The sequence below is a fragment of the Parasteatoda tepidariorum genome, chromosome 6 (assembly GCF_043381705.1).
Source record: "Parasteatoda tepidariorum isolate YZ-2023 chromosome 6, CAS_Ptep_4.0, whole genome shotgun sequence".
NCBI lineage: Eukaryota > Metazoa > Arthropoda > Arachnida > Araneae > Theridiidae > Parasteatoda > Parasteatoda tepidariorum.
The window spans coordinates 87,423,567-87,495,655 of record NC_092209.1 but is presented as its reverse complement, the minus strand read 5'-3'; the positions used below and the strand labels follow the sequence as shown (position 1 = coordinate 87,495,655).

General features: G+C 29.6%; 3 protein-coding genes and 1 long non-coding RNA gene across 4 annotated transcripts; 1 reads left to right on the top strand and 3 right to left on the bottom strand.

Annotated features, from left to right (window-relative positions):
• Window positions 1-18,503: 18,503 nt before the first annotated feature.
• On the bottom strand, window positions 18,504-20,197 carry LOC107442718 (sideroflexin-1-like). Its single transcript, XM_016056355.3, has one exon. It carries the CDS (start codon window positions 19,461-19,463, stop codon window positions 18,513-18,515), a length of 951 nt encoding a protein of 316 aa, XP_015911841.1. The 5' UTR covers window positions 19,464-20,197; the 3' UTR covers window positions 18,504-18,512.
• Window positions 20,198-21,141: 944 nt separating this feature from the next.
• LOC107442727 (alpha-soluble NSF attachment protein) lies at window positions 21,142-33,078 on the bottom strand. Its single transcript, XM_043050023.2, has 4 exons — window positions 32,923-33,078; window positions 25,591-25,889; window positions 24,153-24,332; window positions 21,142-21,768 (listed from the first exon to the last, which is right to left on the bottom strand). The coding sequence occupies exons 2-4, from the start codon at window positions 25,873-25,875 to the stop codon at window positions 21,346-21,348; spliced, it is 888 nt and encodes a 295-aa protein (XP_042905957.1). The 5' UTR covers window positions 25,876-25,889; window positions 32,923-33,078; the 3' UTR covers window positions 21,142-21,345.
• Window positions 28,519-30,556, top strand: LOC107442708 (acid phosphatase type 7-like). Its single transcript, XM_016056345.3, has one exon. The coding sequence runs from the start codon at window positions 28,541-28,543 to the stop codon at window positions 29,882-29,884; it is 1,344 nt and encodes a 447-aa protein (XP_015911831.2). The 5' UTR covers window positions 28,519-28,540; the 3' UTR covers window positions 29,885-30,556.
• Window positions 33,079-49,530: 16,452 nt separating the features above from the next.
• On the bottom strand, window positions 49,531-69,337 carry LOC122270877 (uncharacterized). The gene is made up of 2 exons (XR_006226034.2): window positions 69,015-69,337; window positions 49,531-49,961 (listed from the first exon to the last, which is right to left on the bottom strand). It is a non-coding gene; the product is annotated as an uncharacterized lncRNA (long non-coding RNA).
• Window positions 69,338-72,089: the final 2,752 nt, after the last annotated feature.

Genomic DNA, 72,089 nt, shown 5'->3' with positions numbered 1-72,089 from the left:
TTCTTTAACGTTATAATTTTCTTATTAAAACTTCGATCACAGATATAATTTCTAGAAAATGCTCAACTGAAAACTAAAATGACGCGGTTACGACAGAAAAAAAATGGACTGGGTACGTACAACAAGTACAAAGACTTTTTTCACTTCACTCTTTCTGCTGTACTGAAATACTTTATCTCTCAATGAACTATGTGTGAAATAAAGGTAGTTTCAGAGCTAAGAGCTGATTTAAGCTTCTGAGACATTCTAATAATTTTTAAGAATAGAAAAGATTGTATTTAGGTTAAAAAAAACTAACTGGTATTCCAAATATGGTTACAAATGTTTTCAGAAAAGTAATGGTTTATAAAACTGAGAGAACTCAGTGTACAAGACTATTAATTTTTCTCTAAAACCTTTTAAAATGAATGCAGATATGTATAACTTGATGCATGAAAATTAATACCACTCTATATTATTAGAAATAAGGTGTACTATAATATGTTTCTCTGACAATAGCAAAATTTGACTATCGATGAATTTTTCACGCATTTTTCTCGCAGTATTTGAAGAATATTTCTCTTTTTTAGAGATTTTTTAATATTTAAATATAATTTAAAAATACTAACATAAATGAGAAGCCAATCAAATGATAAGATTTTCAGTCACTGACTTAATAGAGAAAAAAAAAGTTTCATTAAGACAGTGGGATCTGCAAACGCATTCAAAAACGAAAGACTGGATTCAGTGATCTGATCTATTACATCGGGTGACGAAAATGTTCACTTGAAATATTTATTTAAAAGCTGATAAAAAAATCATATTAACTAAACATATTGATACAATAAGAGTAGATTTGAGTTGTTACTTGATATGTTTCTTGTTTACTATTATGCTAATTACTATTGCGAATCTTGTAACGAAAGTGGTAGCTGCCATATAAATCAAAATTAACAATCTCAAACCTGGTAATATAGTTAACATGGAACTATTTCTGTGTACTAGATATATTACAGTTTCACACAAATAATAAATTTTTTGGAAATATGTTTACAAATCATTGTGCAATTTGTCACAAAGTTACCGCTGTTTTTATTAACTTTTATCTTTATTCATAACTCTCATCGTAGAAAATATTATTATAGCTATATTAGTATGGGAATTTCAAGTTTGCCTACAAGCTTAAAGAAAATATTACTTTTGTTCCAAAGATAGTTTAAAATCAGCACTTCATGACTATATATCTAATTCAAAACTGTATTTAAACTGTAGAAAGTTCATTTATACTTTAGCATTTGCAAATTAACTTCAAAATAAATTTTACAGTAAGAAAATATATCTTATTCATTAATATCACTTGAATCATCAATAATTAGTATAAAATATGTATAAAAAAACTTACAGCTTCCTTAGAAAGTTCATCATCTTGATTTGCTTTTAAAAGATCGAAATTATTAAAAGTGCTTATAACGATATAATGGACTTTATTAATATTTTTAGAACACGGTGACGTCATAGCTCTATCAGTAATAACGTAACGCATCGGGAACAAAACTTAGCTTATAGCTCAGATAGAATTAAAACTTACTTACGAGCTCAAAGTACATTTTAATAAAGCCCCTGAATTAGACAGGCCGACTTATCATCTATTTTTGGAGCTAACATAATAACAAAAAGCTAACATAACAAAAGCTAAATAACAAAAAGCTAACATAAGCACAATACTAACATAACGTTAACTTGCGAATTTGTTTGCTCCAATATTGCTTTATAGGTCAGCTCCGATAGTATAGGACCCTTAATTTTAATTCTTTAATTTTTTTTTCTCGTCAGAAAAATATATAAAATCAATTTAAATCGAGCTAAAATATGCTAAATTTTTCCCTTTCATTAAATTTTTCTCTTAAATTTATAAATCATACAAAGGGCAACTTAAATGCGCGATTAATTTCATTGAAATTTTTAGAAATAGATTTTTGCGTAAAAAAGTTTCTTTAGATTAGACTAGGTGAAAAGTATTTTATAATCCAATATGTTGTTTTAAAACACATGGAAATGAAAAGTTGCAATTGAAATAGTACCTTAATAATTATTAAAATTTTCTTTCACACTGAGTTTCTGAGTAAAAGGATTTTAAAATTTCAAAAATGAAAAAGAGTGGATTTCAAACAAAAAAAAGGAAGTTCAAAAGACGTGATGAAATGCGAAAAAAAGTGAAGTTAACTATAAGAAACTCAGACTTTCGACGGTGTCTTTTCGCTTGATTATTGATATAATATTGCTTAATTTACTGTTACTGTTCATCTACTAATTATCAGAAAATTGTATCAGCTGTAATGCATTCTGAGAGAGTAACTTTCTTGCCCTAATTCCGCATAGTTAGCACAAATTATATGAAATCAATCCTTTGAAATATTAAGTCTGTCACTAAGTACATGGAAATCCTATCATTGCGAAAAAAATTATACAGAGCAATATTTTGTTTTCTGCACTAAACTTTAAAACAAGAAGAGCAGAAACTTTTTACGGAAGCCCTTTTTTAAGGTATTAATAGGTACCTAAACCACAACACCTATTAAGAAATTTCCAGTTGTACTTAGCACCACAAAAAATCGAACATAACTCGTCTCAAGAAAAGTTTGACAATAAATAATGTTTTTTCTTAAATGAATGAAAATTAATTTATGTATTTGTATAAAAAGTTTTATTTTTCTTCTCATAAATTATCTTTAATTTTCTAAAACTATCGACTCCATTATATTATATTCGCTTTTTTAGAAATTTATTTTACAAGAAATATGCCATTCGAAAGAAATTAAATATAAATGTGAAAGAAATTAAATATAATTCGAAAGAAATTAAATTATATATTAATGGAAATAATACTTTTAAGAATATATTTTAAATTTAAGATTTAACAATTATAATTAGTTAAATACATGATACACACACATACCATGAAAACTTTTTGCTGGTTGATATTATAATATTTTGATTGCTGATATCAGTACATTTAATATTTTATAATTTTGTTTATCATAAAAACTACGGCTACTTCCATCGTTATTCTTTGCTAAGAAAATTAATAAGCTATATCAGCGTAAAATTATTCCATATCCATAGATAGCAAATTAAAATATTGAAAAATACTTATTTATTAATTATTTTTAAAAAAGAAATTTACAGTGCATTAAAGGCCTCAATTTATCCACCATTCACCTCATTTCTTACACTTTCTAAAATAAATAAAGTTGCAAAATGAATTAATAAACCATGCTTCTGCTACATTTGCTATCAAGGCATAAAAAAAAGTCCAAAACTATCAATGTAAGACATATGCATTGATAAGCTTCCTGTAGGACATACGCAGATGGAACATTGCAGAAAGCATGCAAAAATAGTCATCATATGGTTTATCAAGTCATGGAATCCTAAAGATGATACCTTTCGGCTCCCAGGCAGAAAACAATGGATTGTGTTGGATACTGAAAGAGGAGAGATTAAAAAATAATGCGTTTGCATTCCCATGAGGTGATCCGGGTTCGAATCCCAGCGATGACTGATCGATATGGATTCCGCACCATTCACCGTTCACAGTGAGTTAGAGTCCAATTGCAGTCAGACTAATTGTTGGATATTTTCGTGGTTTTCCTCTCCGTGTAAGGCAAATGTAGATTTGTTCCTTCAAAAAGTCCTCCACGATGGAAAATTTCTCAATATTCTGGATCCTGAAGTTCTTTTGTTTTCTGAACTGGATTTAAAATCAAGTAAAAAATTGATGTTGACGGAATTAAAAATGGGTGGAACAACAACGGAGTCGGACATTGGTTGTCGTAAACCCAAAAAATTGGGTCCGCTGTTCAGCGTCATTTATGAAATAAAATAAAATATGCAAATGCAAAGACAAAATGGCGGACGATCAGAGCATTGTCATTTACGGAATTTTTAAATACTATAAGCAGAGAAATAAAAATGGCTTTCACACCAGGTTCGTTCTCGTCTTTCATAAATATGAATATTTGTGAATATTTACAATATCCAATTTTTAAAAACGAATTATTAAGTTATTACGTTTCTGCATGAAACTTTTCTCTACTCATCAAGTATTATAAAAGAACATAAGAAATAAATGACAAAAAAATGCGTAAGATGCATAAACCTTAAATTACAGTAAAATCCGATAAGAAGTTATGTTCAAATAAAAACCTAAAAACTTTTTTTGAACAATTAAAGGGAAATCATAAGATTTCTTTACACTTAATATACGCATATTGTCGGACTTTTTCAAATTTTCTTTATTTTTTGATTCGTAACTTCCACGTCAGATTAAATATGTTTTTCACAATGACGGACTTTTTGTGTTAAAAAAATCTAAACAAATACAATACAATAAACAGCTTATAAACTAAATAAAACAAAATTTTTNATAGCCCATTGTGCAGCTCTAGTGCGACGTAAATGAACTACAACTACAACTAAAACTACACTCAGATGCGCGACAGCCCATAGAGGGCCAAGGCCTACTGTGCCCATTTTAGTTTTCTTGACCTTGGGCTCTGGAGTGCAGGAGCAGATGTTCCGGTCAGGTGATCAGCCGAACGCGGAACCCCCAGTGTTCAGTCCCCAAGCATGCTTGGTACTCATTTATCGACCCACTGAAGGGATGAAAGGCTGAGTCAAACTTGCTCGGCCCGAGGATCGAACCAGGGACCTGTGGCACGACAGCGTGAAGCGTTACCGCTCTGCCACCGGGCGTCCCTTAAATTATCTGGTTCCATGAAAATTTTCAAAAATTGATAGTTTTGTATAAATTTTGATGATTGGATACATTCACCTCCAAAAGAAGTCACATGATTATGCCTAACCGTGGGATTTAAATCAGATTTAATTGCATACCTACAAGCGACGTCACGCGTGTGCGTCGAACCTGCGTGGTTTCTGATTCGACGAATGTCACGATTTTCCCAATGACGTTACTTGCAGGCATCCACTTTTCATTCAATTGCAAAAATCTCCCCAATTTGGTTTCTAAAGCCTTTAAATTATTTGTGCGTTCAAAATCCCAAATTCAAAATCTTTCGTATTCTAAATCTTTACTGTAAAATGGCAAGTTTAATTTAAAACTATTGCTTTGATTCAAGCGTTTGTTGCTTAAGCTATGGCTCTTTTATTTTTCCGGGTAAAAGAACTTCAAAAAGATAAGGAATATTCTTCTTTTTATTGATAGATCATTCGTAATTTTTAATTCCGAAAACAAAGCATGGATTTACGTTTCATATAGAAGAGAATTTGGATAATGTATTTTCTCACAAAGAAATTTTATTTGCCAAATAATTTTAAAATATCTTGTGCAACAAGTGCACTAAAAGTAAAAATGAACTGTTAAACTGCAATACTTTTCTTCACTAACTTGTACTTTACTAACTTATTTAGTCACGGAATCCTAAAGATGGAAACTTTAGGCTCTCATGAAGAAAACAATGGGTTGTGTGGGATGCTGAAAGACGAAAGATTAAAAAACAATTCTTAATCAATGATTTTCTACCAATGTAATTCTTTTTCTTTCAGTACTTGTAAGGTGTATATGCCGTTATTCTTTACAGCGAAATATTGGAACAATATAAGGACTATACACTTGATTCATTTTTTAAACAAATATCTGAGTTTTGAAAGCAGCTGCAATATTAACTGTGTGGAAATATGATCCCTTTTGACTCAGAGGATCGAGCGTTCGCTTTCCAATGATTTGAACCGGGTTCAAATCCCAGCAATAGTTGGTCGATATGAATTCCACACCCGGCTCGCACAGACCACAGAGCCGACGTCTCATCCTCAGTAGTAGATGGATCATGGATTGGAGTCTCCCTCACATCATACTATCTGGTTGAGGTTTTCGTGATTTTCCTTTCCGAGTAACGCAAAAGCGGGTTATTTCCAACAAAATAGTCGTCCACGAAGGCACGTTTCTCCCACTTCCAGGAGTTTTCTTGTCTTCTGGATTGCGAGGCTACGGATTCGAACATTAGAAGTCGTAAACCCAAAAAAATTGGTACGGTTGTTCAACGACAGTTATAAAATAAAACAACTATGGAAATGTAAAGACAAAATGCCGAACTATCTGATTATAATCTGTTACAAAATTTTTAAATACTATAAACGTGAAATAAAAAAAAGCTTTTAAACTATGTTATTTGTCATCGTTTATAAATATGAATACTTTAATTTTTCTTATTTGTGAAAGACATATACGTCATTTGCTTATTTGGTGTCAACATATTTTAGGCTTAGACACGTAGTCGACAATACTTCCAAATTATTATAAATTATTATTGCAACTTATTTTTTTAATAAAATACTGTAAAGTTATAGAATTTCTGCGAAGCATTTTCTTTACTCATCAAGTATTATGAAAGATTATAAAACTTAAATATCAAAAAAATGCATGAGATGCAGAAAACCTGAAATCGCAGTAAAATTCGATAGGAAGGTTTATTCAAATAAAATCTACGAACTTCTTTTTTGAAGAATTAAATGGAAATTATAGGATTTCTTCACACATAATATACACATATAGTCGAACTTTTTCTATTTTTTTTTCATGTTTTGATTCCTAACTTCTAAAAACTGAACAATCTTGTGAAACTTTAAAATAAATTATTACATTTCAATAAAATTTTAACTTTTACTCACGCAGGTTTCTTGATCCACTTAAACATGATTGAATTCCTTCAAATTAGAGATTGAAATTTCTCTCCAAATGAAAATCTTTCAAGAGTACTCAAAATTTCAACATCAAAGAAATTTAAGGAACACGGAATTTAGTTGTTTATTGCTTCTTTAATAGGACGTCATTAAATAAAAATTAAGCTGCTATAAAATGATGATGTTAACCCATTAAAAATGTTCAATTATTTTTTAAAAATTATTTGAATATTGAATTGAACACTTTTCCGATTCTTCGTTTTCAAATATGCGAATAATTTTGTGCATAAAAGGATTTAAGCAAAAACACTTAAAAAAATTAATGAAAAAGCATTATAATTTTTTAACGTTATAATTTTTTTATTAAAACTTTGATCACAAATACAATTTCTGGAAAATGCTAAATTGAAAACTAAAATGATGCGGTTACGACAGGAAAAAAATTGACTGTGTACGTGCAAGTGTAAAGATTTTTTTCTTTCACACTTTCTGCGGTGTGTGAAATAAAGGTAGTTTCATCACTAAGAGCTGATATAAGTTTCTGAAACATTCTGATAATTTTTAAGAATAGAAAAATATGGTATTTAGGTAAAAAGAAACTAACTGGTATTCCAAATATGGTAGCCAATGAGTTCAGAAAAGTAATGATTTATAAAGCTTTGAGACTACAAAATACTAAACTATTAATTTTTCCTCTAAAACATTTTAAAATGAATACAAATCTATAACGTGATGCATGAAAATATTTATATCACTCTATATTATAAGAAATAAGGTGTACTATAATATGTTTCTCTTGCAATAGCAGATTTTAAAGTATCTAATTTTTCACGTATTTTTCTTGCAGTATTTGTAGGATATTTTACTTTTTTCGAGATTTTTGGCTATTTTGATGTAATTTAAAAATACTAAAATAAATGAGAAGCTAGTAACGACTTCAAATTATAAAATTTTCAGTCATTAACTTAATAGAGAAAATAAAGTTTCATTAAGACTAAGATTTGCTAATGCATGCAAAGACGGGATTCGGTGATCTGAACTATTGCATCGGAGGACGAAAGTGTTCACGTGAAATATTTAGTTAAAAGCTGATAAAGAAAATTATATTAACTTAAACAGGTTGATACAATAAGAGTAGATTTGAGTTGTTGCTTGATATGTTTCTTGTTTACTATTACACTAATTACTATTGCGAATCTTGTAACGAAAGTGGTAACTGTCATATAAATCAAAATTAACAATCTTTGCTTTAAAACTTGGTAATATAGTTAACATAGAACTATATCTGTGTCATATATATATTACAGTTTCACACAGATAATGCATTTTTTTGGAGAAGCATCATTTACAAAGCATCGTGCAATTTGTCACAAAGTAACCGTAAAGTTTTTATTAACTTTTATCTTTATTCACAACTCTCATCGTAGAAAATATTATTATAGCTATATTAGTATAGGAATTTCAAGTTTGCCTACAAGCTTAAAGAAAATATTACTTTTGTTCTAAAGATAGTTTAAAATCAACACTTCATGACTATATATCTAATTCAAAATTGTATAAAAAATGAAACTATACAAAGTTCATTTCTACGTTAGTGTTTAGCACTTTGCAAATTAACTTCAAAATAAATTTTACAGTAAGGAAATATATCTTATTGATTAATATAACCTGAATCATCAGTAATTAGTCTAAAATTACGAATAAAAAAAACTTACAGTTTTTTTAGAAAGTTCATCATCTTGATTTGTTTTCACAAGATCGAAATTATTAAAAATGCTTATAACAAGAGCAATTGATTTGATTAATAATTTTAGAACACGGTGACGTCATAGCTCTATCAGTTATAACGTAAAGCATCGGGAACAAAACATAGCTTATAGCTCAGATCGAATCAAAATTTACGTATGAGCTCAAAGTACATTTTATTTATTTAAAATTCTTTTTCTTTTTCTTATCAGAAAAAGAAACATAAATTCAATTTAAATCGAGCTGAAATGAATATTGAAGTCAACAAATTTATCTTTCTCATTAAATTTTAGTTGTTAACTTTATAAATCATACAAAAAGGCACGTAAAATGTGTGATTACTGACAAGCGTCTAGGGGCAGGAAGATTCCATTATACAAACGGACAAAAGAGAAAAAATGATCTGATATCGGGAGAAAGGCTCTGGTAAGAACATTTGCTTCTAAAAAAAAATTATCTCTGTTGTAAATTTTCATATGCGTTCTTTGTCTTACCATTATTTTTTGCTATTTATTTATTTGAGTTTTTATTTATTAAATTTTTTTGAGTGAAGAAACAAAGAATAGTAAAAGAGATGTAATTTTTTTGTTGGCTTTGTAATGTAGACAAAGGGAGTGGACGTTTTTAATTTTTAAAGATTAGATAGATCCAGAGAGAGGGGTTGTTCTCTAATGTCAGAGAAGGTTCCAGAAATTCTATTCAAGCTCGAAAGGAAAACAAGAAATGTGACATCTTGCATTTTGGTTAACTGCCTTGAATGTCAGCTCTTTTAATACAGTAATAATATTAATTATTTTGATATTTTATTTCTTTATTCGTACAAATTAGAACTCGCTGAATAGATTTTGTCACATTTTCGATCCACACCTTCCATTCTACATAACACCAAAGAACATAAAATATTTAACAAGTAGCTTAAATATGTACGTATTACCGGCAAAGTATGAAATCCGGCATTGTAAACAATGCCTAAAATTAGCCGGCAAAGTATGAAATGATTTACATTTCGCACATCGCCTAGGGCATTCTATAGAATGTCAAATGAGAAACCGGCAAAGTATTAAACACATCTCCGATTCATCAAAATGTCATTCAAAAATGACAAATTCAAAACGTCATCCGATTTGATATAAATTTATTCTTGGAAATAATTACATTTATTCGATATTTTAATACTTACTGACGATAGATTACATTTATTTGATACTTTAATACTTACTGACGATAGATTAGAAGAAACATCAGTGTTTGGAGTATCGGGCGAATATATACCGGGCAATGGCACTTGATCTTAAAAAAACTTCAGTGTAGTGTATACCGGGAAGTGGTACTGAACCTTAAAAGAAACATCAATGTAGGATATGGGTAAATGTATACCGAGCAGTGGCACTTGACCTTAAAAAAACATCAGTGTAGGGTATACCGGGCAATGGCACTTGACCTTAAAAAAACATCAGTGTAGGATATACCGGGCAAATGTATACCGGGCAGTGGCACTTGACCTAGTATTTATTTCGGACATTTACCAAAGATTTAGTCATACTAGGTCTACTTAAGTGCCACTGCGTGGTATTCATTTGCCCGGTATATGGTACACTGATTTTTTTAAAGTCAAGTGCCACTGCCCGGTATACATTTGCCCGGTATACCTTACACTGATGTTTTTTTAAGGTCAAGTGCCAATGCCTGGTATACATTTGCCCGATATTCCAAACACTGATGTTTCTTCTAATCTATGGTCAGTAAGTATTAAAATATCGAATAAATGTATTATATCCACGAATAAATTAATATCAAATCGGATGTAATAAATATTTCGGACATTCACCAAAGCGACTATGTGATTGTCAACATCCACCGGTGAAAGTCAACAACCACCGATTTCTGTCATTCACAGTAACGTTCACATCATTTACGTAATAACCTCGACAGGACGTTTATTTCATACTTTGCCTAAATAGCATTTGGCATTCTATAGAATGCCTAGGCATTTTATACAATGCCTAGGGAAAGTATGAAATACTTCTCATATTTCATACTTTGCCTAAAAAGATCCAGCATTCTATACAATGCCTAGGCATTCTAAACAATCTCCCGGCGTTTCATACTTTGCCGGTATCATATGCATTAGAAAGGAATGTTTATAATTTCGGAAGAAAAGTAACCAATGGTCCCAAGAATCAAATGAAAAAAAAATCCCCCTATATCCTCAGCTTATTTTCCCCTTTCCAAATTTTTCCACTCTAACATTATGGAATCGTCCTCCCCCTAGTCACTTGTTACTTTCTTTCCTTCCAGACGCGGATACGTACCTTGGCTAGTAAAACCCTTAACCGTATAATCCGCGTCTGGCCACTACTTCCAGCCAACCTCAATCAATTATTTAGAGTTTCAAAAGAAAGGAGGTTAAAATTTTGTTTACAAATATGCAGAAATATTAATTTGTTTACAAGTATATAAAATATTAATTATAGTTTAAACAAGAATTTTTCTTCATATATATGACATATAGAAAGTGACAGTCACTTGTTACTGTCGGTAAGTTAACCATCAAAGAAAATAAACAGCGAAGAAGATTTTGCAATTGAAGGGTGATTTTCATTGTACGTATATCCGATCGCCGCCGAAAGAGATTAGTGAATGGTGAGTTTTTCAAGTGAAAATATAATTTACCATCCAAGTTTGCATTCAATGGCGAAGATCGGAATTGCGTGAAATGGTCATCAAAGTCAAAAGGGTCATTTACAGGCAGTTTCCTTTTCGTATTAATGGATTATTCTCACCGCATGTGATTTTCGCAATTCCGATCACCGTTCATAGAAAAAAAGAACATGATTGGTATGTTTTTCCCCGGAAAAATGCAATAACCAATGAAGTTATTCCCATAATTCTTCCATGCGTATGAATCGTATATGGTAAGAATGAACCTTTAATTAAGAACAAAGCAGCTCACACACTAGTAAATTGCATTCCCGAACCATCGCGAACGTGATTGGTATGCAGCGACAATGGCCCCCATTAAATTAAACAAAAGAAAGCTAATCAATCATTGGACCATAATCACTGTATCTATTTACCCATTGCCCGGTAGTGGCCTGATCGTAAAGACACGGTTTCCAGAAGAACACTGATGTCAGGCATCAATGGCAGATGTCAGTAAGCGGGTGGGTGACCCCTTTCACCAGCCTATGTAGAGACCGAGAATGCGAGGTATCGGTCTTCGTTAAACTGTTCTACAAGTGTTCTACAAGTGGCAGTTCTGCAAGTGCTCGATTTCGCTAGCTGGTCGTCGGGCTAGCAAAGCAGGGAAGCCATCCGCTCTGAAGAGGATCAACATTGCGTTGTCATATCTTGGGATCATTCTCTGGTATGTTTCTTATACCGTCGTCAATAGTCCATTGTGTAGATCTAATACAACGCAAATAAAGTACCTATCTACCTGCCTATTTACCTAGTACACGTGCGAATGATTTAGTAATCGCTTGTGTATGTGATTTGATTACACATCTGAGTCAGATGCAGAGAGTAAGATCCTTAATGTCTCTGGCAGTTTCAAAACCCGAAGACTCTTCGAGTGGTTGGAGAGAGCTGCGGGGGACTGAGTCATTACTAATATCTGCTCTCATTAAACGATTGAGTAAATTCACATATCGAGTAGGTCAGTGTTTCCCGAACTTATGACTTTTGTGTACCCTTTCTAAATTTTTTGCAACGCTGTGTACCACTAATAAAAAAATGAACCGATTTTTTACTATAAAAAAATTGCGCGAAAGTTAAAAATCACAACTGGCTGTTGACACCACTTATTAGTAACTGTTAACTCTGCAAAAAATAGCCAATAGAAAAGTACGCAAGTAAATTTTCAAAGTAAATTTTCATGGCCAGATTTGTTTTTAAATAAAATTATTTGAAATTTACGTTTGTTGCAAGATATTTCGCATAAGAACGCGTATCCCAGCTAAACTGTTCTCTCACCCCTGGGGGTACGCGTACCACACTTTGGGAAACACTGGAGTAGATTACTGAAACATAAAGAAGGAAAATGAATCAGTAAATCAGAAAATAATGTATTGGTTTACTTATCAAGATGATTGAGCAAATCAGTGTATTAGTAAATTATCTAGTAAGTTATGGATTAAGTTAGGAAAGGAGATTAGTAAATAGATGAATCAGCGAATGACGGATTTCTACAAGAAATTAGTCAACGAATGAATCACAACATGAAATTAAATTTTTGAAAAAAAAAATATATATGAAAAATATTCTTTATTAGCGATCGCAAAGCTTGAATACGCCATTTGGGGAAGAAGACCGATTCCATGGCTTGATCCTAACCTCTCCTTCTTTTCTCAGTTTGAACTTCTTAAGTTTTGCATTGCTTGGTTTTTTGTCCCGCAGGGGACTGATCGTTAAGACNTTACCTTAATACACACATCTGTAACAGTATCCGAAATCGGAAGTCATCAGTTGCAAGTTTGTTGATAATAGAAATTAAAAATTATTGAGGAATTTTTCTTCAAATGTTTGGCGTGTTCTGTTCCTGAAAGATTTACTAATATTCTGGAGATTTTTTTCAAGTTCTTCGGCCTTTTCCTTAGGGAAATTTTGTTTCTTATTTGCTGCTAAAAAATGGCGTCTGATTCAGTCAATGACTTTGATGGAACTAAATGAAAACGTGATAAATTAATGTCCGATATTTACAGGCTCCCGCTAGACGGCGTACTCGAGCGTTGCGATCGCGAATTGAATTGAACACTTTTCCAAATCTTCGTTTTCAAATATGCGAATAATTTTGTGCATAGAAGGATTTAAACAAAACACTTAAAAAAATTAATGAAAAAGCATTATAATTTTTGAACGTTATAATTTTTTTTATTAAAACTTTGATCAGAAATTCAATTTCTGGAAAAAGATAAATTGAAAACTAAAATGATGCTGTTACGACCGAAAAAAAATTGACTGTGTACATGCAAGTGTAAAGATTTTTTTCTTTCACACTTTCTGCGGATTTGAAATACTTTATCCCTCAATGAACAATGAGTGAAAAAAGGGCAGTTTGAGCACTAAGAGCTCATTTAAATTTCTGAAACATTCTGATAATTTTTAAGAATAGAAAAATATGGTATTTAGGTTAAAAGAAACTGGTATTCCAAATATTACAATCCAAATATAAAATCCAAATATTACAATTATCCAAATATATACCAATGTTTTCAGAAAAGTAATGATTTATAAAACTCAGAGAATGCAATGTACAAGCCTATTAATTTTTCTCTAAAACCTTTTAAAATGAATACAGATATATAACTTGATGCATGAAAATTAATACCATATTGTAGTACACCTTATTAGAAATTAGGTGTCTTATAATATGTTTCTCTGACAATAGCAAATTTTGATGTATCGATGAATTTTTCATTTATTTTTCTTGCAGTATTTCTAGGATATTTCACTTTTTTAGAAATTTTTTAATGTTTTGATATAATTTAAAAATACTAACATAAATGAGAAGCTAGTAACGACATCAAATTACAAGATTTTCAGTCATTGACTTAAGAGAAGAAATAAGATTTCATTAAGACAGTGAGATCTGCAAACGCATGCAAAAACGAAAAACTGGATTCGGTGATCTGATCTATTACATCGGGTGACGAAAATGTTCACTTGAAATATTTACTTAAAAGCTGATAAAAAAATTATACAGTAGATATGAGTTATTACTTGATGTGTTTCTTGTTTACTATTGTTATTACTTGATATGTTTCTTGTTGTCTTGTAACGAAAGTGGTAACTGCCATATAAATCAAAATTAACAATCTTTAGTTTAAAACCTATTATAACCTATTATAACCTATTTAGTTTATAAACCTATTAAACCTATTATAACCTATTTCTGTGTCATAGATGTATTACAGTTTCACGCAAATAATACATCTTTTGGAAAAGAGTTTACAAATCATTGTGCAATTTGTCACAAAGTTACCGCTGTTTTCATTAACTTTTATCTTTATTCATAACTCTCATCATAGAAAATATTATTATAGCTATATTAGTATGGGAATTTCAAGTTTGCCTACAAGCTTAAAGAAAATATTACTTTTGTTCCAAAGATAGTTTAAAATCAGCACTTCATGACTATATATCTAATTCAAAATTGTATAAAAAACGAAACTATACAAAGTTCATTTATACGTTAGCATTTAGCACTTTGCAAATTAACTTCAAAATAAGTTTTGCAGTAAAGGAAATATATCTTACTCGCTAATATAGCCTGAATCATCAATAATTAGTCTAAAATTATGTATAAGAAAAACTTACAGTTTCTTTAGAAAGTTCATCATCTTGATTTTTTTTTAAAAGATCGAAATTATTAAAAGTTCTTATAACAAGAGCAATTGACTTGATTAATACTTTTAGAACACGGTGACGTCATAGATCTATCAGTAATAACGTAAAGCATCGGGAACAAAACGTATCTTATAGCTCAGATAGAATCAAAACTTACCTATGAGCTCAAAGTACATTTTAGTTCTTTAAAATTCTTTTTCTCATCAGAAAAAGTTATAAAATCAATTTAAATTGAGCTGAAATAAATATTGAAAGCAACAAATTTATCTTACTCATTAAATTTTAGTTGTTAACTTTATAAACTATACAAAAAGGCACGTAAAATGTGTGATTAATGACAAGCGTCTAGGAGCACGAAGATTCCATTATACAAACGGACAAAAGGAAAAATGAACTCAATATCGGGAAAAAGGCTCTGGTAGGAACATTTGCTTCTCAAAAAAAAATTTATAATAAATAAATAAAAAACTATCGCCGTTGTAAATTTTCATATGCGTTTTTAGTCTTACTATTATTTTTTGTTATTTATTTATTTGAGTTTTTATTTATTATATTTTTTTGAGTGAAGAAACAAGGAATAGTAAAAATTATGTAATTTTTTATCGGCTTTGTAATGTAGACAAAGGGAAGGAACGTTTTTAATTTTTAAAAATCAGATAGATCCAGAGAGAGGGATTGTTCTCTAATGTCAGAGGGGGTTCCAGAAATTCTATTCAAGCTTGAAAGGAAAACAAAAAATTTGACATCTTGCATTTTGGTTAAAATACAAGTGTCTTGAATGTCAGCTCTTTTAATATAGTAATAATATTAATTATTTTGATATTTTATTTCTTTATTTGTACAAATTAGAACTCGTTGAATAAATTTTGTCACATTTTCGATTCACACCTTCCATTCTACATAACACCAAAGAACATAAAATATTTAACAAGTAGCTTAAATATGTATGTGTTACCGGCAAAGTATGAAATCCGGCATTGTATAGAATACCTAAAACTAGCCGGCAAAGTATGAAATGATTTATATTTCACATATTGACCAGGCATTCTATAGAATGCCAAATGAGAAACCGGTAAAGTATTAAATACATCTCCGATTCGTCAAAATGTCATTCAAAAATGACAAATTCAAAACGTCATCCGATTTGGTATTAATTTATTCGTGGATATAAATTACATTTATTCGATATTTTAATACTTACTCACGAACTATCGCAAACGTGATTGGTATGCAGCGGCAATGGCCCCCATTAAATTAAACAAAAGAAAGCTAATCAATCATTGGACCATAATCACTGCATCTATTTACCCATTGCCCGGTAGTGGACTGATCGTAAAGACACGGTTTCCAGAAGAACACCGATGTCAGGCATCAATGGCAGCTGTCAGTAAGCGGTTGGGTGACCCCTTTCACCAGCCTACGTAGAGACCGAGGATACGAGGTATCGGTCTTCGTTAAACTGTTCTACCGTAAAGTGCTCGATTTCGCTAGCTGGTCGTCGGGCTAGCAAAGCAGGGAAGGCATCCCCTCTGAAGAGGATCAAAATTGCGTTGTCATATCTTCGGATCATTCTCAGGTATGTTTCTTAGACCGTCGCCAATAGTCCATTGTGCAGATCTAATGCAACGTAAATAAAGTACCTACCTATTTGACTAGTACACGTGCGAATGATTTAGTAATCGCTTGTGTATGAGATTTGATTACATATCCGAGTCAGATGCAAAGAGTATGTCTCTGGCAGTTTCAGAACCCGAAAACTCTTCGAGTGGTTGGAGTCGAGCTGCGGGGGACTGAGTCATTACTAATACCATCTGCTCTCCAATTCTATGTGCACTCGAGCCATTAAACGATTGAGTAAATTAATATATCGAGTAGATTAATGAAACATAAAGAAGGATAATGAATCAGTAAATGAGAAAATAATGTATTGGTTTACTTATCAAGATGATTGAGCAAATCAGTGTATTAGTAAATTATCTAGTAAGTTATGGATTAAGTTAGGAAAGGAGATTAGTAAATAGATGAATCAGCGAATGACGGATTTCTACAAGAAATTAGTCAACGAATGAATCACAACATGAAATTAAATTTTTGAAAAAAAAAATATATATGAAAAATATTCTTTATTAGCGATCGCAAAGCTTGAATACGCCATTTGGGGAAGAAGACCGATTCCATGGCTTGATCCTAACCTCTCCTTCTTTTCTCAGTTTGAACTTCTTAAGTTTTGCATTGCTTGGTTTTTTGTCCCGCAGGGGACTGATCTTTAAGACACGGTTCCCAGCATATCACCGAAATCAAGCATCACTGGCTGCGGTCAGTGTGCTGGTGGGTGACCACTTGGATCAGTCTGCGTAGGGACCGAGGGTGTGCGGTATGGGTCCTCGTTAAACTGTTCTACCGTAAAGTGCTCGACTTCACGTGTAGGTTGTCGGGCTACCCAAGCGGGGGTTGCGGATTAAAATTGTGATGGCATGTCTTCGGATCATCCTCAGGGATGTTTCCCAGACCGTCGCCAATAGCCCATTGTGTAGCTCGAGTGCGACGTAAATTAACTACAACAGTAACTACAACCTTCTTTTCTCAGTTATAAAGGAATGTGCTACGATATGTTCCCCTTTCTTAATACTTTCCTTATCTAATTGTCACAAATATTTTTTAAAATTTCCAAGATTTCCAAGTTCAATGTAGTTTTCAGTTCCATATAGTTTCCTAACTTAAAAGTTTTTAATCTATTTGAAGATCAAGACAGAAACTAACGTACTTCTATCTTCTGAGACTCTCCAAGCGCTAATGGTGAAAGCACGTGAAGTGTTGCCATAGGTAAGGAGTTCTGCTTTACGCCACCTGAAGCCCATTTCGATAGCCTATAGAAACGCAATCAAGTAAGCATTGATATGTATGATTTTATTTCAAAATGTTATTCTCATCTTGATAGTTGTAAATTTTAGAAATTTAGATTTGTAATTAGGAAATTTGCATATCAATGTTATTTCAAAGTGCTTCTTGCTTGGCATGAAATCTTTATCAAATTCCCATTAAATTAAATATTGTCACATTAATCAAGTAAGCATTTCTTGGAGAAAAAAAAAAGAGTTACAATCCTTTTTTCAACTTACTTTTTATATTTACTCAGTACTTTCGTCCGTCTTTGGGAGAATGTTATCATCTCGAACATTTTCTCAGCTTTTACCGGCATCCAAACACTTTTTGAGTTTTTCGATCTTGTTTACCTTGTCAGGTTCTGGCAATTCTTTTTATTTTTTCCTCACTTTGATATTAATTTACCACACCTATTTGGCCTCTTTTTTCTCACTCCATTTTTGGCGAAATTTCTAATTATATGCATTAAGAGAGGTCATTATGGAATAAATGATGTAAAATAAAAAAATAACTGACATTTTGTCGCGTTTTCTCTCAAACTGACGTATAAAATTTGTAAGAAAAAAATATATTAATTATGATAATATCAGCCTGCCATTTTATTGTGAAATTCTGTGATAATTTATTTAAGTAACATCGAATTCAAAGTTTTTTTTCTCCATAATTTCCATTTTCTTCATATGAAAACTACTTTAAGAGAATTTAAGATAAATTTGTGGTGACGACCTTTATGGACCGAGGACTGACCTTTATGGAGAGAACTGTGCTCAAAATTGAAACTGAAGTCTTATAAGTTCGGATAAAAAAGACAAACAAATTATAAATAACAGCCAATAATTCTAACAAATGTCTCATTAAAGGCCTTTATTATAGTATAAATATTTCTCTTTAAGTGTTAGCTCATCAGTGGTTTCTCTGATATTTGATTCTAATGACTGAACTTTAATAGAACCTTTCTGTGGAAAAATCGCGCAACAAAATGGAGTGGCAAAAGTTAGCAATAAGCCACATATAGTAATCTGCAAGGGAGTATTTATTCTAGGATATTTCCGAAGGATGCCTTTTTGATCAAGAAAATTCATGATTATAGGTGGAATTAGCATTGTAGGCACAGCCATTCCAACTCTTGATATCACAACCTGAGAAATTGCAAACTTTGCTGCAGTTTGTGAATTTCCAATTCGAATTCCATTTTCATCAACAACGGGAATTCCTTCTTGTAATTCTTTAATACGCATCATAGGAACATTAATACAGTTGGCAGCAGCTACTGCACAAAATGGAACGAACCGTCTAATTAGTGGAGGAGAACTTTTTACAAGATTGTTTAGACTCAGTGCAGTGGCAAGTGCGCCAAAAGTTGCCAAAATGTATGATGTTCCTAATTGATTCACAGTTAACGGAGAATCATCACTGCGATTTGTGTAGTTAACAACTGCGTTGAAAGATTGGTTAAACCACTGCCAGAACACAACTTGAGGTGTTGTTTTGTAGAAAGTGAGCATGCAACCAGTGATGAACATGTTCATTGGAACTTGTGCCGACATTCGACCAATTAAAATCATCTTTTCGCAGGTTTCGGGATGGAATGCTGAATCATACAAATGCTTGGCTCGCCATATTTCCTCCTCTGAAAGGTCAAGATATTCGCCATTTCTTTGTCTCAGCACTATTTCCTTTGCTTTTTCTAGTGATGAGCTAGTACGCAGCAAATTCATAGGATTGGTGGTGGTAAAGTAATATTTTAATCTACCTAAATATGTGCTTTGATCCCATCGAGGCTTATCAATGTTAATAAGAGTCATATTTACAAATGAATAAATAACAGAACAGGGCAATTTTTTTTATTGATTTCGTAAGACCATTCTTGTTGCCATTTACTCATACAAACTTTGTATTTACATTTCTAAGGCAGATTAATAATCGAATCCACAATTCTTTTCATAAATATTTTCATAAATATTTCGTTCATTCTTTTCATAGCTCAGAAATTAAACTTTTGAATTTAATTTGAAACTGAAAAAATAAAACTTAAAACAGTCGGCTCTGACTTGGTTTGTTGGCATATTCCTACATAAATACAACATTTAAAAATTTAATTTTTTTTTTTTTTTTAGAAATAAGTGATTTGATTTGCCCTTCCATTAGAGTTAGGAATAAAACAAGCATTCCTATTGGATGATTGGTTAAGTTTGATAAGTAATAGTTCGTAAATTTAAGATCTTTTAAAATGATGCAAAACTATAGATAATTTCGTACATGCATAGAGAGATATGTATTGCATTCTAGTGTACATAACATTGATACCATATTTCCCCTATTTTGAGAGTCTGTATTCTAAATAAATTGAAAAAAATCAGAATTGAATCTTTGTTTTATCCGAACGAACTTGAACAATAAACATCTTACTAAGTAAACAGGATGTACTTTATTGACCACTTTTATTACTTACTAGGAGGCTTCGCCCCCTGCTCGCTGGCGCTCGCCAACCCCCGGAACTGCTTTCGCAGTTCATTTCGGATTGCTTCGCAATCCGATGCTCGCTNGTGTCAGAACAGATTTAGGTGACTTCATAACGAATGAAATTGAAGATAAGATTCCAAAATTTAGAAAATGCTGAAGAAACAATTTTAAAAGATACTAAATTTTTGCTTTCTTTTTTCACAATTACACTGCTTCATTTATTTATTATTAATATCTTAAACTATTTTTGCATACATGTTTGGTTAAAAAAGTTATATCTGTTTTTTCTCTCTTTAAAACCTAACCCTTTTTTTATGCATCTATTATAATATAGATTAGCCATATGATGCTCACTACGTGCTCTTGCGCGCCGAAGCCTATCAAGTAAAAATGAAAACTGTTGCCAACGCGAGAAAAGAAATATCATCGGTTTTATTGATACATACGTATTAGCGTTTTATATAATATAGATTTTTAGAATTCTTGGAAAAAATGAAGTAAAATAACTATGCTTATTAAGAGTCCCAAAAACGCTATATAATCTATAGAATCACTATCGAAGAAGAAGAGAAAAACAGTAAAATCAGTTTGAATGCCTGGCTAAAATTGGAGGTGTTTCTGATAACCACCCTTCAACCCTTATCTATATTATACTTATTTTACTATATTTTCGGCAAGAATTCTAAATATATACGTTATATATACAATGCTATCTAATGATTAAAATATACAAATTTTATGATTAAAATATAAAATTTTTTAATCGTCTTCCTCAATACTATTCGTCATGTATCAACAACGATTTTTTATTTGCGTAGAAATAAATTTATAACATTTACCTTGTACATTTGTTTTACATCTTTCGACAAAGTTTTTAAAAAGTAACCCTTTTCTTACGGTTGATGCAATATGGTGTACAATGTTGCACCAGCTGTAAGCAAAAAGTCAAGGAATTACAATACACCCTGTTTATCATAGTGGTGTTTCTTTTCAAAGCACTGTTAGTTCATAGACTATCTATCCTTATAACAATGGGCATAGAACCCTTTATTATTCACAGGAAACAATGATAAATGTAGAATAATGCATGATAACAATGTAACACATAGAAAAATCAATTTTGTTTACCGTACGTACATAAAACGAGTAAACTGTTAACCGAATATTTAACTAGCTATATAGATTTAAATCACAATAACGCTTTAGCATAGCGAATGGGCCATACTATCTCAAATCGGGTCCCAAGTTTCTCCGAATATTTTTTAAGAGATCATTATGCCAACTCGTAAGTCGCGTCACTGATTCGTAACTACGTATGGCATCATTGAAGGCATCTACGTCGTCTTTTTTAACAGCTTCGGCCATTTTAATTAACCAAACACATTCACGACTTTCATCAAATGCGGGACTTGTCTCCCTCATTTCGGCTATCTTCCCCAAAAGGCCATCGCCATCTTGCGGATTGGCAACCAAATAGCAGAGTCCAGCTTTGGCAAAATGTTCGCAAGCTGTGTACTTCAGAAGTTTGTTGTTGAGTGCTTCGGTACCAAGCTGAACGAATATTTCTTCCGCTCTCTGGTACTGGCCAAGGCTGGCGCCGTGGTTGGCTACATTTGTGAGACATTTTGTGACAGATGATGTCAGCTCCTACAAAGAAATTACCAAAGAATTATGAGCAGAAAATATCATGTGAATATTATAATAAGTTTCAAAGTTCCAGCATTCGTTCAGGCATAGAATATGGATAGATTGATATAACGAAGTACTTACAAAAGATATAAAAATTTAAAGACAAAATATTTTTTAAAAAAAGTATTAGGTTAGAAAAATGTAAGTTTTCTATTAACTGAGTATCCTAAAATTGACCAACGCTTTGAAAAATCCTTTAAAGAAAAAGCATAAAGGGATTAAAATGTAGAGTTGAAAAACATAAAGAAAAATTATTAAGTGATAAAAATGTAATGTAGAGAATGTAGCTTTCGATGTCGACTGTAGCAGGCGCTGTCGACTGGAAAAACTACAAAAAAAATGTGCGGAATTTAAACTTATGTTAAAATTAAACTCTATAAAGCAAGAACTATCAGCCAATAAATATGTGGAATTTAAACCTATGTTAAAAGTAAACTTTTTATAGCAAGAACTTTCAGCCAATAAATATGCGGAATTTAAACCTATGTTAAAAGTAAACTCTCTACAGCAAGAACTATCAGCTATCCATGACATTTGGTCATTTATAGTAGACTTTACAAATACGATGTATGACCACTGTTGATAAACGAGGTTGAATTTGTTTTCCTTAATTTTCCTAGAGATGTACATATAAATAGGGTTAATTTTCAAGTAGCATGCGTAATTTTGTAAAAGTGGAAATGTACGCGATTCTTTCTGGTGAACTTGGGCCAACATCACCTAGAGGAAAGAAAGCTTTCGCATGGGTTACCATTAATGAGATATCCGATATTTTAGCAGTCCGAAAGTTGAGACATCTTTCTTTTTTTCCCCACTGCGTAGTTTATCTTCATTTCCTTCTGATTACTAAAGCGATCTAAGTGAAGGCTTTCTGTTCAATGAGGTGAGGCTATGGTCTTGTTAATACAAGCAATAAGTTTAAGAACCAAATCTCGATAGCAAAAAGAAATGTTTGAGGTTAGGAGAAAAATATACAGAAATTTTTAAATTATAGGCACGGTATGGGAGGAAACACTCACTCAAGAGCTAGAGTTCTTACTTGCAATAAGAAATGTTTTTGAACATCGTAAACAATTCAGAGATTTAAGAGTTGCAATATTGTACTTCATGGGCAAGGGGATTGTTCCCATGATTTTTCAGATAATCTTGCACGTGGTTAAAATTGTGATTGTTCTAAAACTTCTTAGTGCATGTCGAACACAGGAATAGTTGAGAGAGTGTTTCAACTATGACGTGATTGTAAAATCTTACAACTTTACCTCCATCTATAATAATAACCTGTAAATTTTGTGTCGCTTTTGCCCTCGTTTTTTTTTTTTTTTTTTTTTTTAAATAATGGTCTGTACAAACTTAGTCCTGTTTGTGGTGTCCCTCGTATTGCAGAAAACAAAGAGAGTTTCTACTTCTTCCAAAATCACCACGACTACCAAAAATATAATTTTTGAGGCCCATGCTTCTTTTGAAAAATATCAGTACTGGTAGGTACTCAGCTTAATATTACAAGTTATTTTTGTACGATTAAATAGGATCAGAACTTTCTGTAATAGAAAATACTGATCTAATAGTTTGATTAGGGTTTTAAAAACAGTTTTTGAGAAAGCTACTTTAAGATCAAAAATAGTAGATAAACCTAGGTTTAAGCAGATACAACGGGAATGAATAATCCTCGTTCGTTAAGACCAAAAGACACGTTATTTTAAGGTACCTTGATAAAGAAATATATTTTTAGGTAGCACATAAATATTCATTGATGGTATATATAAGATGCGTTTTGTACTATATTAGATTCGAATACACAGATATACTTCTTTCTATGAGTAAGGGCTATAACTTGATATTTCCTACAATGATGTTTTTTACGGTTAAGAGTTATTGTTCGTATTTCTTACACTGATATCTTTTTTTATTTAATAGCCATTGCTGGTATTTACCACACTCTTTTTTTTGTTAAAAGTTTACTTTTTAATATTACACACACTGTTTTTTATGGTTAAAGGCCCTTACCTGGATAATTTTGTATATTGTAATCCTTAGGTTCCTGTTTTAATCGACTAGGTTTGGTTAGATCCAGTTTTAACCGGTTAAAGATAGAATTATTGGATATTCTTTGGACTATTGTCAAATAACATTGGTAATTAATTGGTCAAAACAAGGTTTTTCTTTCATTTTTACTTTATACTTAGACTAAAGATATTGCTCATACTTATCACGCACTCGATGAAATTTGGATGATTATATAAAATACCGCTTCACTACTAATAGAATCGACATTGTATTTTTTTAACATAGAAGAAGTACTCATTATAAAATGAGAAGCATGAAGATAATAAGAATTTACTTACTTCAGCTTGGAACATATCGGCTGCTTTCTGATATTCATCGACTGCTTTCTTCAGGTTCCCCTGCTCTTCATGAAGTTCTGCCAATGTCAAGTGCTGTTTGGCAGCTGTCTTTCCTCTTCCCACACTATCGTACAGTTCACTAGCTTTTGTCAGACATTCCTCACACTCGTTTGGGCTTGTCTGAAATCAGAAGAGTAAACTACTGTTTAAAATGGACACATTGCACTAAGTAATCACCCATTATGGAGTGTATACTAAGTAATCACTCCAAATTTCAAAATTAGTTACAAAGCTCGTCAGCAGTTGATTCTAATGATTAAAAAAATCTAGTAAAAATGTATTATTAGATTTAGTAATCACCATTATAGAGTGCACAACGTAATCACTTTAAATTTAAAAATTAGTTACAAAGTTCGTCAGCAGATGATTCTAATGATTGAGAATATCTAGTAAAAATATCTTCTGCCACATGTCAGATCAATCTGTACTTTGTTGCAAGTTAAGAAAAATCCATTTTCCCTATGGAGAGAGCCATAATTACTAATCCGTATTTACTATTCCGTAATCCGTATAATTACTAATCCGTATTAAAAATTACTAATCCGTATTTGATTTGTTAAGGACATGTTAACATAAGACGCGCTATTTTTAGCGGTACAATCAAATCGAATGCTCTTACAAAGTCATTATGGTTGTTTCTTTTTTTCCAAGAACGAATGTTCTCCTTCTACATCGAAATATATCGCCAAGTCTAAGATTCCAGTAAGACACTACGAAACTATAACCTTTTTCTTTTGTTTTTTTCTTTTCTTTTTTAAATAATAATAACTCTATGATATATATCGTAAAAGATAGTTCGAATAAAATTTCTGACTGACGAGTTTTTGAAAGCTTTAATATTGTTTTGGAAGCATATTTGTATAATTTGAAAACGAAATAAAACTTAACTAGATGCATTCGCGGATGCTTACTTAAATTCTATATCGCAATGGTCTTTTCTTAATTTGCAACGGAGTATAGAAGTAATATTTTCCCATGAGTCCTTTAATTTTATTTCCGTTTGGATTCGGACTATTCCGCTAGTGGTTGTTACTTTGAATGAATAATTTTTTTTTTAGTTTTTCTTGGTTAGACATATAGCAGAGCATATTTTTTCCTTGCTAGAAACGCCACCTGTTGACAAACTTTGTAAGCACTTTCAAAACTTTGTGTGAATAAATTGAGAAGCAGCTTAAGCAAAATGCAGCTAACCGTTCATTTCTCAATTATGGATAATTTCTGCATAATTTATTTTTTTAAATTATCGGCTACTTTTGAGTCTGACGAACACGCGAAATTTGAGCTACACATATTTACGATTTTTACAATTGTCAGCAAAAAATCTTGGTAAGTTCCATCATCCACAAGCTTCGCACTAATAATTAATAAAAAATGGTACCTTTTTGTAACATTTGGCAGCTTCGATGTAATGCCTCCCCGCTTCCGTTTGGCGTTCATTTTTCTGTTGAATGGATGCAGCTTCAGCAAAAGCGTTGCCAGCTTTGTGCCATTCCTTGGCCATCTTGAAAGCATTAGCGGCTTTCACGTATAAATCACATGCTTCCTCTTCCTTAGCTGTAGTTCGTCCTCCACCACAGCATGCACCTCCACTACTGTTGAGTTTGGCTTCGGCTTCCGCCATCAAATTTTCAGCTTTGGTCATCTGCTGCTCATGCATTGCCATTTTCTTTCTATAATCTACAGTAAACAGGTGAGGGAAATAAATTGACGTGATTAGTATAATGTAGTTACAAGCAACACTTTGCACCAAAGACCATATTTTCTTTATATCAAATTTTTCCTCAATGTTATTTCTAAATAGGTATTTCACTTTCTTCTAAAAAATGTTTTACATCATAAAAGGAAAGTTTACAGAAACCTTATATTGTCTACACGAAAATCGTAGTGATTATTTTTAAAAATGCGTTCCTGAACAAATAAAAAAGGCCACTTATAATTATAACCGTTCATCAGTATTTTTTCCAAATAGGTAAAAAGTTTCCAGAAATGTGGTAACAAGCAACACTTTTCACCAAAGACGATACTTTTTTTTATATCAAATTGTTCCTCAAAGTTATTTCTAGATAGGTATTTCACATTTTTAAAAAAAATGTTTTACATCATAAAAGGAAAGTGTACAGAAACCTTATATTGTCTACACGAAAATCGTAGTGATTATTTTTAAAAATGCTTTTCTGAACAATTAAAAAATGCTGCTTATAGTTATAACCGTTCATCAGTATTTTTTCCAAATAGGTTTGAAGTTTCCAGAAATGCACAAAGCGTAAGGGTAAATGTTTAGGTTTGAATATTTATGCTTACCTCAGTTCTAATCGAAGAAAGAGGTTCAACAGGTTCTTTTACGTAACAAACTGCTCTTTGTCTGTGTTTGAAAAAGGGAAAACCTCTTCGCACGCTGCTAAAACAGTTTCTGTATATATTTATAGTTTTGCTTTAAGTTTGAAAAACATTTATCTACATCACAAAAGGAAAATTTGACTAATTTTCCATTCCACGTAAAAAAAACACAATACACTGAAAATTTGTATTGCTTTTATGGAAACTATGGTGTTTTTGAATAAAAATCCTTTTCTTGGATTTAAAAATGTGGCTTATCATTATATACCTTTATTATTTTAAGTAAAGAGTTTAGGGCAATATACCTAAACAAGTTTTTGGAATTCCTACTAAACACTGTTATGCACCGATATGTATTATTGTCTACATGAAAATCATGATATTTTTTAAAATTTTTTTTATCCATATACTGTCCTGAATAATTTGGAAATGAGGTTTATACTGTCTCAATTCCTTCAATTATATAATTGACGAAACGCTTTCACATAACAAAAACCAATCCGACCCAAACATTATGGTAGGTAGGTGCTTTTTTTATGTCACACTAGAGCTGCACAATGGGCTATTGGCGACGGTCTGGGAAACATCCTTGAGGATGATCCAAAAACATGCCATCACAAGTTTGATCCTCTGCAGGAGGGATGACTCCCCTGCTTTGATAGCCCGTCGACCAGCGCACAAAGTCGAGAACTTTACTGAACAGTTTAACGAGGACTGATACCGCGCACCCTCAATCCCTACGCAGGCTGATCAAAGTGATCACCCATCAGCTTACTGACCACAGCCAGTGATGCTTAACTTCGGTGTTCTGCTGGAAACGGAGTCTTTACGATCAGTCTACTGCGTGACCAAAGCATTAGGGTTTACGTTTTAACATTGTCTTTTAAATAGTCAAAATGGAGTATTCTTTGCTTGATGGTGCTAGTGCTCAAGTATATTTCATTAAAGTGACAGTTTCACATATGTTTCCCTATAGGTTTTACCTTGATTATGGTTCAATGCTATATTCGATACATTCAATTCATACATTACATTCAATCAATATACAGTCCGTAGCTAAATTATTACGACGCACTATGAGATTCTATGTAAAATCTTAGTTATCTGGTGATACTGTAAAGTGTTATTGTTTTTATGCGACTGAAACTGGTTTACACTTGTTTACGTACGCGTATTAATTGATTACGTTACATTGTAATGCAATACGTTAAAAATTAACACAAATAGGAAGTATATAAAAAAACTCATGAATAAAAACCCATTACATGTATGTTTAAGTATAAAAGTATTGCATATAAACTCCCTCAAAGCACGTAATTATTTAAACACTACAGTCCATTCAATAATTTGGTCTAATTATTACAATATACTAATGTTATACCTGATATAATGAATGTTCACTATTTATATAATATATCATCCAATCGTCGAATTTATATTATATACCGTCTAATTTAACCAATCAATACACGAACGTAAACAAGTGCAAACCAGTTTCAGTCACGTAAAAACAATTAAGCTGTATAGTATCACCGAATGCTGTATAGTATCACATGTATGAGCTGTATAGTATCACATTAAGTTGGCCGAAGACTGTACATTTAATCGAATAGAAACGAATGAGTAAATTTGGTAACCCTTGAATATTTATAAAAGAAAATATTCTCTTACTCTAGTTGGTTTCTTACTCAAACAAATTAATCTGAATTTATATTTTATTTGTTTATTCTATGAAGTTCATCTTAAAGACGAGTTATCACTTTAATACAATGGATCACAATTTTACAACTCGAATTCTTCTATTTCTCGATTATTGATAACTGATAAACCACGCTATTATTAGCTTTCTCAGCAAATGTTCGACAGTTATCTCTTTAACTAACCTTTATCCTCTTTACCCTATAATTTTCTTATCAAGATTTGATTTTTATAAAAAGACAAGATAAGTTATTGTTTACTATTCCTTTCATCTTTCGAATAAAACTGTCAACATGAATTTTAAAACTAAACTACTTTTCCCAATTTTTGTTTTGTGTTCATATTTATCAACAGCATTCGTGTCAGCTGTTTCGAATACTCAACCGGAACAAATCCATTTATCGTATGGAAAATCTCCGAATGAAATGATTGTTACGTGGGTTACTTTTAATCCTACCAACACATCTACTGTAGAGTATGGAACAGTTCAAAAATCTCTAAATAAGGTCAACTTCGGTACTGCTACTAAATTTGTTGATGGTGGATCAAGCGCTAGGGTACTGTACATCCATAGAGTACTACTTGAGGATTTAGTGCCTGGAACTGACTATGTGTACCACTGTGGCAGTATAGATGGGTGGAGTGCTGTTTATTGGTTCACAGCAATGAAAGAAGGTTCTGATTGGAGTCCGAGGCTCGTAGTATATGGAGATTTGGGCAACTACAACGCTCAATCGCTGCCTCGCATACAAGAAGATGTACAGAAAGGGATGTACGAAGCAGTGTTGCACGTGGGAGACATGGCGTACGATTTGCACACAGATGATGCTCTTATAGGTGATGAATTTATGAGACAAATAGAAACGATCGCTGCTTATCTACCCTATCAAGTGTGTGCTGGCAATCACGAACAGGCTTATAACTTTTCTAATTACGTGAATCGCTTCAGCATGATGAATCAAATGGGTGAGATAAACAATCATTATTATAGTTTCAATCTTGGACCAGCCCACATAATCGCTTTTTCAACTGAGTTTTATTTCTGGTTGAATTATGGTTGGGTTCAGATCGTCCATCAGTACAACTGGCTCGAAAACGATCTTAAAAAAGCCAATTCACCAGAAAATCGATCTCAAAGACCATGGATCATCACTGTGGGTCACAGACCTATGTATTGCAGCACGAAGGAGCCCCCATCAACAACAGATGATTGCAAGAAACGGGAAGGTGTTATTCGCAAGGGATTGCCTATCTCCCATTCATATGGTTTGGAAGATCTATTTTATAAATATGGTGTGGATTTGGAATTCTGGGCCCATGAGCACCATTACGAAAGGACGTGGCCATTGTATGACTTCAAAGTGTATAATGGAAGTTACGATTCCCCATATACCAATCCCAAAGCGCCAATCCATATTACGACTGGTTCTGCTGGTTGTCAAGAAGATTTGGATCCGTTTATGGATGAACCAGCGGAATGGAGTGCCGCAAGGTTTCCCGATTATGGCTATACCAGATTGCAAATAATCAACAATACCCATTTATATTTGGAACAAATTTCTGACGACCAAAATGGAGCTGTTCTCGATACAATGTTACTTATAAAGGATAAACACGGAGCAGAAGCATGGCTATAGTTAATTTTTTTTCATGCTGCGTAAATAGTAAATAATCTACTCTTAAAAGTGTTCATTAAACATTCGTTAATTTGAAATCATGGTGGTTTTTAAGATTCATATATGATTGACATTTTTAAATCGAAATTTTTTACAGGAAAAACATTTGAAATAATTGTCTATTATAATTTCACTTCTAACTTAATGATTTTTAACTATTTTGACTTATTCATTTGCTTTAAATTTCCTGAGAATAGGAATTATCGGAAGTCGTAATCTTCAGCAGAAGGCATTGGCCCACATTGGGCTGTCTGGTCAACTATGATGAGGTGTGTAAAGTTTAACATGTTGAATGAAATCAAGGTAGTATATATTTTCAAGAAGCTGATTCACAAAATTAATTATTTGAGACATTTGTTGGCCTAAAATTAAAATCGAGATCCGATATTACTGCTAACGATATTTAGTCTTTCATCTTTCCTTTTGTTTATTATAAAAGAAATGCACAAGATTTGTAGAGTATTCGTTAATAATGTATAGTATTTGTTTTAATGTTTTGTCCGAAAACCGATCATCTCCAAGGTGAAATTATTTTTTTAAATTATAATACTAAGTGATGTTATGACACAATTGCAATAGAATATTTTGTAACGGACCATATTTTAGTATTAAAAAGTTCCATCTAACAAGTTGTACTTAACTATTCAGTGATTTTTTTTTACTCTCCTGTAAAATTAGTTTTTTTATAAGACCGGTTTTCAAATTTCAAACTCATTGATTCAATTGAAGATAAAGTTGATTTTTTAAAAAAAATTTCTTTTTAGTTTCTCAGTATTTTCGCCTAACAACTGAGTCGGAACAATATGTCGAATACTCTATAACTCTAGAATCGTTTTGAGAGGGCCTTGACATTTGGACATAGACTACAAAGAGCGACTTTAGATCCCCTAAGAATAGCTTAAATATTCAATAAGTCTGTTCGAGCCGTGATGGCTTAGGGGTTAGCACAATTCACGTGATTGCTTAGCACAACCCACTCCAATCTTTATAACTTTTCTATAATTTCATGACTAATATAAATTAAATAAAATTTGACTGAGCCGTGATGTGTCAGAGGATAGAGCGTTAACCTTCCAACGAGGTGAACCGGGTTCGAATTCAGGGGACGGCTGGTTGATATGAATCCCGCACCCGGTTTGCACCGACCTCAATGCTGACGTATAATATCCTCAGTGGTAGACAGATCATGGATGAGAGTCCCCCTGCCGTCAGGCTAACCGTGGGAAGTTTTCGTTGTCTTCCCTATGTAACGCAAATGGGGGGTAGTTCCATCAAAAAGTTCTCCACGAAGGCAAATTTCTCCCAATACTAGATCCAGGAGTTCCCTTGTCTTCTGGATTGGGTTCAAAATTACAAGGCTTCGGAGTCTAATATCAGTAGTTGTAAACCCAAAATTAGGTCGGTTGTTCAACGACGGTTGTAATAAAGTAGTCTGTCCGGGTGAGTTGTCTGAAAAATGATTTTTTTTTTCGTATTAGCCATTGCTATAAATAAACCTGCAGACGATTCTGTTTAAGATTTTATTGAGCGTTCTGTAATGTTTGTTTATTTAAAAGATCAGTGATCAACGTGGATGGCATATCCATGTGGATTGGTGCTACGTCTCTGAATTAGTAGTCCAAAATTTATGTGGAGCCCTGTGTTTATGTTGTTTAAAGTTGGGATTTAAAAACTTGTTTATCTGATGAACTAAATAATTAAAAATAAATGATAATTGCATTTAAATAAAAGTTATTAAAAAGAGAAATTAATAGAGAAAATGTATTAATTCATTTAGAGGAAACCAAAAAAATAAAAAGCTATAAACTGATGCTTAATTTTGATAATTTATGCAACCGGTATAATGGAAATTGGAACTTTTTAGTGCTGGAGAAATCTGCGCAATTGTGGTAAATTTTGATTATTAACATTATAATTAATGCATATTCTTCTTATCATTATTAATACATAATCTTTTTATTATTATTACATAACATTATTAACAGATTTTGAAATTAACAAGTTGGCCTCGTGTAACTGTATCATGCCAAATGATATCGATAAAAGTTAGTATTAATTTTGATGGGACTTTAAAAAAGTATCACTTTAATAACGTAAAGTCACCGGAAGGGCAATAAATAAAATGGAAATATTAACTAGTCAGTATATGTCTTTCAGCTTTGAGAACGATTTCGTAGGGTTGATCAGAGCTGTGAATTGTCTGTAGTTTAAATGTCCGACCACGAATTTTTCTGAGAGATCAACTCCGAATTGCATTTAATTAAACTTTTCCATCGAATCCCAGAAAAGAATTATTTTTCTTATGATTTTTATTAAAACTATATTAATATGTTAACTGATAAATTAATTCTAATACAATTCTCTCTCTAATCTTTATCTAATTTGTTTATAGTTGACAAGCATATTTATGTAAGCTATTCTCAAGTTATACGCGATACAAATACAGCTGATCTCGTATGGTGTGTTATTATCAATACCAAGATGCGAAAATACTCGAAAAAAAGTAAACAAATACTTAGCGAATCCTAAGAGGAAAAAGTATAAAATAGAATAATTTCAACAAAAATAAATAAATAAATGAAAAAAATATATCGAAAAAAAACTAAGAATTTTTCAAAGGTTTTACCCCCCCCCCCCCCAAAAAAAAAAAAAAATTTAAGAAAATACTGGAGTGTAACACTTATAAGAATCAAGTTGATTTAATTTCAGTAAATTTTCCAGAAATTTTAAATAAAGTTTAACTTAAAATGTATTAAAAGAAATTCTCATAAACATTTTGAAGAAATCATATGAAAAATCAGTGGTTTTCAAACGATAAATTTTTTTTTAAAATTTCAATTTTGTCAAAACCTGGCGTATAGTGTTCTTTCAAATTCTTTGAATCAAACGAAAAAGCGAAATTTTTAAATATTTTTTTTAAGCATTTGCTCTGATATTTACGTAAAAAATAACTATTAAGTATTGTATAAATCATGCAAATTAATAAAAATTTTACGAACCTTTATCAATAAACTATAGCTTGAAATACAGATCAAAACACAACATTAGTGTTTATTCATTTTCAAAACAATGAGGAAAGACATGGGTGAAACGCATTGCAGACTATGTTTAATATCGATCGCCCATCACGCTGTTGCCATTCCGAAAAACTAACTTAAAACGAAGAAAATCTCAAGCTAACTTCTGGATTGAAACAGAAAGGAGACTATTCTACTGTAGTTTGTTCTAAAATTAAATAAAGTGGGTATTAGTACAGATTACTATTACGTTCAGTAACTAAGTTACTAATTACTACAGGAATTACGTTTATATGCAATTTGACATGTGATCTTGTAACAATTTCACAAGATATTTCTGGAGAAAAAAAACTTTGCTATTTGTGAATTAATTTCAAGTAGCATGTTTATGAAGTTAAATTTATAGTGTTCATATGAAATTAATGTTTTTTTAATAGAATTTAATGCAAGTTTTAATGCAAAAGGTTAATTTGATGATGCAATTTTAGTGCATGAAAAGCAACATTTAAAACTTTCATTGATGTATACATTAACCATTTTCCAGTTAGAAAAATTTGATTCAGATTTCTATACGATAGTTTTTATCACTGGTGCTGAACATTTAGAAGTACAGATTTACGTAATGGAATACCTGCCAAGTGACGTAGTGTGTGTATCTCGATTCTAATTGGTTGTTGAAACGTGACATTTGTTAACTTTAGCAACTGTTCTTTCCAGTTTATTACGATTCGCGCGTTCGAATCGCGTATCTAAATACGCGCTTTTTAGCTTGCTTTATTTCTACCTAATTATCTTAAATCCAAGTTATTTTTCGATTTTTTCCTTCGCAGTTCTGTATTGCTAACCATTGTATTTTCACTTTGTTTTGAAAATGTAGATAATTTCCTGACAATTTTATTACAACACTCGAAATTCGAATCGCGCATTTAAATTTCGATTGTATCAGAAAAATAAACATCGAAAGCATTAAAGTTATTGTTTTCTGTTAAATAACCGTTGTAATGCTCGTGAATTCTTAAATGATTTAATTTATATTTTTTCATGAAAAATCTTGATCTTAATTTTGACCACTTGAAAATAATGAAAGTTGTTAATTTTTTTAAACATTTTCAGGCATTCCCATTGGACAGAAATATCACTGATATGGAATTAAACGCTTTAACTAGACACATAAATTTTCTTATATGTTAAATTTACTTTTCTTATGTGTTACTTTCATACTTTATTGTAACGCCTTACTATTTTTGGAGCATTTACTTTTCTTATGCACTACTTTCGCGTGTAACTTTTTTTATGCGTTACTTTTACACATTGTTCTACTTTGTCCACTCCATACTTTAATGCACTTTCTTTTACCTTTAATTTCACTCGTTTATTGTTCATGCGTTACTTATTGCCCGTTTATTTTTATTACGCATTAGTTCCTCGGTAATTTTTCTTATACCTTACTTTCCCTTTTAAGAGTTGCTCGATTCTTCACTCCATACTTAACTCTTTCCTTCATATTTACTCGTTACTCTTCTCTATGCATTCCTTTTCATTTAGTGTCTACTGCACCCTATTTTAACGCGTGTTAGTCCCGCAGTAGACTTGATCGTAAAGACACGATTCTCTGCAAAATACGGAAGTTAAGCATCACTGGCTGCCGTCAGCAAGCGGGTGGGTGACCACTTTGATCACCCTGCTTAGGGAGTGCGGTATCAGAATTTGTCTACCTTAAAGTGCTCGACTTCGCATGCAGGTCACCTGGATACCAAAGCTAAGGATCAGATGTAAAATGAAAGTTATACAATAGGTTGTTGTTAATTTACGTCGCACTAGAGCTGCACAATGGGCTATTGGCGACGGTCTGGGAAACATCCCGGAGGATGATCCGAAGACAAGCCATCACAATTTTGATCCTCTGCGGAGGGGATNCGTTTATTGTTCATGCTTTACTTATTGCCCGTTTATTTTTATTACGCATTAGTTGCTCGGTAACTTTTCTTATACCTTACTTTCACTTTTAAGAGTTGCTCGATTCTTCACTCCATACTTAACTCTTTCCCTTTTATTTTACTCGTTACTCTTCTCTATGCACCCTATTTTAACGAGTGTTAGTCCCGCAGTAGACTTGATCGTAAAGACACGATTCTCTGCAAAATACCGATAAGCATCACTGGCTGCTGTCAGCAAGCGGGTGGGTGACCACTTGCTTAGGGAGTGCGGTATCAGAATTTTTCTACCTTAAAGTGTTCGCATGCAGGTCACCTGGATACCAAAGCTAAGGATCATATGTAAAATGAAAGTAATACAATGGGAAGTAAACGTGTAAGGCGTAGAAATAAAGCGCAAAACTGACATATGTTTAAAAAGTGGAAGTAACGTGTAAGAAAAGTAATGCGACATATAAAACATGGAAGAATTTGAGTTATGCATAAGATGAGTAACGCGTAAAATTTAATAACGTGTAAAAAGAAAGTTGTGCATAGCATCTTTATGCGTAAGAAAAATAAACGCGTAAATGCAACGTATAAAAAGTTAGCTCGTAAAAATAATACATAAAAAAACTGCAATGATGTAGACACTTAAAATTAACACATAAGTAAAGTTACAACAGAAAACCCTTAAATGTGACGCATGAAGAAAATTAAAGTGAATAATACCATAAGAAGTAAAAATTGAAAAAACGCATAAAATCAAAAAGAATATGAAAAACATTAAGTAAGGCATTGAATATAATACTGTGCAAAATTTGAAATAACGCATAAGACAAAAACACGTTCAAGTCATGCATAGGAAAAGTAATAATAATCCATAAAATGTAAACGCGTAAACACCAAACATAAAAAATGTAACACACAAAACCTAATGTTAAAAACTCATATGAGAATTAAATTCGTAAAAGAATGCACAAAGAAAGTAATGCGCAAAATATAATAACGCATGAAATTAAAAGCAACTTGCAAGACAAGGAAGCGCGTAAGAGTAGGTCAATCAAACATAAAAAGTGAAGCACACGAGGAAAAAAAGAATAGTTCTTAAGAAAAGTAAACACGTAATGGTAATGCATAATAAAAACAGGCGTAAATATATCGCATAGGTTAAGAAACGTATGATAAAAGTAATAACGTATAAAGAAAATAAACGTGCATAAGTTTGTATGAAGAAAGCAACTCATAAATAATAGCGAATATTGCTAGAAAAATTGCATACAATATATATAACTTGCAAAAGTAGCGTATATATTAAGTGTGTCATTGAGAAAGGAAAAGTATAAACAGAATAAATTAAGTTTTCAAAAAGCAAACTAATGTTAATCAAAAAGCAAATTAACGAGCAAAAGAAATAATACCTAGTCGCAATTTCTCGCACTTTATTTATTTTTGCGCGTCGATATGTTATCTGTTACTTTTTCTTAAGCGATACTTATCTCATGCGTTACGTTTAAGTGTTATATTTTCCGAATTTATACTTCTTATAAATTACTTCTTTTTCTTATGCACAATTTAACGCATTACTTTTTCTTCACGAGTTTGTTTTTTCAAATTTACTAATGTCTTGGATTTTATTAAAATTTTATTGTAAGTTCTATTATTCGTTTATTAATTTATGCCTTACTTTTCTCGTACGAGTCTACTCATCTTAGGCGTTACTTTTCAGTTCTTACTTTTGTTATGCTTCACTTTGACTTTTTTTTAAGTGACAGTTATATTTTTCGCCGTACTTTTTTGTGCGTTAGTCGGGTGTAAATTAAAGCATGAAAATATGAGTCATATTTTACTTTTCTCTATGCTTTACATTTACACGATTACTTTTATTGGTGTTAATTATCAATATGCAACAATTTAATTAAATGACATTTTTTACATTAAAAGCTTGACTTCACGCGTTAATTATTGAGATGCTTTTTTATTNTTCTTAAGCGATACTTATCTCATGCGTTACGTTTAAGTGTTATATTTTCCGAATTTATACTTCTTATAAATTACTTCTTTTTCTTATGCACAATTTAACGCGTTTGATTTTCTTAAGCGTTACTTTTTCTTCACGAGTTTGTTTCTTCAAATTTACTATTGTCTTGGATTTTATTGTAAGTTCTATTATTCGTTTATGCCTTACTCATCTTAGGCGTTACTTTTCAGTTCTTACTTTTGTTATGCTTCACTTTGACTTGTTTTCTTTAAGTGACAGTTATATTTCTCGCCGTACTTTTTTGTGCGTTAGTCGGGTGTAAATTAAAGCATGAAAATATGAGTAACTTATTTTACGAGATATATTTTACTTTTCTCTATCCTTTACATTTACACGATTACTTTTATTGGTGTTAATTATCAATATGCAACAATTTAATTAAATGACATTTTTTACATTAAAAGCTTGACTTCACGCGTTAATTATTGAGATGCTTTTTTATTTTACTCGATTTCTTCTCTTTACAAAAATAACTTCTATAAAACTATAGACAAAATATGGCTTTAATATACGTTTGTTCTTTTATGCATTGCTTTTAAGCTTTATTCTTTATAACGTTTCTTTTACTTGTTACACGCATTGCATGTTCTTATTTTACCAGTACTTTTACACGATGCTCTACTAAATTTTTAACTCCATATTTTAATGCTTGCCATTACTTTTACTAGTTTGTTTTTCTCACGCGTTACTTTACTTCTTTGTGTGTTAAGGCTAATTATGCCACAAGGCATAAATATACAGTAACGTATAAAATTAAAGAGAAAATGAAACTCATTAGGTAAGGCATGAAATATAATATTGTGCGAAATTAAAGGTAACGAGTAAGAAAAAAAACATGCTTAAGCAACGCATAGGTAAAGTAAAAATAACCCGTAAAATGCAACCGAGTGAAAACGAAACAGAAAGAAATGTAACTCACAAAACGTAATGTTAAAAACGCATTAGAAGATTAAGCTCGTAAAAGTATGCATAAAGAAGAGTAATGCGTAAAATATAATAACGCATGAAAATAAAAGCAACGAGTAAGACAAGAAAGCGCTTAAAAATAACGAATAAATCAATCAAACATTAAAAGTAAGGCACACGAAAAAAAAAAGAATAGTTTTTGAGAAACGTAAACACGTAAAGGTAATGCATAATAAAACACGCGTAAATATATTGCATAGGATAAGTAAAAGTAACGCATGAGAAAAGTAAAAGGAGAAAAATTAAAAGTAACGTATAAAGAAATTAAACGTGCGGAAATATTGCATGAGGAAAGCAACTCGTAGATTATAATGAATATTGCGAGAAAAAAATGCATTCAATATATGTACTACCTTGTAAAAAAGTAACGTATACATTAAGTGACTCATTGAGAAAGATAGAGTAAAAATAGAGTAAATTAAGTCAGCAAATTAATGTTAAGCATTAAGCAAATTGCGGCACAAAAGAAATAATCGCATTTTCTCGCGCTTTGATATGTTATCTGTTAATTATTCTTAAGCGATACTTATCTTATTGAGTTAAGTTTTATATTTTCCGAATTTATTCTTATGAATTACATCTAATTTTTTATGCGCTAATTTTTTATGATTTACTTATGCATAATTTTAGGAGTTCCTTTCTTTTTTGCTTGTTTTTACAAATTTACTACAGTCTTGCATTTAAAAAAAAACTATAAGTTCTATTATTCGCCTTACTTTTCTTTCACGAGTGTACGCATCTCATGCGTTACTTCTAAGCTTTTCTTATATTGCGAGTTAAATTTTTTGCCTTACTTTTTTATGCATTAGTTGGGTGTAAATTGAAGCATGATAATATTCGTAGCTTATTTCGATATNGCCGAGTGCAGCGCCACTAATTTGCATATTGCAATTTTACTCAGCTACTCTTAGTGGACAACATATGCAAATTTTGCACGGTTTGGCTTACTTTTGAAAGAGTTATCGCTATTTTTGTGATTTTTCCTTAATTTATGATAACCAGTGTATATCAATAGACAAAAAATGGCTATATATACGTTTACTCTTTAATGCTTTGCTTTTACTTGTTACACGCATTATAATTTCTTATCTTACCAGTACTTTATACATGATGTTTGTACTTGCCCTTCCTTTTAATTTTACTTACCTCATGCGTCTCCATTACAGATTATATTTTGAGCATTAATATTTGTAATTTACGTGTTTACTCTTATTATGTGTGTTTTCACTTATCCCATTCATTAATTACTTTTTATAAGCTTCTTTTAATTTTGCCCGATATTATAATATTACGCTTTACTTATCTTAATAACTTTATTCTCTCGCTAATTCACGAGTTTTATGTTTAAGCGTTTTATGTTTATGTTTACTTCACTTAAGTCTGTTTCGCTTGTGTCTTACTGTTTCACTTTTGTTTACAGGAACCATAATTTTCTTATAATTATTATACAGTTTGTACAAGCACTTACTAGAATATTAGTATTTACCAAACTAATTGCCTGTTTAGAGTGCTACTTTTTACTTTGCAATAAGTGAATTTGTAACCAATGCTCAGATGTAATTACACAATGACTGAAATAGTATCTCTCTTTTTTAACTAAGCCAATTTTTTTTTTAATTTTATGCCATTTGATTGCCTCAATATAAGGGTCTATTGACCTAGAATGGCAATTTATATTTTAATTTGCTTCTAATATTGCTGGTGCTTTAAATTTAATTGTGCTTTTAATCCATACTTTAGGATCTGTTGAACTGGAATTTTCATGACATACATGCCAGATATATTTGTCATGTTTTCTTAAAGATATAATATTCTGACTAATTGTAGATGGCTAATTTTGTTCGCCCGCAAAGTTTACGAGCTGTTGTCATATGACTTTTGTATTTTATGCACTTTATGTTCTTTACTTGGTTTTAATTAACCGTATGCCCTGAATTGGGGCAGGACGGGGTAAATATTTTCATCTCTTATCTAACTAAGCATGTTTACTTGTAATAAAGCAACAAAATGAGAAAGTATATTTCAATTGAATTCTATCTTACAAAAATTATGTAAATTTTACTTTATAAAGCAATTAACTGAGATTTCGAAAAAATTAAGATTCAGTTAAAAGTTTACGGTATGAATTTTCCATTGTATTTTAGTTTCAAGAATATAACATTTGTGTTTTACTCTTATTTTTAGAACCTTATTTCATGCTTTTGGGGGTAAAGAAAGATACACAGACGCCATACATTTTAATTACATTTGCAAGAATCAGCTGTAAAATATTTGAAAAATAAATTTACATTTAAATAAGATAACTTAGCAGACTTAACATATTTCAGTCCTTTTTATGTATACACGAAAGATATGCGATTACTTCATCAAAAATAGTCTTCTTTCAACGAAACTTACTCGCTCAAATCTGTCTAGTTACTTGAATTGTTCGCCATCGTAACACTTGGAAATCCTTTCAGTTTCTCGAAGATCTTAAATTGTTCTTGCATAAATAGGAATATTTGCATAGGAGCCAATTTAATGTACGATGGAGACTGTAACGAACACGACGAGGATGGTATAAGCTGAATCATAATGTACTATAATCTTCCAAATAGTTCTGCGACTTATCGATTTTAACAATCACTTCTACAAATCATATCTTTTAAGATCCTGTAATAAAAAGTGCACTATTTAACCTCTTTATAACATGCTCTTACAAATTTTACTGTTAAACTATCAGTTCGAAATGTTTTTTTTTTAAAACTAAAACAATTCTTATTAAAGAGATGTAAATTCGTAATTTATTATTATTATTTTTTGTCCGACTGAATGTAGTGAAGAGCATTATTACGCTTGTTCAAAGATCTAACGATTTTTGTTTGTTTAACTAATTATTCACCAAATTTAATTAGATATATATTTTCCTTATGCGTTGCATTTTCATGTTTTTAAACCTAACATTTAATCCTTTGCTCTATATTTTACTTGTTACTTTTCATTTAGCGGTACCTAGTTAATCTTTACTTTTAAGTTTTATATTTTTCGCGTTTACTTTTTTAATTTTTCTTCTGTGTTACAATTAGAGTATGATTTTCTTATGCATTACTACCGACTGAATGTAGTGAAGAGCATTATTAGGCTTGTTCAAAGATCTAACGATTTTTGTTTGTTTAACTAATTACTCACCAAATTTAATTAGATATAGTTTTTCTTTATGCGTGGCAATTTTATGTTTTTAAACCTAACATTTAATCCTTTGCCCTAAATTTTACTTGTTACTTTTCATTTAGCGGTATCTAGTTAACCTTTACTTTTAAGTTTTATATTTTTCGCGTTTACTTTTTTAATAACTACTTTAATTTTTCTTCTATGTTACTATTAGAGTATGATTTTCTTACACATTGCTATAGCGCACTATACTTACTTTCATGCGCTATTGACTTTTATGTATTACTTTTCCGTACGCCTTACTTACCTTAAGAGTTACTTTTAATTTTATAATGCGTTATTTTTTTTTTCTTTTGATATTTGTAACTTTAACGAGTTTCCTTATTTTGCACATTACTTTTAATTTCGAGATTTGCTACGTTTCACGCTTTACTTTTATTTATGCTTGACTTCAATGCGTTTTCATTTTTCAGACGTCACTTTTACTGGTTACATTCCTTAGGCGGACCGGAAAGTAGTGTTTCGGGGCATTAAATATTCGTTAGTCTTAAAAAGCAATCCGTTTCATTTCGATCCGACATTGAAAGCTTGTTGCTAACGAGGGTGAATACTTTATTGATTAAAAAGAAAATCTTGATAATAAATATCAAATGCACCAAAATTACGTTACTTTCCAGTCCCCCTTATATTTTAGGCTCTAATTCTCTTAATACTTTACTTTCTCTAATAATTTTTACTCCTTACTTTTCTTATTTTAAACACCATTTACTGTACATTTTTTCCTCTCTTTTATTTTATACGTTACATTTATACTCTTACTTTTCTATGAGTTTTTACTTGTTTATTTTTTATGCGTAACTTTTCAGTTTTCCAATTTCTTTAAGCTTTTCATTTCTTTACGCTTTTCTTTTCTTTGACGTGTAATCTAATTTTACGGATTATTTTTCTTTATTTGGTACTTTTTTCTTATAATATGCATTAAAATTTACGCGATATGTTTCTTTATGAATTACTTTTACGCGATTTCTCATATACGATTTTTTACGCGTTGCTTTTCTCTATGCGAATGAGTTATTTTTACACATTATACGTTTCATTGTTACACGACTTTTAAACGTTATTACTTAACTTTGTTGCTTGTCATTAAATTTTTTGAATTCCTTTTTTTCATGCGTTACATTTTTTCTGCATTATTTTTTACTTTCCTTCCGCATTACTTTATGTTATTTAATTTTATGAATTACTTTTCTTTATGCGTTACATTTAGACATTAAATACTTTCACATAACTTTTCTTAAGTTTAAATTTACTTTTTTATGTGCTATTTATACGTGTATACTTCTTCAAGCGTTAATTTTTATGAATGTGTTTCTTTTTATTTAGAGTTGCATTCGCGCCTTGACTTTCCTTAATTTATTATGCCTTAATTTTAAGCGTTGCTCCTTTTCATTCTTTTCTCCACACTTTATATTTTACGCGTTACTCTTCTTTATAGTTACGCATTTACTTTCCTTATGTGTCTATTACTTTTACGCGTTATGATTTAATACGAATTAATTTTTTTTTAAATTCGTAACATTTACTTTTCTTCTAAGTTAGTTTTAAATGTAAGCGTTAATTCATTTTACGCGTTTTTTTCTTTATGCATTATTATTGTTTTCTTTTCTCATTACTTTTACGTGTTGCTTTTAATTATTTGCGCTATCCTTTACTCTACATTTTACTAGAAATTTTTTCCTTTATGATGAATATTTACACTTCTCGTCCTAAGTGTTACTTTTTGTCCATTTTTTAAAACGTTAATTTTTTCTAATTTAATTTATAAACACTATCAACATTATATTTTATTTTTCTTATGGTCTATTTTTTCGCCTTTCCTCACGCATTTATTTTTCACACCCATTAATAAGTTATGTTTAACTTTTACACTTTATTGTAGTTAGCACGTTGCTTTTATACTTAACTTAAAGCGTTTTTTCTTCTTCTTATACAGGACTTTTACTTTTGTACGAATTGTTCTTAACTTATTTGCTTTTATTACGTGTTACTTTTATGCACTGCATTTATTCGTTTCTACGTTTACTCTATTATAAATTTACGCATTATTATATTTTACGTTTGTTTACTTCGTCAATTACTTTTGTTTCATTTTCTTATGCAATACTTTTAAACATTGCTTTACTAGTTTACGCAATTCTTTACTGTACATTTTATGGGTTATTTTTCCTTTATGCACTATATTTAAGTTTCTCCTCTTCTTAAGCGTTACTTTTTCACGCTTACTTTCTATGCATTATGTTTACACGTTAAATTTGTTTTTTGTTTTACTTAATTTACACACTATCTGCTTTATATTTTATTTTCATATGCGCTATTTTTAATTTTCTTACGTGTTAATTTTTGGTCTCTCCTTACGTATTTATTTTTCTTGCGCATGAAACGTTTTGTTTAGCTTTTACAATTAATTGTATTTTTCACGTCGCTTTGATACATTACTTAAAACGTATGTTTTTTTCGCTTCTACATGACTTTTACTTCCTTGCTTTTACTTTTAGGGGCTACATTTATTCGTTTCTGCGTTTATTCTATTAATAAATTTACGCTTTCTTTTCTAAATGCATTGCTTTTGTTTACTTTTCTTACGCAGTACTTTTATTATTTACGCTATACTTTACTGTACATTTTAAGTTATGCTTAATTTTACACTTTATTATATATTGTATATTGCTTCTATATTTTACCTAAAGCCTTTCTTTTTTCTTATACATGACTTATATTTTTACGCATTGCTATTATTTCAGCGTTACTTCTATTACTAAATTTACTCAGTATTATATTCAGCATTTTTTTTCTTTATGCATTATTTTTGTTTCCTTTTCTTAAAATTAATTTTACGCATTGAATTTATTTATTTCGATATCCCTTACTGTACATTTTACGTGTTTTTTTTTCTTAAAAAGTTATGTTTGAAAAGTTATGTTTAACTTTTAAAATTTATTGTACTTTTCACGTTGTTTTTTTTTCTTAACTTAAAGCGGTTTGTTTTTTTATACTTTACTTTTACGCATTGCTATAACTTCTAGATGGCTTTTACTTTAATGCGCCACATTTATACTTTTATTAAATTTACTCCTTATTATATTTTACGCTTTTTTTTTCTTTATGTAATACTTCTGTTTCCCTTTCTTATCATTAATTTAAGCATTGCTTTTAATTATTTCGCTATCCTTCACCATACATTTTACGGTATTTTTTCTTTATGCCCTATATTTACGCTTCTCCTCTTCTTAAGCGTTTATTTTTCACGTTTACTATTTTTGTGCATTATTTTTTAACCGCTAAATTTATATTTTTTTACTTAAATAACGCACTACCTACTTTCTACTATTTTGGGCATAGCTTTTATACTTTACTCAAAGCGTTTTTTCCTCTTGTACATAGCTGACATTTTTATAAGCTGCTTTTATTTCCCCGTTTTTTTATGCGCCACATTTACTCGTATGCCCGTTTATTTTTATTACGCATTAGTTGCTCGGTAATTTTTCTTATACCTTACTTTCACTTTTAAGAGTTGCTCGATTCTTCACTCCATACTTAACTCTTTCCTTTATATTTTACTCGTTACTCTTCTCTATGCATTCCTTTTCATTTAGTGTCTACTGCACCCTACTTTAACGAGTGTTAGTCCCGCAGTAGACTTGATCGTAAAGACACGATTTTCTGCAAAATACCGAAGTTAAGCATCACTGGCTGCCGTCAGCAAGCGGGTGGGTGACCACTTTGATCACCCTGCTTAGGGAGTGCGGTATCAGAATTTTTCTACCTTAAAGTGTTCGCATGCAGGTCAAATGGATACCAAAGCTAAGGATCATATGTAAAATGAAAGTAATGCAATAGGAAGTAAACGTGTAAGGCGTAGAAATAAAGCGCAAAACTGACATATGTTTAAAAAGTAGAAGTAACGTGTAAGAAAAGTAATGCGACATGTAAAACATGGAAGAATATGAGTTATGCATAAGATGAGTAACGCGCAAAATGTAATAACGTGTAAAAAGAAAGTTGAACATAGCATCTTTATGCGTCAGAAAATTAAACGCGTAAATGCAACGTATAAAAAGTTAGCTCGTAAAAATAACACATAAAAAAATTGCAATGATGTAGACACTTAAAATTAACACATAAGTAAAGTTACAACAGAAAACCCTTAAATGTGACGCATGAAGAAAATTAAAGTGAATAAGGAGTAAAAATTGAAAAAACGCATAAATCAAAAAGAATATGAAAAACATTAAGTAAGGCATTAAATATAATACTGTGCAAAATTTGAAATAACGCATAAGACAAAAAACACGTTTAAGTCACGCATAGGAAAAGTAATAATAATCCATAAAATGTGAATGCGTAAAAACGAAACATAATGTAAGACACAAAACTTAATTTCAAAAACGCAAAAGAAAATTAAATTCGTAAAAGAATGCACAAAGAAAAGTAATGCGCAAAATATAATAACGCATGAAATTAAAAGCAACGTACAAGACAAGGATGCGCGCAAGAGTAGGTCAATCAAACATAAAAAGTAAAGCACACGAGAAAAAAAAGTTCTTAAGAAAAGTAAACACCTAATGATAATAAAAACACGCGTAAATATATCGCATAGGTTAAGTAACGTATGAGAAAAGAAAACGAGAAAAATTAAAAGTAACGTATAAAGAAATTAAGCGTGTAAAAGTGTTGCATGAGGAAAGCAACTCATAAATTATAATGAATACTGCGGGAAAAAAATGCATACAACATATGTAACAGTAGCGTAGATATTAAGTGTGTCATTGAGAAAGGAAAAGTATAAACAGAATAAATTAAGTTTTCAAAAAGCAAATTAACGAGCAAAAGAAATAATGCCTATACTAAACTGCAATGTTTCTTGACAATGGAGAAATATGCTGAGGGAAAACGAAGAAAATAGTTCCTGGCGCGATGTCTGTATTTCGAGGAAAATTACGCATTTCACAATAGAAATATGATAAGTTATCTTAACCCACACATATATAGCGTTAATTTGCTATAATTTTCTTAAAATTTTATATATTTTCAGATTTACGAGCGGCGCATCGCGGAATGGTATCTTTATTTAGTTATATTTCTTCTATATAACGACTGAACTTATTTCTCCTTCTTCCTCCGCCAGCCGTGACGTCATTGTCAAGAAACTTTGCATTCTAGTATAGACGCAATTTTTCGCACTTTATTTATTTTTGCGCGTTGACATGTTATCTGTTACTTATTCTTAAGCGATACTTATCTCGTGCGTTACGTTTAAGAGTTATATTTTCCGAATTTATACTTCTTATAAATTACTTCTTTTTCTTATGCACAATTTAACGCGTTACTTTATCTTCACTAGTTTGTTTTTTCAAATTCACTATTGTCTTGGATTTTATTAAAATTTTATTGTAATTTCTATTATTCGTTTATTAATTTATGCCTTACTTTTCTTGTACGAGTCTACTCATCTTAGGCGTTACTTTTCAGTTCTTACTTTTGTTATGCTTCACTTTGACTTGTTTTCTTTAAGTGACAGTTATATTTTTCGCCCTACTTTTTTGTGCGTTAGTCGGGTGTAAATTAAAGCACGAAAATATGAGTAACTTATTTTACTTTTCTCTATGCTTTACATTTACACGATTACTTTTATTGGTGTTAATTATCAATATGCAACAATTTAATTCAATGACATTTTTTACATTAAAAGCTTGACTTCACGCGTTAATTATTGAGATGCTTTTTTATTTTACTCGATTTCTTCTCTTTACAAAAATAACTTCTATAAAACTATAAACAAAATATGGCTTTAATATACGTTTGCTCTTTTATGCATTGATTTTAAGCTTTATTCTTTAAAACGTTACTTTTACTTGTTACACGCATTGCATGTTCTTATTTTACCAGTACTTTTACACGACGCTCTACTAAATTTTTAACTCCATATTTTAATGCTTGCCTTTACTTTTAATTTTACTAGTTTGTTTTTCTCACGCGTTACTTTACTTCTTAGTGTGTTAAGGCTAATTATGCCACAAGGCATAAATATACAGTAACGTATAAAATTAAAGAGAAAATGAAACACATTAGGTAAGGCATGAAATATAATATTGTGCGAAATTAAAGGTACCGAGTAAGAAAAAAAAATATGTTTAAGCAACGCATAGGTAAAGTAAAAATAACCCGTAACATGTAACCGAGTGAAAACGAAACAGAAAGAAATGTAACTCACAAAACGTAATGTTAAAAACGCATTAGAAGATTAAGCTCGTAAAAGTATGCATAAAGAAGAGTAATGCGTAAAATATAATAACGCATGAAATTAAAATAACGAATAAATCAATCAAACATTAAAAGTATGGCAGACGAAAAAAAAAGAATAGTTCTTGAGAAACGTAAACACGTAAAGGTAATGCATAATAAAACACGCGTAAATATATTGCATAGGATAAGTGAAAGTAACGCATGAGAAAAGTAAAAGGAGAAAAATTAAAAGTAACGTTTAAAGAAATTAAACGTGTAGAAATATTGCATGAGGAAAGCAACTCGTATATTATAATGAATATTGCGAGAAAAAAATGCATTCAATATATGTACCGTGTAAAAAGTAACGTATATATTAAGTGACTCATTGAGAAAGATAGAGTAAATTAAGTCAGAAAATTAATGTTAAGCAAATTGCGGCGCAAAAGAAATAATGCATACTTTACTTTTAAGCATAATCGCATTTTCTCGCTCTTTGATATGTTATCTGTTATTTATTCTTAAGCGATACTTGTCTTATGAGTTACGTTTTATATTTTCCGAATTTATTCTTATGAATTACATCAAATTTTTTTATGCGCTACTTTTTTCGTATGCTTTACTTATGCATAATTTTAGGAGTTACTTTTCTTTGAGTTTATTTTTACAAATTTACTACAGTCTTGCATTTAAAAAAAATTATAAGTTGTATTATTCGTTTGTGCCTTACTTTTCTTTCACGAGTGTACGCATCTCATGCGTTACTTCTAAGCTTTTACTTTTCTTATATTGCGAGTTACATTTTTGCCTTACTTTTTTATGCATTAGTTGGGTGTAAATTGAAGCATGATAATATTCGTAGCTTATTTTAAAAGATATTTTTTCTCTATGCCTTACATTTACATGATTACTTTTATTACGTGTTAATTGTCAAGATGCTACAATTTAATTATATGACATTTTTTACTTTTGGCGATTTTTATTTTAAAGGATAGACTTCACGCGTTAATTGAGATGCTTCGCTTTACAAAAAAACTTTTATATATCAATAGACAAAAAATGGCTATATATACGTTTACTCTTTAATGCTTTGCTTTTACTTGTTACACGCATTATAATTTCTTATCTTACCAGTACTTTATACATGATGTTGTACTTGCCCTTCCTTTTAATTTTACTTACCTCATGCGTCTCCATTACAGATTATATTTTGAGCATTAATATTTGTAATTTACGTGTTTACTCTTATTATGTGTGTTTTCACTTATCCCATTCATTAATTACTTTTTATAAGCTTCTTTTAATTTTGCCCGATATTATATATTACGCTTTACTTATCTTTATAACTTTATTCTCTCGCTAATTCACGAGTTTTAAGTTTACTTCACTTAAGTCTGTTTAGCTTGTGTCTTACTGTTTCACTATTGTTTACAGGAACCATATTTTTCTTATAATTATTATACAGTTTGTACAAGCACTTACTAGAATATTAGTATTTACCAAACTAATTGCCTGTTTAGAGTGCTACTTTTTACTTCGCAATAAGTCAATTTGTAACCAATGCTCAGATGTAATTACACAATGACTGAAATAGTATCTCTCTTTTCTAACTAAGCCAATTTTTTAAAAATTTTATGCCATTTGATTGCCTCAATATAAGGGTCTGTTGAACTAGAATGGCAATTTATATTTAAATTTGCTTCTAATATTGCTTGTGCTTTTAATCCATACTTTAGGATCTGCTGAACTGGACTTTTCATGACATACATGACTGATATATTTGTCATGTTTTCTTAAAGATATAATATTCTGACTAATTGTAGATGGCTAATTTGGTTCAACAGTCTTGATCGCCCGCAAAGTTTACGAGCTGTTGTCATATGACTTTTGTATTTTATGCACTTTATGTTCTTTACTTAGTTGTAATTAGCATTTATCCTTATGCCCTGAATTGGGGCAGGACGGGGTAAATATTTTCATCTCTTATCTGACTAAGCATGTTTACTTGTAATAAATCAACAAAATTAGAAAGTGTATTTCAATTGAATTTTATCTTACAAAAATTAGGTAAATTTTACTTTATAAAGCAATTAACTGAGATTTCGATAAAATTAAGATTCAATTAATAGTTTACGATATGAATTTTCAATTGTATTTTAGTTTCAGGAATATAACATTTGTGTTTTACTCTTACTTTTAGAACCTTATTTCATGCTTTTGGGGGTAAAGAAAGATACACACACGCCATACATTTTAATTACATTTGCAAGAATCAGTTGTAAGATACTTGAAAAATAAATTTACATTTAAATAAGATAACTTCGCAGACTTAACATATTTCAGTCCTTTTTATGTATACACGAAAGATATGCGATTACTTCATCAAAAATAGTCTTCTTTCAACGAAACTTACTCGCTCAAATCTGTCCAGTGACTTGAATTGTTCGCCATCGTAACACTTGGAAATTCTTTCAGTTTCTTGAAGATCTTAAATTGTTCTTGCATAAATAGGAATAATTGCATAGGAGCCAATTTAAAGTACGATGGAGACTGTAACGGACACTACGAGGATAGTATAAGCTGAATCATAATGCAATATAATCTTCCAAATAGTTCTGCGACTTATCGATTTTAACAATCACTTCTACAAATCGATATCTTTTAAGATCCTGTAATAAAAAGTGCACTATTTAACCTCTTTATAACATGCTCTTACAAATTTTACTGTTAAACTATCAGTTAGAAATGTTTTTTTTTTTAAAACTAAAACAATTTTTATTAAAGAGATGTAAATTCGTAGTTTATTATTATTTTTTTTGTCCGACTGAATGTAGTGAAGAGCATTATTACGCTTGTTCAAAGATCTAATGATTTTTTTTTTGTTTAACTAATTATTCACCAAATTTAATTAGATATATTTTTTCTTTATGCGTGGCATTTTTATGTTTTTAAACCTAACATTTAATCCTTTCCCCTACATTTTACTTTTCATTTAGCGGTATCTAGTTAACCTTTACTTTTAAGTTTTATATTTTTCGCGTTTACTTTTTCAATAACTACTTTAATTTTTCTTCTGTGTTACTATTAGAGTATGATTTTCTTACACATAACTATAACGCACAATACTTCCTCTTAATGCGCTATTGACTTTTATGTATTACTTTTCCGTACGCCTTACTTACCTTAAGAGTTAATTTTAATTTCGAGATTTGCCTCGTTTCACGCTTTACTTTCATTTATGCTTGACTTCAATGCCTTTTCATTTTTCAGACGTCACTTTTACTCATTACATTCCTTATATTAGGCGGACCGGAAAGTAGTGTTTCGGGGCATTAAATATTCGTTAGTCTTAAAAAGCAATTCGTTTCTTTTCGATCCGGCATTGAAAGCTTGTTGCTAACGAGGGTGAATACTTTATTGATTAAAAAGAAAATCTAGATAATAAATATCAAAATCACCAACACTACGTTACTTTCCAGTCCCCCTTATATTTTAGGCTCTAATTCTCTTAATACTTTACTTTCTCTTATAATTTTTACTCCTTACTTTTCTTAACTTTTCTTATTTTAAACAGCATTTACTGTACATTTTTTCCTCTCTTTTATTTTATACGTTACATTTACACTCTTACTTTTCGATGAGCTTTTAACTTGTTTATTTTTTATGCGTAACTTTTCAGTTTTCCATTTTCTTTAAGCTTTTCATTTCTTTAAGCTTTCCATTTCTTTAAGCTTTGCTTTCACGCTACGGCATTTCTTTGACGTGTAATCTAATTTTATGGATTATTTTTCTTTATTTGGTACTTCTACGCGTTTCACCTTTTAATGCGTTACTTTTTTCTTATAATATGCATTATAATTTACGCGATGTTTTTTAATGTGTTACTTTTACGCAATTGTTTCTCATATACGATTTTTTTACGCGTTGCTTTTCTCTATGCGAATGAGTTATTTTGATACGTTTCATTGTTACGTAACTTTCAAACGTTATTACTTAACTTTGTTGCGTGTTATTAAATTTTGTGAATTCCTTTTTTTCATGCGTTACGTTTTTTCTGCATTATTTTTTACTTTCCTTCCGCATTACTTTAAGTGTTATTTAATTTTATGAATTACTTTTCTTTATGCGTTACATTTAGACATTAAATACTTTCACATAACTTTTCTTAAGTTTAAATTTACTTTTTTTATGTGTTATTTATTTATACGCGTATACTTCTTCAAGCGTTAATTTTTATGCCTTATTTTACAAGATCTATGTATGCATTTTATCTTATGTGTTTCTTTTTATTTAGAGTTGCATTTACGCCTTGACTTTCTTTACTTTATTATGCCTTAATTTTAAGCGTTGCTCCTTTTCATTCTTTTCTCCACACTTTATATTTTACGCGTTACTCTTCTTTATAGTTACGCATTTACTTTCCTTACGTGTCTCTTACTTTTAAGCGTTATGATTTAATACGAATTAATTTTTTTTAAATTCGTAACATTTACTTTTCTTCTAAGTTACTTTTAAATTTAAGCGTTAATTCATTTTATGCGTTTTTTTTCTTTATGCGTTATTATTGTTTTCTTTTCTCATTACTTTTACGTGTTGCTTTTAATTATTTGCGCTATCCTTTACTCTACATTTTACTAGAATTTTTTTCCTTTATGACGCATATTTACACTTCTCGTCCTAAGTGTTACTTTTTGTCCATTTTTTTTAAACGTTATTTTTTTTAAATTTAATTTATAAACACTATCAACATTATATTTTATTTTTCTTATGCTCTATTTTTTCGAATCCTCACGCATTTATTTTTCACACCCATAAAAAAGTTATGTTTAACTTTTACACTTTAGTTAGCACGTTGCTTTTATACTTAACTTAAAGCGTTTTTTCTTCTTCTTATACATGACTTTTACTTTTGTACGAATTGTTTTTAACTTATTTGCTTTTATTACGTGTTACTTTTATGCACTGCATTTATTCGTTTCTACGTGTATTCTATTATAAATTTACGCATTGTTATATTTTACGTTTGTTTACTTCGTCAATTACTTTTGCTTCATTTTCTTATGCAATACTTTTAAACATTGCTTTACTAGTTTACGCAATTCTTTACTGTACATTTTATGGTTTTTTTTTCTCCTTTATGCACTATATTTAAGTTTCTCCTCTTCTTAAGCGTTACTTTTTCACGCTTATTTTCTATGCATTATGTTTATACGTTAATTTTTTTTTATACTTAATTTACACACTATCTGCTTTATATTTTATTTTCTTACGCGCTATTTTTAATTTTCTTACGTGTTAATTTTTGGTCTCTCCTTACGTATTTATTTTTCTTGCGCATAAAACGTTTTGTTTAGCTTTTACAATTAATTGTATTTTGCACGTCGCTTTGATACATTACTTAAAACGTATGTTTTTTTTGCTTCTACATGACTTTTACTTTTCTTATATGTAACTTTTAGGGGCTACATTTATTCGTTTCGGCGTTTATTCTATTAATAAATTTACGCTTTCTTTTCTAAATGCTTTGCTTTTGATTACTTTTCTTGCGCAGTACTTTTATTCATTTACGCTATACTTTACTGTACATTTTACGGGTCTTCAGAAGCTATATTTACGCTTCTGATCTTCTTATACGTTACTTTTTTATGCACTATTTTTACTCGTCAAATTTGTTTTTTACTTAATTAACACACTGTCTACTTCATATATAATTTTTCTTAAACGTTATTTTTTCGCCTTTAATCACGCATTTATATTATTTTATGCATAAAAAGTTATGTTTAACTTTTAAAATTTATTGTACTTTACACTTTTTTTTTTCTTTACTTAAAGCGGTTTGTTTTTTTATACTTTACTTTTACGCATTGCTATAACTTCTGGATGGCTTTTACTTTAATGCGCCACATTTATACTTTTATTAAATTTACTCCTTATTATATTTCAGGCTTTTTTTCTTTATGTAATACTTTTGTTTCCTTTTCTAATCATTAATTTGAGCATTGCTTTATTTATTTCGCTATCCTTCACCATACATTTTACGGTATTTTTTCCTTATGCCCTATATTTACGCTTCTTCTCTTCTTAAGCGTTTATTTTTCACGTTTACTTTTTTTGTGCATTATTTTTAATCGCTAAATTTATATTNAATTTTTTTGCGCCCTATATTTACGCTTCTCCTTTTCTATAGCGTTTTATTTTCACTTTTACTTTTTTATGCATTATTTTTCCCGCTATATTTGTTTTTTTTTATTTAATTAACACAATATCTACTTTATATTTTATTTTTTTTATGAGTTATTTTTTCGCCTGTCATCACGCATTTATTTTTCTTGCGCATTATGCGCCACATTTACTCGTTTCTACGTTTATTTAATACTAAATTTACTCCTTATAATAATTTACGTTTTCTTTTTCTTTATGTAATACTTTTGTTCCCTTTTTTTATAATTAAATTTACGCATTGCTTTTATTTATATCGCTATCCTTTACCGTACATTTTACGTTTTTATTTTTTTTTACGCCCTATATTTACGCTTCTCCTCTTCTTAAGCGTTTTTTTTTTCACGTTAACTTTTTGACGCATTATTTTTCCGGCTATATTAGTTTTTCTTACTTAATTAACACAATATCGACTTTATATTTTATTTTTTTTATGAGTTATTTTTTCGCCTGTCTTCACGTATTTCTTTTCCTTGCGCATAAAAAGTTATGTTTAATTTTACATTTTACTGCATTTCGGACAAAGCTTTTATACTTTACTCCAAGCGTTTTTACTTCTTGTACACGGCTGACATTTTTATACTCGTTTCTACGTTTATTTAATACCAAATTTACTCCTTATTATAATTTACGTTTTTTTTATTCTTTATGTAATATTTTTGTTTCTTTTCATATAATCAATTTTACGCATTGCTTTTATTTATATCGCTATCCTTTACCGTACATTTTTCGTATTTTTTTTTTTTTTTTNCATAATTGCTACACTTTTCTTTTTTTTTTTTTTTTGCGCCCTATATTTACGCTTCTCCTCTTAAGCGTTTTTTTTTTTTCATGTTTACTATTTTATGCATTATTTTGCCCTCTATATTTGTTTTTCTTTGCTTAATTAACACAATATCTACCTTATATTTTATTTTTTCTATGAGTTATCTATTCGCCTGTCTTCACGCATTTATTTTTCTTGCGCGTAAAAAGTTATGTTTAATTTTACATTTATTGTATTTTGGGCATAGCTTTTATACTTTACTCGAAGCGTTTTTTTTCCTTGTACACGGCTGACATTGTTATGCGTCACATTTACTTGTTTCTACGTTTATTTAATTCTAAATTTACTCCTTATTATAATTTACGTTTTTTTTCTTCATGTAATACTTTTGTTTCCTTTTCTTATAATTAATTTTACGTATTGCTTTTATTTATATCGCTATCCTTTACCGTGCATTTTACGATTTTTCGCCTGTCTTCACGCATTTATTTTTCTTGCGCATAAAATGTTATGTTTAATTTTACATTTTATTGTATTTTGGACATAGCTGTTATACTTTACTCAAAGCGTTTTTTCTTCTTGTACATAGCTGACATTTTTAAGCGCTGCTTTTATTTCTTCGTTTTTTTATGCGCCACATTTACTCGTTTCTACGGTTATTTAATACTAAATTTACTCCTTTCTATAATTTACATTTTTTTTCTTTATGTAAATCTTTTGTTTCCTTTTCTTAAAATCAATTTTACGCATTGCTTTTATTTATTTCGCTATCCTTTACCGTACATTTAACGTTTTTATTTTTTTTACGCCCTATATTTACGCTTCTCCTCTTAAGCGTTTTTTCCTTTTTCACGTTTACTTTTTGACCCATTATTTTTCCGGCTATATTTGTTTTTTTTCTTAATTAACACAATATCTACCTTATATATTATTTTTTCTATGAGTTATCTTTTCGCCTGTTTTCACGCATTTATTTTTCTTGCGCGTAAAAAGTTATGTTTAATTTTACATTTTATTGTATTTTGGGCATAGCTTTTATACTTTACTCGAAGCGTTTTTTTTTTTTGTACACAGCTGGCATTTTTATGCGTCACATTTACTCGTTTCTACGTTTATTTAATTCTGAGTTTACTCCTTATTATAATTTACGTTTTTTTTTCTTTATGTAATACTTTTGTTTCCTTTACATATATTTAATTTTACGCATTGCTTTTATTTATATCGTAATCCTTTACCGTACATTTTACGTTTTTATTTTTTTTACGCCCTATATTTACGCTTCTCCTCTTCTTAAGCGTTTTTGTTTCACGTTTACTTTTTTATGCATTATTTTTCCCGCAATATTTGTTTTTTTTTTTTTACTTAATTAACACAATATCTACCTTATATTTTATTTTTTTTACGAGTTATTTTTTCGCCTGTCTTCACGCATTTATTTTTCTTGCACGTAAAAAGTTATGTTTAATTTTACATTTTATTGTATTTTGGACATAGCTTTTATACTTTACTCGAAGCGTTTTTTCTTCTTGTACACGGCTGACATTTTTATGCGCCACATTTACTCGTTTCTACGTTTATTTAATAACAAATTTAATCCTTATTATAATTTCCTTTTTTTTTTCTTTATGTAATATTTTTGTTTCCTTTTCATAGAATTAATTTTACGCATTGCTTTTATTTATATCGCTATCCTAAACCGTACATTTTTTTTATGTTTTTGCGCCCTATATTTATGCTTCACCTCTTCTCAAGCGTTTTTTTTTTCACATTTACTTTTTGATGCATTATTTTTCCGGCTATATTAGTTTTTCCTACTTAATTAACACAATATCTACTTTATATTTTATTTTTTTTAATGAGTTATTTTTTCGTCTGTCTTCACGCATTTATTTTTCTTGTGCATAAAAAGTTATGTTTAATTTTACATTTTACTGTATTTTGGACATAGCTGTTATACTTTACTCGAAGCGTTTTTTCTTCTTGTACATGGCTGACATTTTTACGCGCTGCTTTTTATTTCTTCGTTTTTTTATGCGCCACATTTACTCGTTTCTACGTTTATTTAATACTAAATTTACTCCTTTCTATAATTTACGTTTTTTTTTCTTTATGTAATACTTTTGTTTCCTTTTCTTATAATTAATTTTACGCATTGTTTTTATTTATAACACTATCCTTCACCGAACATTTTACGTTTTTATTTTTTTTAAGCCCTATATTTACGCTTCTCCTCTTCCTAAGCGTTTTTTTTTTATACGTTTACTTTTTTATGCATTATTTTTCCCGCTATATTTGTTTTTTTTACTTACTTAACACAATATCTACTTTATATAAATTTTTTTTATGAGTTATTTTTTCGCCGGTCTTCACACATTTATTTTTTCTGCGCATAAAAAGTTATGTTTTATTTTACATTTTATTGTATTTTGGACATAGCTTTTATACTTTACTCGAAGCGTTTTTTCCTCTTGTACATGGCTGACATTTTTATGCGCTGCTTTTATTTCTTCGTTTTTTTATGCGCCACATTTACTCCTTTCTACGTTTACTTAATACTAAATTTGCTCCTTATTATAATTTACGCTTTTTTTTCTTCATGTCATACTTTTGTTTCCTTTTCTTATAATTAATTTTACGCATTGCTTTTATTTATATCGCTATCCTTTACCGTACATTTTACGTTTTTATTTTTTTTACGTCCTATATTTACGCGTCTCCTTTTCTTAAGCGTTTTTTCTGCACGTCTACTTTTTTTATGCATTATTTTTCCCTCTATATTTGTTTTTTTTACTTAATTAGCACAATATCTGCCTTATATATTTTTTTTTATGAGTTATGTTTTCGCCTGTCTTCAGGCATTTATTTTTCTTGCGCATAAAAAGTTATATTTAACTTTACATTTTATTGTATTTTGGACATAGCTTTTATACTTTACTCGAAGCTTTTTTTCTTGAACACGGCTGACATTTTTATGCGCCACATTTACTCGTTTATACGTTTATTTAATAACAAATTTAATCCTTATTATAATTTCCTTTTTTTTTCTTTATGTAATATTTTTGATTCCTTTTCATAGAATTAATTTTACGCATTGCTTTTATTTATATCGCTATCCTTTACCGTACACTTTACGTTTTTATTTTTCTTACGCCCTATATTTACGCTTCTCCTTCTCTTAAGCGTTTTATTTTCACGTTTACTTTTTTATGCATTATTTTTCCCGCTATATTTGTTCCTTTTTATTTAATTAACACAATATTTACTTTATATTTTATTTTTTTATGAGTTATTTTTTCGCCTGACTTCACGCATTTATTTTTCTTGCGCATAAAAAGTTATGCTTAATTTTACATTTTATTGTATTTTGGGCATAGCTTTTATACTTTACTCGAAGCGTCTTTTTTTTCTTGTACACGGCTGACATTTTTATGCGTCACATTTGCTCGTTTCTACGTTTATTTCATACTAAATTTACTCCTTATTATAATTTACGTTTTTTTTTCTTTATGTAATACTTTTGTTTCCTTTTCATATAATTAATTTTACGCATTGCTTTTATTTATATAGCTATCCTTTACCGTACATTTTACGTTTTTATTTTCTTTCCGCCCAATATTTACGCTTCTCTGCTTCATAAGCGTTTTTTTTTCTCTCACGTTTACTTTCTGATGCATTATTTTTCCCGCTATATATTTTTTTTTTAAACTTAATTAACACAATATCTACTTTATATTTTATTTTTTTTTATGCGTTATTTTTTCGCCTGCCTTCACCCATTTATTTTTCATCTTGCGCATAAAAAGTTGTTTAATTTTACATTTTATTGTATTTTGGGCATAGCTTTTATACTTTACTCGAAGCGTTTTTTTTCCTTGTACACGGCAGACAGTTTTATGTGTCACATTTACTCGTTTCTACGTTTATTTCATACTAAATTTACTCCTTATTATAATTTACGTTTTTTTTCTTCATGTAATACTTTTGTTTCCTTTTCTTATAATTAATTTTACGCGTTGCTTTTATTTATATCGCTATCCTTTACCGTACATTTTACGATTTTTCGCCTGTATTCACGCAATTATTTTTCTTGCGCATAAAAAGTTATGATTAATTTTACATTTTATTGTATTTTGGACATAGCTGTTTTACTTTACTCGAAGCGTTTTTTCTTCTTGTACATAGATGACATTTGTAAGCACTGCTTTTATTTCTTCGTTTTTTTATGCGCCACATTTACTTGTTCCTACGTTTATTTAATACTAAATTTACTCCTTTCTATAATGTACGTTTTTCGTTTCTTTATGTAATACTTTTGTTTCCTTTTATTATAATTAATTTTACGCAATGCTTTTATTTATTTCGCTATGCTTTACCGTACATTTTACGTTTTTTTTTTTACGCCCTATATTTACGCTTCTCCTCTTAAGCGTTTTTTTTCTTTCATGTTTACTATTTTATGCATTATTTTGCCCTCTATATTTGTTCTTTTTTACTTAATTAACACAATATCTATGAGTTATCTTTTTTCTATGAGTTATCTTTTCGCCTGTCTTCACGTATTTATTTTTCTTGCGCGTAAAAAGTTATGTTTAATTTTACATTTTATTGTATTTTGGGCATAGCTTTTATACTTTACTCGAAGCGTTTTTTTTTCTTGTACATGGCTGACATTTTTATGCGCTGCTTTTATTTCTTCGTTTTTTTATGCGCCACATTTACTCGTTTCTACGTTTATTTAATACTAAATTTACTCCTTATTATAATTTACGTTTTTTTTTCTTCATGTCATACTTTTGTTTCCTTTTCTTATAATTAATTTTACGCATTGCTTTTATTTATATCGCTATCCTTTACCGTACATTTTACGTTTTTATTTTTTTTACGCCCTATATTTACGCTTCTCCTCTTCTTAAGCGTTTTTTTTTCACGTTTAATTTTTTATGCATTATTTTGTCCGCTATATTTGTTTTTTTTTTTTTACATAATTAACACAATATCTACCTTATATTTTATTTTTTTTATGAGTTATTTTTTCGCCTGTCTTCACGCATTTATTTTTCTTGCGCATAAAAAGTTATGTTTAATTTTACATTTTATTGTATTTTGGACATAGCTTTTATACTTTACTCGAAGCGTTTTTTCTTCTTGTACATGGCTGACATTTTTATGCGCTGCTTTTATTTCTTCGTTTTTTTATGCGCCACATTTACTCGTTTCTACGTTTATTTAATACTAAATTTACTCCTTATTATAATTTACGTTTTTTTTTCTTCATGTCATACTTTTGTTTCCTTTTCTTATAATTAATTTTACGCATTGCTTTTATTTATATCGCTATCCTTTACCGTACATTTTACGTTTTTATTTTTTTTACGCCCTATATTTACGCTTCTCCTCTTCTTAAGCGTTTTTTTTTCACGTTTAATTTTTTATGCATTATTTTGTCCGCTATATTTGTTTTTTTTTTTTTACATAATTAACACAATATCTACCTTATATTTTATTTTTTTTATGAGTTATTTTTTCGCCTGTCTTCACGCATTTATTTTTCTTGCGCATAAAAAGTTATGTTTAATTTTACATTTTATTGTATTTTGGACATAGCTTTTATACTTTACTCGAAGCGTTTTTTCTTCTTGTACATGGCTGACATTTTTATGCGCTGCTTTTATTTCTTCGTTTTTTTATGCGCCACATTTACTCGTTTCTACGTTTATTTAATACTAAATTTACTCCTTATTATAATTTACGTTTTTTTTTCTTCATGTCATACTTTTGTTTCCTTTTCTTATAATTAATTTTACGCATTGCTTTTATTTATATCGCTATCCTTTACCGTACATTTTACGTTTTTATTTTTTTTACGCCCTATATTTACGCTTCTCCTCTTCTTAAGCGTTTTTTTTTCACGTTTAATTTTTTATGCATTATTTTGTCCGCTATATTTGTTTTTTTTTTTTTACATAATTAACACAATATCTACCTTATATTTTATTTTTTTTATGAGTTATTTTTTCGCCTGTCTTCACGCATTTATTTTTCTTGCGCATAAAAAGTTATGTTTAATTTTACATTTTATTGTATTTTGGACATAGCTTTTATACTTTACTCGAAGCGTTTTTTCTTCTTGTACATGGCTGACATTTTTATGCGCTGCTTTTATTTCTTCGTTTTTTTATGCGCCACATTTACTCGTTTCTACGTTTATTTAATACTAAATTTACTCCTTATTATAATTTACGTTTTTTTTTCTTCATGTCATACTTTTGTTTCCTTTTCTTATAATTAATTTTACGCATTGCTTTTATTTATATCGCTATCCTTTACCGTACATTTTACGTTTTTATTTTTTTTACGCCCTATATTTACGCTTCTCCTTTTCTTAAGCGTTTTATTTTCACGTTTACTTTTTTATGCATTATTTTTCCCGCTATATTTGTTTTTTTTTTTTTACTTAATTAACACAATATCTACCTTATATTTTATTTTTTTTATGAGTTATTTTTTCGCCTGTCTTCACGCATTTATTTTTCTTGCGCATAAAAAGTTATGTTTAATTTTACATTTTATTGTATTTTGGACATAGCTTTTATACTTTACTCGAAGCGTTTTTTCTTCTTGTACACGGCTGACATTTTTATGCGCCACATTTACTCGTTTCTACGTTTATTTAATAACAAATTTAATCCTTATTATAATTTCCTTTTTTTTTCTTTATGTAATATTTTTGTTTCCTTTTCATAGAATTAATTTTACGCATTGCTTTTATTTATATCGCTATCCTTAACCGTACATTTTTTTTATGTTTTTGCGCCCTATATTTATGCTTCACCTCTTCTCAAGCGTTTTTTTTTTCACATTTACTTTTTGATGCATTATTTTTCCGGCTATATTAGTTTTTCTTACTTAATTAACACAATATCTACTTTATATTTTATTTTTTTAATGAGTTATTTTTTCGCCTGTCTTCACGCATTTATTTTTCTTGCGCATAAAAAGTTATGTTTTATTTTACATTTTACTGTATTTTGGACATAGCTGTTATACTTTACTCGAAGCGTTTTTTCTTCTTGTACATGGCTGACATTTTTACGTGCTGCTTTTTATTTCTTCGTTTTTTTATGCGCCACATTTACTCGTTTCTACGTTTATTTAATACTAAATTTACTCCTTTCTATAATTTACGTTTTTTTTTCTTTATGTAATACTTTTGTTTCCTTTTCTTATAATTAATTTTACGCATTGTTTTTATTTATATCACTATCCTTTACCGAACATTTAACGTTTTTATTTTTTTTAAGCCCTATATTTAAGCTTCTCCTCTTCCTAAGCGTTTTTTTTTTACATGTTTACTTTTTTATGCATTATTTTTCAAGCTATATTTGTTTTTTTTACTTACTTAACACAATATCTACTTTATATATATTTTTTTTATGAGTTATTTTTTCTTCGCACATTTATTTTTTCTACGCATAAAAAGTTATGTTTAATTTTACATTTTATTGTGCTTTGGACATAGCTTTTATACTTTACTCGAAGCGTTTTTTCCTCTTGTACATGGCTGACATTTTTATGCGCTGCTTTTATTTCTTCGTTTTTTTATGCGCCACATTTACTCCTTTCTACGTTTATTTAATACTAAATTTACTCCTTATTATAATTTAAGCTTTTTTTTCTTCATGTCATACTTTTGTTTCCTTTTCTTATAATTAATTTTACGCATTGCTTTTATTTATATCGCTATCCTTTACCGTACATTTTACGTTTTTATTTTTTTTTTGCGCCCTATATTTACGCTTCTCCTCTTAAGCGTTTTTTTTTCATGTTTACTTTTCTATGCATTATTTTGCCCTCTATATTTGTTTTTTTTACTTAATTAACACAATATCTACCTTATATTTTATTTTTTCTATGAGTTATCTTTTCGCCTGTCTTCACACATTTATTTTTCTTGCGCGTAAAAAGTTATGTTTAATTTTACATTTTATTGTATTTTGGGCATAGCTTTTATACTTTACTCGAAGCGTCTTTTTTTTCTTGTACACGGCTGACATTTTTATGTGTCACATTTACTCGTTTCTACGTTTACTTAATACTATATTTACTCCTTATTATAATTTACGTTTTTTTTCTTCATGTAATACTTTTGTTTCCTTTTCTTATAATTAATTTTACGCATTGCTTTTATTTATATCGCTATCCTTTACCGTACATTTTACGATTTTTCGCCTGTCTTCACGCAATTATTTTTCTTGCGCATAAAAAGTTATGATTAATTTTACATTTTATTGTATTTTGGACATAGCTGTTTTACTTTACTCGAAGCGTTTTTTCTTCTTGTACATAGATGACATTTGTAAGCGCTGCTTTTATTTCTTCGTTTTTTTATGCGCCACATTTACTCGTTCCTACGTTTATTTAATACTAAATTTACTCCTTTCTATAATGTACGTTTTTCTTTTCTTTATGTAATACTTTTGTTTCCTTTTATTATAATTAATTTTACGCAATGCTTTTATTTATTTCGCTATGCTTTACCGTACATTTTACGTTTTTTTTTAAGCCCTATATTTACGCTTCTCCTCTTCTTAAGAGTTTTTTTTTCACGTTAACTTTTTTATGCATTATTTTTCCCGCTATATTTCTTTTTTTTTTTTACTTAATTAACACAATATCTACCTTATATTTTATTTTTTTATGAGTTATTTCTTAGCCTGTCTTCACGTATTTATTTTCCTTGCGCGTAAAAAGTTATGTTTAATTTTACATTTTACTGCATTTTGGACATAGCTTTTATATTTACTCGAAGCGTTTTTTCTTCTTGTACATGGCTGACATTTTTATGTGCTGCTTTTATTTCTTCGTTTTTTTATGCGCCACATTCACTCGTTTCTGCGTTTATTTAATACTAAATTTACTCCTTAATATAATTTACGTTTTTTTTTCTTTATGTAATATTTTTGTTTCCTTTACATATATTTAATTTTACGCATTGCTTTTATTTATATCGCTATCCTTTACAGTACATTTTACGTTTTTATTTTTTTTACGCCCTATATTTACGCTTCTCCTCTTCTTAAGCGTTTTTTTTTCACGTTTACTTTTTTATGCATTATTTTTCCCGCTATATTTGTTTTTTTTACTTAATTAACACAATATCTACTTTATATTTTATTTTTTTTTATGAGTTATTTTTTCGCCTGTCTTCACGCATTTATTTTTCTTGCGCATAAAAAGTTATGTTTAATTTTACATTTTATTGTATTTTGGACATAGCTTTTATACTTTACTCAAAGCGTTTTTTCTTCTTGTACATGGCTGACATTTTTATGCGCCACATTTACTCGTTTCTACGTTTATTTAATAACAAATTTAATCCTTATTATAATTTCCTTTTTTTTTCTTTATGTAACATTTTTGTTTCCTTTTCATAGAATTAATTTTACGCATTGCTTTTATTTATATCGCTATCCTTTACCGTACACTTTTCGTTTTTATTTTTTTTTGCGCCCTAAATTTACGCTTCTCCTCTTAAGCGTTTTTTTTTTCATGTTTACTATTTTATGCATTATTTTTCCCTTTATATTTGTTTTTTTTTTTACTTTATTAACACAATATCTACTTTTTTTTTATGAGTTATTTTTTCGCCTGTCTTCACGCATTCATTTTTCTGGCGCGTATAAAGTTATGTTTAATTTTACATTTTATTGTATTTTGGACATAGCTTTTATACTTTACTCGAAGCGTTTTTTCTTCTTGTACACGGCTGACATTTTTATGCGCCACATTTACTCGTTTCTACGTTTATTTAATAACAAATTTAATCCTTATTATAATTTCCTTTTTTTTCTTTATGTAATATTTTTGTTTCCTTTTCATAGAATTAATTTTATGCATTGCTTTTATTTATATCGCTATCCTTTACCGTACATTTTACGTTTTATTATTTTTTTTTTGCGCCCTATATTTACGCTTCTCCTCTTAAGCGTTTTTTTTTTCATGTTTACTATTTTATGCATTATTTTGCCCTCTATATTTGTTTTTTTTACTTAATTAACACAATATCTACCTTATATTTTATTTTTTCCATGAGTTATCTTTTCGCCTGTCTTTAATTTATTTATCTTTCGCCTGTGTTCAATTTATTTATATCGCTATCCTTTACCGTACATTTTACGTTTTTATTTTTTCTTGCGCCCTATATTTACGCTTCTCCTCTTAAGCATTTTTTTTTCTGCAGCTCTTAATCGTTTTTTTTTTTTCATATTTACTATTTTATGCATTATTTTGCCCTCTATATTTGTTTTTTTTTACTTAATTAACACAATATCTACCTTATATTTTATTTTTTCTATGAGTTATCTTTTCCCCTGTCTTCACGCATTTATTTTTCTTGCGCGTAAAAACTTATGTTTAATTTTACATTTTATTGTATTTTGGGCATAGCTTTTATACTTTACTCGAAGCGTTTTTTTTTTCTTTGTACACAGCTGGCATTTTTATGCGTCACATTTACTCGTTTCTACGTTTATTTAATTCTGAATTTACTCCTTATTATAATTTACGTTTTTTTTTCTTTATGTAATACTTTTGTTTCCTTTTCATATATTTAATTTTACGCATTGCTTTTATTTATATCGCTATCCTTTACAGTACATTTTACGTTTTTATTTTCTTTCCGCCCTATATTTACGCTTCTCTGCTTCATAAGCGTTTTTTTTTCTTTCACGATTACTTTCTGATGCATTATTTTTCTCGCTATATTTTTTTTTTTTACTTAATAAACACAACATCTACTTTATATTTTATTTTTTTTATGCGTTATTTTTTCGCCTGTCTTCACGTATTTATTTTTCTTGCGCATAAAAAGTTATGTTTAATTTTACATTTTATTGTATTTTGGACATAGCTTTTATACTTTACAAGAAGCGATTTTTCCTCTTGTACACGGCTGACATTTTTAAACACTGCTTTTATTTCTTCGTTTTTTAATGCGCCACATTTACTCGTTTCTACGTTTATTCATTACTAAATTTACTCCTTAATATAATTTACGTTTTTTTTCTTTATGTAATATTTTTGTTTCCTTTTCATAGAATTAATTTTACGCATTGCTTTTATTTATTTCGCTATCCTTTACCGTACATTTTACGTTTTTATTTTTTTTTTGCGCCCTATATTTACGCGTCTCCTCTTCTTAAGCGTTTTTTTTTTTTCACGTTTACATTTTTATGCATTATTTTTTTTTTACTTAATTAACACAATATCTACTTTTTTTTATGAGTTATTTTCTCGCCTGTCTTCACGCATTTATTTTTCTTGCACGTAAAAAGTTATGTTTAATTTTACATTTTATTGTATTTTGGACATAGCTTTTATACTTTACTCGAAGCGTTTTTCCTTCTTGTACATGGCTGACATTTTTATGCGCAGCTTTTATTTCTTCGTTTTTTTATGCGCCACATTTACCTGTTTCTATGTTTATTTAATACTAAATTTACTCCTTATTATAATATACGTTTTTTTTTCTTCATGTAATACTTTTGTTTCTTTTCCTTATCATTAATTTTACGCATTACTTTTATTTATTTCGCTATCCTTTACCGTACATTTTACAATTTTTTTTTCTTTTTGCCCTATATTTACGCTTCTCCTCTTCTTAAGCGTTTATTTTTCACGTTAACTTTTTTATGTATTAATTCTACGAGCTAAATTTGTTTTTTTAATTAATTAACACAATCTACTTTATATTTTATTTTTCTCTCGCGTTATTTTTTCGCCTCTCTTCGAGCATTTATTTTTCCCCTGCTTAAAAAAGTTACGTTCAATTTTAAATTTTATTGTATTTTGCGCATTGCTTTTATACTTAAAGCGTTCTTTTTCTTATACATGGCTTACTTCTAAGCGCCTAATTTACTCTTTTCTACGTTCACTTTATTACTAAATTAACTTATTTTACGTTTTTTTCTTTATGCATTACTTTTGTTTCTTTTCCTTATCATTAATTCTATGCATTGCTTTTATTTATTTCGCTATCGTTTACCGCACATTTTACAATTTTATTTCTTTATACCCTATATTTACGCTTCTCTTCTTAAGCGTTTATTTTTCACGATAACTTTTTTATGTATTAATTTTACACGATAATTTTTTTTTTTTTTAAACTTAATTAACACTATCAACTTTATATTTTATTTTTCTTTTGCGTTATTTTTTCCCTGCTGAAAAAAGTTACGTTCAAATTTTAAATTTTATTGTATTTTGCGCATTGCTTTTATACATAAAGCGTTCTTTTTCTTATACATGGCTTACTTATACATGGCCAGATTTTCCCCCTGCTTAAAAAAGTTACGTTCAATTTTAAATTTTATTGTATTTTACGCATTGCTTTCATACTTAAATGCGATTTTTTTACAATCCATACAGAATTATGTTTGCTACTTTATTCATATTGCGGATTTCTTTTGTTTTCTATGCGCTTAATTTACTCTTTTCTACGTTTACTTTGCTACTAAATTAACTTAATTTGTTTTTTTCTTTATGCATTACTTTTGTTTCTTTTTCTTATTATTAATTTTACGCATTGCTTTTATTTATTTCGCTATCCTTTACCGTAAATTTTACAATTTTTTTTTCTTTTTGCCCTATATTTACGCTTCTCCTCTTCTTAAGCGTTTATTTTTCACGTTAACTTTTTTATGTATTAATTCTACGCGCTAAATTTGTTTTTTTACTTAATTAACACAATCTACTTTATATTTTATTTTTCTCTCGCGTTATTTTTTCGCCTTTCTTCGAGCATTTATTTTTCCCCTGCTTAAAAAAGTTACGTTCAATTTTAAATTTTATTGTATTTTGCGCATTGCTTTTATACTTAAAGCGTTCTTTTTCTTATACATGGCTTACTTCTATGCGCCTAATTTACTCTTTTCTACGTTTACTTTATTACTAAATTAACTTATTTTACGTTTTTTTCTTTATGCATTACTTTTGTTTCTTTTCCTTATCATTAATTTTACGCATTGCTTTTATTTATTTCGCTATCGTTTACCGCACATTTTACAATTTTTTTTTCTTTATACTCTATATTTACGCTTCTCTTCTTAAGCGTTTATTTTTCACGTTAACTTTTTTATGTATTAATTTTACACGCTAAATTTTTTTTTTTTAAAACTTAATTAACACAATCTACTTTATATTTTATTTTTCTTTTGCGTTATTTTTTCCCTGCTGAAAAAAGTTACGTTCAAATTTTAAATTTTATTGTATTTTGCGCATTGCTTTTATACTTAAAGCGTTCTTTTTCTTATACATGGCTTACTTCTATGCGCCTAATTTACTTTTTTCTACGTCTACTTTATTACTAAATTAACCTATTTTGTTTTTTTCTTCATGCATTACATTTGTTTCTTTTTCTTATTATTACTTTTACGCATTGCTTTTATTTCGCTATCATTTACCGCACATTTTACAATTTTTTTTCTTTTTGCCCTATATTTACCCTTCTCCTCTTCTTAAGCGTTTATTTTTCTAGTTAACTTTTTTATGTATTAATTCTACGCGCTAAATTTGTTTTTTTACTTAATTAACACAATCTACTTTATATTTTATTTTTCTCTCGCGTTATTTTTTCGCCTTTTTTCGAGCACTTATTTTTCCCCTGCTTAAAAAAGTTACGTTCAATTTTAAATTAATATATTATTGTATTCTGCGCATTGCTTTTATACATAAAGCGTTCTTTTTCTTATACATGGCTTACTTCTATGCGCCTAATTTAATCTTTTCTACGTTTACTTTTTTACTAAATTAACTTATTTTGTTTTTTTCTTTATGCATTACATTTGTTTCCTTTTCTTATTATTACTTTTACGCATTGCTTTTACTTATTTCGCTATCCTTTACCGTACATTTTAAAATTTTTTTTTCTTTTTGCCCTATATTTACGCTTCTCCTCTTCTTAAGCGTTTATTTTTCACGTTAACTTTTTTATGTATTAATTCTACGCGCTAAATTTGTTTTTTTTTTACTTAATTAACACAATCTACTTTATATTTTATTTTTCTCTCGCGTTATTTTTTCGCTTTTTTTCGAGCATTTATTTTTCCCCTGCTTAAAAAAGTTACGTTCAATTTTAAATTTTATTGTATTTTGCGCATTGCTTTTATACATAAAGCGTTCTTTTTCTTATACATGGCTTACTTCTATGCGCCTGATTTACTTTTTTCTACGTTTCCTTTTTTACTAAATTAACTTTTTTTTTTCTTTATGCATTACTTTTGTTTCTTTTTCTTATTAATTTTACGCATTGCTTTTATTTATTTCGTTGCCTCTTACCGTACATTTTACAATTTTTTCTTTTCTTTATGCCCTATATTTAAGCTTCTCCTTTCTTAAGCGTTTATTTTTCCCGTTAACTTTTTTATGTATTAATTCTACGAGCTAAATTTGTTTTTTTACTTAATTAACTACTTTATATTTCATTTTTCTCTCGCGTTATTTTTTCGCCTTTTTACGAGCATTTATTTTCCCCCTGCTTAAAAAAGTTACGTTCAATTTTAAATTTTATTGTATTTTACGCATTGCTTTCATACTTAAATGCGATTTTTTTACAATCCATACAGAATTATGTTTGCTACTTTATTCATATTGCGGATTTCTTTTGTTTTCTTTAAAATTTATATAAATGTGTGCTAAAATGAACGCAAAAATTATTAAGCTCTTGCTTTATATTGCTTACCTTCAAAAAGCTAAGATGACGAATCTTGGTTGAATTTGTATTTATTTCGTGAAGTTTTCAATGACTGAAAAATATCAAATATTGATTATTATGACAGAAATACGTATGCAACATTATAGGAATCTTTAAGCATTTTGTAAGGACATAAGGTTTTGTGATTTACTAATTTTATCAGACAAGTGGAAGGCGGTATATGAATCACGCCTACGTAAGACATTTAAATCACATTTTTTAAATTTTTCTTAAAAAATATCTATTGAAATAACTTCAAATTTAAAAAAGAAGTTTGAAGAAGAAAGTTTGAAATTTATACTTCGCATTTTATTTAATCTTCCACTGTTTTTTACTTTACTTTTCTCTTTATATTTTACTCTTTACTTTAAACTTTATATTTTACACGTTATTTAAAACTTAGTTTTATCTTGGTCTTACATCACTTTTAGTCAAAACTAGACTAGACCAGTCAAAATATCTTCTGCTTTATATTATTCTTTATTTCATTATATATTTAACGCTTTATTTTACACTTATACTATATATTACTCGCTTTATTTGAGTTTACACTTTATTTGTTTTGCGAGTTTCTTTATATTTTACACTATACTTTTTTTTTCTATACTTCACTTCTTATTCTTTCAGATTTTTACCATCCCTTTTTTACTTTAAGCTTTACTTTCATATTTTACGCTATAATTTATTTACGCTTGATTTTTTTAAAATTTATTTTTTGCTTCACTTTATATCTCACTCTTTACGTAACACTTTACCTTATACTTCATATATTACGCTTTAACTATTCCAGACGCATCACATTTTACTATTCTTTATTCTCTGCTATAATTTCTACTTAATATATTAAGTTTTAACTTCATATTAAGCTTTCCTAATTACTTTTCACTCTTTTTACTTCATTAAATATTTTTCTTTTTCCACCTTACATCTTTGCTTTACTTAAAGTTCCATGCATTTACTGTACGCAATTTTTATTTTACGTTTTATTTTATTTGATGTTTCACTTTTCATTTTGATTCCGCATCACTTATGATTCGGAAGCTTCAATAAGACAAATGCATCTAAAATTCATTAATTTAATCATTTTTCACTCAAAATTTAACCACATTCGAAGATACGACAAAAAGAATTCTATTTACCTATTTATAAGCAAAACAGAAACATTTAGTTCATTTTACGATATTTTATTTTTTCTCGGCATTTTAGCACTATGTTAGAATGGGCAAGGGTTACACAGCGCTCAATAAATTTAATTCTTCGCAGCACTGCAATTTATTTAGAAAATGCTTTATTTTAATTGGATAAGGTATCATTCTTTTTCGACACATTACAATATAACTTCAAATTATTTAATACTACAGGGGATCAATCTCGAAATGGTTTTATTTTATTATCACAACTAGAAAACACTATTCTCTTTCAGGACGTCACAGTTAAACATTGCTACTTATAATTGATTTAAAACGCGTTACCTTTTTTTCGTAAGTCTACGTCAAGATTGAAAATGCTTGCATCACAAAAATTATTTTTATTTACTTATATCGTGGATTTTTTCTCACAATGAAATTCCCTATTTTTTTTTTAAAAAAAAGGCTTTAACATGATTAGAAAACCTCAAACATTTTCTGAACGAAAACTACCGTTTTTTTTTGTTGTTTAAATATTGACAAATATATGTTGTCTTCCTGTCGAATATTTTGCAAGTCTTGAATGCAATTTCTATTTAGTATACGAAATTATGTTTAATATTAATCCATATCTTTATTTATATTGCGTATTCTTTTTATTTCTTTGAAAACTTATATAAATGCTGGTTAATAAGAGCACGAAGATTATTAAATTCTGATTTTGTATGACTTACCTTCAAAAAACTGAGATGTCGAATTTGGTTGGACTTGTGTACCATAGTGTTCAAAACCTGAAAAAAAGCGACATATTGGTTAAAAATATATAAATATTTATGCAACACTATAGGGACCTTACAAACTTAAGGACATAAGAGGGCTGCAGATTTGTGATTTACTTATTTTTTCTGACAAGTAGCATGCGGGATACGAGCAACGCCCACTTTATGCATTTAAATCAGATCATCGTAATTTTTTTTTAAAAATAAAATAAAAACAATGATTGGGAAAAAAATTACAATTGAAATAACTTCATATTTAAAACAAAAGTAAGAATAAGGAAAAAGTTGGACAAAAATTGCTTTCATGTAACCATTTCAGAAAAATCAGCAAATATTACTACAGAATACTCTTCTCAAACTTTTATAAAATTAATTGAAATACCCTACCTAATATTTTTAGCAAAGTTGCATTATTTATTTAAGCCCAAAATTAGATTACTTCAGGAAAAGTCAAAATTAAATCCAGGTGATGCGTTTCACATTTTTACGTAATCGTAGGATAAAATTTGCTTGCTTTTTTAAGTCAAAGAGATTGGGGGGTGTCCAAAATTAAAAAAAAAAAACTTTTTTTTATTTGTACGTCTCCATATAAATCGAAATATTTCTTTTTTATTTCTAAAGATGTTTCATGATAGGAATTTGGTAAGATGACTCGCATTTTGTTCAGAATTTTCAAAAACCTATAAAATTAGAAATTCATAATAAATTTCAGTTCATTGTAAATGAAGAGAGTTGAATCTTAATGGATGGATATGACACTAACAATGCAAAATACCTAGTAAAAAGTTTTAACGTAAAAAATATTAGAGTTAACAAGTTTTATTTGTGTTTATAAGCTCACCGGACCAAAAATTAGTTACCCTAGTTCGCAAGCTCCAATGTATCATCAGATTTCGTTTTATGATGCAGTGGTCAAGTGACGTGCTCCATTGCGCGCACACTGCTTCAACGTGATCAATGACAAGTAGCTATCAGTGAGATATTTTTGTTTCAAGCGGAAATTGTGTGTAAATATGGACAAGTGTAAGGATGTGATCGAGTGGCAAAAAGTGGCAATTGTGTTTGGCCATGCCAATGGTCATACGGTGAATGAAGTTGCTGGATTTTTTGGTGTTTCGATGCTGACTGTTCAGCGTGTCTACAAGCAGTGGTGTAAT

Coding starts and splice junctions, on each gene's coding strand:
- LOC107442727 (XM_043050023.2), bottom strand. CDS start 25,875: ATGGCAATGCATGAGCAGCAGATGACCAAAGCTGAAAATTTGATGGCG. Junction 24,333..25,590: donor CTGCCAAATGTTACAAAAAG/GTACCATTTTTT, acceptor TTCTGATTTCAG/ACAAGCCCAAACGAGTGTGA. Junction 21,769..24,152: donor CCGATATGTTCCAAGCTGAA/GTAAGTAAATTC, acceptor ATTTCTTTGTAG/GAGCTGACATCATCTGTCAC.
- LOC107442718 (XM_016056355.3), bottom strand. CDS start 19,463: ATGACTCTTATTAACATTGATAAGCCTCGATGGGATCAAAGCACATAT.
- LOC107442708 (XM_016056345.3), top strand. CDS start 28,541: ATGAATTTTAAAACTAAACTACTTTTCCCAATTTTTGTTTTGTGTTCA.